General features: G+C 42.4%; 3 protein-coding genes across 3 annotated transcripts; 1 reads left to right on the top strand and 2 right to left on the bottom strand.

Annotated features, from left to right (window-relative positions):
* Nucleotides 1-32,241: 32,241 nt before the first annotated feature.
* LOC127312229 (aquaporin NIP1-4) lies at nucleotides 32,242-33,569 on the bottom strand. Its single transcript, XM_051342732.2, has 5 exons — nucleotides 33,405-33,569; nucleotides 33,056-33,280; nucleotides 32,763-32,960; nucleotides 32,610-32,671; nucleotides 32,242-32,529 (listed from the first exon to the last, which is right to left on the bottom strand). Exons 1-5 carry the CDS (start codon nucleotides 33,567-33,569, stop codon nucleotides 32,331-32,333), a joined length of 849 nt encoding a protein of 282 aa, XP_051198692.1. The 3' UTR covers nucleotides 32,242-32,330.
* Nucleotides 33,570-52,001: 18,432 nt separating this feature from the next.
* LOC127314137 (uncharacterized) lies at nucleotides 52,002-57,575 on the top strand. Its single transcript, XM_051344597.2, has 5 exons — nucleotides 52,002-52,350; nucleotides 52,866-53,723; nucleotides 54,733-54,933; nucleotides 55,038-55,233; nucleotides 57,025-57,575. Exons 1-5 carry the CDS (start codon nucleotides 52,210-52,212, stop codon nucleotides 57,204-57,206), a joined length of 1,578 nt encoding a protein of 525 aa, XP_051200557.1. The 5' UTR covers nucleotides 52,002-52,209; the 3' UTR covers nucleotides 57,207-57,575.
* Nucleotides 57,576-59,213: 1,638 nt separating this feature from the next.
* LOC127314136 (protein BZR1 homolog 3) lies at nucleotides 59,214-62,901 on the bottom strand. The gene is made up of 2 exons (XM_051344596.2): nucleotides 62,422-62,901; nucleotides 59,214-60,435 (listed from the first exon to the last, which is right to left on the bottom strand). The coding sequence occupies exons 1-2, from the start codon at nucleotides 62,671-62,673 to the stop codon at nucleotides 59,623-59,625; spliced, it is 1,065 nt and encodes a 354-aa protein (XP_051200556.1). The 5' UTR covers nucleotides 62,674-62,901; the 3' UTR covers nucleotides 59,214-59,622.
* Nucleotides 62,902-72,089: the final 9,188 nt, after the last annotated feature.

Here is a 72,089-nt window from a genome sequence, read left to right as displayed (position 1 = left end):
GATTCCTTACTCATTGCAAGTTGAATTATATAAGAAGAAGTTGCTATCTATAATGACTTGTGTATTGGTAAGTATGATGCTTCTTGTCCGGATTTTGTTTATCAACATTTCACTCCATAAACCCGTGGTCTGGTTTACCAAGGTCAGTTTCGCTTGGGGACAAGCGAGATCTAAGCTTGAGGGAGTTGATACGTCCAATTTGCATCACTATTTTATATCATAAATTACTGTTATTCATTGATATATTTCATATTTAGAGGTGATACTTATGTTATTCCATCTATTTTTTCATGTTTGATGATTATTGGAGAATTAACCACCGGAGCCAAGAATCTGCTGGAAAAAGCACCGTCAAGGCACCATATTTCTGAAGACCAACAATTTCCAACAAAGATACAGAAAATCATATTTTTCCAGATGACGGAGAAAGCCAGGAGGGGAGGTGATACGTCTCCGACGTATCGATAATTTCTTATGTTCCATGCCACATTATTGATGATATCTACATGTTTTATGCACACTTTATGTCATATTCGTGCATTTTCTGGAACTAACCTATTAACAAGATGCCGAAGTGCCAGTTGCTGTTTTCTGCTGTTTTTGGTTTCAGAAATCCTAGTAAAGAAATATTCTCGGAATTGGACGAAATCAACGCCCAGGTTCCTATTTTGCCCGGAAGCATCCAGAACACACGAGAAGGACCAGAGGGGGGGCACTGGGCCCCCAGACCATAGGCCGGCGCGGCCCAGGCCCTGGCCGCGCCGCCCTATAGTGTCGTCGCCCTATTGACCTTCCGACGCCGCCTCTTCGCCTATATAAAGCCCCTGGACCTAAAACCTCGAGACGGAAAAGCCACGGTATGAGAAACCTTCCAGAGCCGCCGCCATCGCGAAGCCAAGATCTGGGGGATAGGAGTCTCTGTTTCGGCACGCCGCCGGGACGGGGAAGTGCCCCCGGAAGGCTCCTCCATCGACACCACCGCCATCTTCATCACCGCTGCTGTCTCCCATGAGGAGGGAGTAGTTCTCCATCGAGGCTCGGGGCTGTACCGGTAGCTATGTGGTTCATCTCTCTCCTATGTACTTCAATACAATAATCTCATGAGCTGCCTTACATGATTGAGATTCATATGATGATGCTTGTAATCTAGATGTCGTTATGCTAGTCAAGTGAATTTTACTTATGTGATCTCCGGAGACTCCTTGTCCCACGTGTGTAAAGGTGACAGTGTGTGCACCGTGTGGGTCTCTTAGGCTATATTTCACAGAATACTTATTCACTGTTATGAATGGCATAGTGAAGTGCTTATTTATAACTCTTTATGATTGCAATGTATTTTGTATCACAATTTATCTATGTGCTACTCTAGTGATGTTATTAAAGTAGTTTTATTCCTCCTGCACGGTGTAATGGTGACAGTGTGTGCATCCGTGTTAGTACTTGGTTTATGCTATGATTATGATCTCTTGTAGATTATGAAGTTAACTATTGCTATGATAGTATTGATATGATCTATGCCTCCTTTCTTAGCATGAAGGTGACAGTGTGCATGCTACGTTAGTACTTGGTTTAGTCTTATTGATCTATCTTACACTCTAAGGTTATTTAAATATGAACATTGAATTGTGGAGCTTGTTAACTCCGGCATTGAGGGTTCGTGTAATCCTACGCAATGTGTTCATCATCCAACAAGAGTGTAGAGTATGCATTTATCTATTCTGTTATGTGATCGATGTTGAGAGTGTCCACTAGTGAAAGTCTAATCCCTAGGCCTTGTTCCTAAATACTGCTATTGCTGCTTGTTTACTGTTTTACTGCGTTACTACTGCTGCGTTACTACGCTTGTTTATCTGTCCCGGGCAAAGCACTTTTCTCGGTGCCGTTGCCACTTTGCTCATATATATTCATACCACCTGTATTTCACTATCTCTTCGCCGAACTAGTGCACCTATTAGGTGTGTTGGGGACACAAGAGACTTCTTGCTTTGTGGTTGCAGGGTTGCATGAGAGGGATATCTTTGACCTCTTCCTCCCTGAGTTCGATAAACCTTGAGTGGTCCACTTAAGGGAAAACTTGCTGCTGTTCTACAAACCTCTGCTCTTGGAGGCCCAACACTGTCTACAGGAAAAGGAGGGGGGCGTAGACATCAAGCTATTTTCTGGCGCCGTTGCCGGGGACGAAAGGTAAAAGGTACTCACACTCCGGATCTCGGCTACTAAGCTATTTTCGCCATTGTAAGTACTCGAAGCTATTTCCTTTAGATCCTGCAATTGCATCTTTTTGTTTCTTGTTTACACTAGTTTGTCATAATGGACAAAAATGAGCTTCTTATTCTATTTCCTGATTTAAAACATGGATTGTTTGATGCGAAAATTAAAAAACCTATGGAATCTTATTTGCATGCTGGTAGTAATATTAGTATGAACGCTTTGAACACCATTGTTGATAATGATATAGAAAGTTCTAAGCTTGGGGAAGCTGGTTTTCATGATCTTTTTAGTCCCCCAAGCATTGAGGAGAAAATTTTCTTTGATGATACTTTACCTCCTATTTATGATGATTATAATGATAGTGGTCTTTTGGTGCCACCTACTATGGAGAGTGAATGTTATTGTGATTATACTATGCCTCCTATATTTGATGATGAGAATAACAATGATAGCTACTTTGTTGAATTTGCTCCCACTACAACTAATAAAATTGATTATGCTTATGTTGGGAGTAGTAATAATTTTATGCATGAGACTCATGATAAGAATGCTTTATGTGATAGTTATATTGTTGAGTTTGCTTATGATGCTACTGAAAGTTATTATGAGAGAGGAAAATATGGTTGTAGAAATTTTCATGTTACTAAAACACCTCTCTATGTGCTGAAATTTTTGAAGCTACACCTGTTTTATCTTCCTATGCTTGTTACTTTGCTCTTCATGAACTTGTTTATTTACAAGATTCCAATGCATAGGAAGCATGTTAGACTTAAATGTGTTTTGAATTTGCTTCTTGATGCTCTCTTTTGCTTCACATTTATTTCTTGCGAGTGCATCATTTAAACTGCTGAGCCCATCTTAATGGCTATAAAGAAAGCACTTCTTGGGAGATAACCCATGTGTTATTTTGCTACAGTACTTTGTTTTATATTTGTGTCTTGGAAGTTGTTTACTACTGTAGCAACCTCTCCTTATCTTAGTTTTGTGTTTTGTTGTGCCAAGTAAAGTCGTTGATAGTAAAGTTCATACTAGATTTGGATTACTGCGCAGAAACAGATTTCTTTGCTGTCACGAATCTGGGCAAAATTCTCTGTAGGTAACTCAGAAAATTATGCCAATTTACGTGAGTGATCCTCAGATATGTACGCAACTTTAATTCAATTTGAGCATTTTCATTTGAGCAAGTCTGGTGCCTCGATAAAATTCGTCAATACGAACTGTTCTGTTTTGACAGATTCTGCCTTTTATTTCGCATTGCCAGTTTTGTTATGTTCGATGGATATTTCGATTCCATTGACTTCCAGTAGCTTTGAGCAATGTCCAGAAGTGTTAAGAATGATTGTATCACCTCTGAACATGTGAGTTTTTGATTATGTACTAACCCCTCTAATGAAGTTTATGAGAAGTTTGGTGTGAAGGAAGTTTTCAAGGGTCAAGAGAGGAGGATGATATACTATGATCAAGAAGAGTGAAAGCTCTAAGCTTGGGGATGCCCCGGTGGTTCACCCCTGCATATATCAAGAAGACTCAAGCGTCTAAGCTTGGGGATGCCCAAGGCATCCCCTTCTTCATCGACAACATTATCAGGTTCCTTCTCTTGAAACTATATTTTTATTCAGTCACATCTTATGTGCTTTACTTGGAGCGTCTATTTGTTTGTTTCTATTTTTGTTTTTGTTTGAATAAATGCTTGTGTGGGAGAGAGACACGCTCCGCTGGTTCGTATGAACACATGTGTTCTTAGCTTTTAATATTCATGGCGAAGTTTCTTCTTCGTTAAATTGTTATATGGTTGGAATTGGAAAATGATACATGTAGTAATTGCTATAAATGTCTTGGGTAATGTGATACTTGGCAATTGTTGTGCTCATGTTTAAGCTCTTGCTTCATATGCTTTGCACCCATTAATGAAGAAATACATAGAGCATGCTAAAATTTGGTTTGCATATTTGGTCTCTCTAGAGTCTAGATAATTTCTAGTATTGAGTTTGAACAACAAGGAAGACGGTGTAGAGTCTTATAATGTTTACAATATGTCTTTTATGTGAGTTTTGCTGCACCGTTTCATCCTTGTGTTTGTTTCAAATAGCCTTGATAGCCTAAACCTTGTATCGAGAGGGATTACTTCTCATGCATCCAAAATCCTTGAGCCAACCACTATGCCATTTGTGTTCACCATACCTACCTACTACATGGTATTTCTCCGCCATTCCAAAGTAAATTGCTTGAGTGCTACCTTTAAAATTCCATCATTCACCTTTACAATATATAGCTCATGGGACAAATAGCTTAAAAACTATTGTGGTATTGAATATGTACTTATGCACTTTATCTCTTATTAAGTTGCTTGTTGTGCGATAACCATGTTCACTGGGGACGCCATCAACTATTCTTTGTTGAATTTCATGTGAGTTGCTATGCATGTTCGTCTTGTCTGAAGTAAGAGCGATCTACCACCTTATGGTTAAGCATGCATATTGTTAGAGAAGAACATTGGGCCGCTAACTAAAGCCATGATCCATGGTGGAAGTTTCAGTTTTGGACATATATCCTCAATCTCATATGAGAAAATTATTAATTGTTGTCACATGCTTATGCATAAAAGAGGAGTCCATTATCTGTTGTCTATGTTGTCCCGGTATGGATGTCTAAGTTGAGAATAATCAATAGCGAGAAATCCAATGCGAGCTTTCTCCTTAGACCTTTGTACAGGCGGCATAGAGGTACCCCTTTGTGACACTTGGTTAAAACATGTGCATTGCGATGATCCGGTAGTCCAAGCTAATTAGGACAAGGTGCGGGCACTATTAGTATACTATGCATGAGGCTTGCAACTTGTAAGATATAATTTACATGATACATATGCTTTATTACTACCGTTGACAAAATTGTTTCATGTTTTCAAAATCAAAGATCTAGCACAAATATAGCAATCGATGCTTTTCCTCTATGGAGGACAATTCTTTTACTTTCAATGTTGAGTCAGTTCACCTATTTCTCTCCACCTCAAGAAGCAAACACTTGTGTGAACTGTGCATTGATTCCTACATACTTGCATATTGCACTTATTATATTACTCTATGTTGACAATATCCATGAGATATACATGTTACAAGTTGAAAGCAACCGCTGAAACTTAATCTTCCTTTGTGTTGCTTCAATACCTTTACTATGAATTATTGCTTTATGAGTTAACTCTTATGCAAGACTTATTGATGCTTGTCTTGAAGTACTATTCATGAAAAGTCTTTGCTTTATGATTCACTTGTTTACTCATGTCATATACATTGTTTTGATCGCTGCATTCACTACATATGCTTTACAAATAGTATGATCAAGGTTATGATGGCATGTCACTCCAGAAATTATCTTTGTTATCGTTTTACCTGCTCGGGACGAGCAGAACTAAGCTTGGGGATGCTGATACGTCTCCGACGTATCGATAATTTCTTATGTTCCATGCCACATTATTGATGATATCTACATGTTTTATGCACACTTTATGTCATATTCGTGCATTTTCTGGAACTAACCTATTAACAAGATGCCGAAGTGCGATTCTGTTTTCTACTGTTTTTGGTTTCAGAAATCCTAGTAAAGAAATATTCTCGGAATTGGACGAAATCAACGCCCAGGTTCCTATTTTGCCCGGAAGCATCCAGAACACACGAGAAGGACCAGAGGGGGGGCACTGGGCCCCCAGACCATAGGCCGGCGCGGCCCAGGCCCTGGCCGCGCCGCCCTATAGTGTCGTCGCCCTGTTGACCTTCCGACGCCGCCTCTTCGCCTATATAAAGCCCCTGGACCTAAAACCTCGAGACGGAAAAGCCACGGTACGAGAAACCTTCCAGAGCCGCCGCCATCGTGAAGCCAAGATCTGGGGGACAGGAGTCTCTGTTCTGGCACGCCGCCGGGACGGGGAAGTGCCCCCGGAAGGCTTCTCCATCGACACCACCGCCATCTTCATCACCGCTGCTGTCTCCCATGAGGAGGGAGTAGTTCTCCATCGAGGCTCGGGGCTGTACCGGTAGCTATGTGGTTCATCTCTCTCCTATGTACTTCAATACAATAATCTCATGAGCTGCCTTACATGATTGAGATTCATATGATGATGCTTGTAATCTAGATGTCGTTATGCTAGTCAAGTGAATTTTACTTATGTGATCTCCGGAGACTCCTTGTCCCACGTGTGTAAAGGTGACAGTGTGTGCACCGTGTGGGTCTCTTAGGCTATATTTCACAGAATACTTATTCACTGTTATGAATGGCATAGTGAAGTGCTTATTTATATCTCTTTATGATTGCAATGTATTTTGTATCACAATTTATCTATGTGCTACTCTAGTGATGTTATTAAAGTAGTTTTATTCCTCCTGCACGGTGTAATGGTGACAGTGTGTGCATCCGTGTTAGTACTTGGTTTATGCTATGATTATGATCTCTTGTAGATTATGAAGTTAACTATTGCTATGATAGTATTGATATGATCTATGCCTCCTTTCTTAGCATGAAGGTGACAGTGTGCATGCTACGTTAGTACTTGGTTTAGTCTTATTGATCTATCTTACACTCTAAGGTTATTTAAATATGAACATTGAATTGTGGAGCTTGTTAACTCCGGCATTGAGGGTTCGTGTAATCCTACGCAATGTGTTCATCATCCAACAAGAGTGTAGAGTATGCATTTATCTATTCTGTTATGTGATCGATGTTGAGAGTGTCCACTAGTGAAAGTCTAATCCCTAGGCCTTGTTCCTAAATACTGCTATTGCTGCTTGTTTACTGTTTTACTGCGTTACTACTGCTGCGTTACTACTGCTTGTTTACTGTCCTGGGCAAAGCACTTTTCTGGTGCCGTTGCCACTGCTCATATATATTCATACCACCTGTATTTCACTATCTCTTCGCCGAACTAGTGCACCTATTAGGTGTGTTGGGGACACAAGAGACTTCTTGCTTTGTGGTTGCAGGGTTGCATGAGAGGGATATCTTTGACCTCTTCCTCCCTGAGTTCGATAAACCTTGGGTGATCCACTTAAGGGAAAACATGCTGCTGTTCTACAAACCTCTGCTCTTGGAGGCCCAACACTGTCTACAGGAAAAGGAGGGGGGCGTAGACATCAAGCTATTTTCTGGCGCCGTTGCCGGGGACGAAAGGTAAAAGGTACTCACACTCCGGATCTCGGCTACTAAGCTATTTTCGCCGTTGTAAGTACTCGAAGCTATTTCCTTTAGATCCTGCAATTGCATCTTTTGTTTCTTGTTTACACTAGTTTGGCATAATGGACAAAAATGAGCTTCTTATTCTATTTCCTGATTTAAAACATGGATTGTTTGATGCGAAAATTAAAAAACCTATGGAATCTTATTTGCATGCTGGTAGTAATATTAGTATGAACGCTTTGAACACCATTGTTGATAATGATATAGAAAGTTCTAAGCTTGGGGAAGCTGGTTTTCATGATCTTTTTAGTCCCCCAAGCATTGAGGAGAAAATTTTCTTTGATGATACTTTACCTCCTATTTATGATGATTATAATGATAGTGGTCTTTTGGTGCCACCTACTATGGAGAGTGAATGTTATTGTGATTATACTATGCCTCCTATATTTGATGATGAGAATAACAATGATAGCTACTTTGTTGAATTTGCTCCCACTACAACTAATAAAATTGATTATGCTTATGTTGGGAGTAGTAATAATTTTATGCATGAGACTCATGATAAGAATGCTTTATGTGATAGTTATATTGTTGAGTTTGCTCATGATGCTGCTGAAAGTTATTATGAGAGAGGAAAATATGGTTGTAGAAATTTTCATGTTACTAAAACACCTCTCTATGTGCTGAAATTTTTGAAGCTACACCTGTTTTATCTTCCTATGCTTGTTACTTTGCTCTTCATGAACTTGTTTATTTACAAGATTCCAATGCATAGGAAGCATGTTAGACTTAAATGTGTTTTGAATTTGCTTCTTGATGCTCTCTTTTGCTTCACATTTATTTCTTGCGAGTGCATCATTTAAACTGCTGAGCCCATCTTAATGGCTATAAAGAAAGCACTTCTTGGGAGATAACCCATGTGTTATTTTGCTACAGTACTTTGTTTTATATTTGTGTCTTGGAAGTTGTTTACTACTGTAGCAACCTCTCCTTATCTTAGTTTTGTGTTTTGTTGTGCCAAGTAAAGTCGTTGATAGTAAAGTTCATACTAGATTTGGATTACTGCGCAGAAACAGATTTCTTTGCTGTCACGAATCTGGGCAAAATTCTCTGTAGGTAACTCAGAAAATTATGCCAATTTACGTGAGTGATCCTCAGATATGTACGCAACTTTAATTCAATTTGAGCATTTTCATTTGAGCAAGTCTGGTGCCTCGATAAAATTCGTCAATACGAACTGTTCTGTTTTGACAGATTCTGCCTTTTATTTCGCATTGCCAGTTTTGTTATGTTCGATGGATATTTCGATTCCATTGACTTCCAGTAGCTTTGAGCAATGTCCAGAAGTGTTAAGAATGATTGTGTCACCTCTGAACATGTGAGTTTTTGATTATGTACTAACCCCTCTAATGAAGTTTATGAGAAGTTTGGTGTGAAGGAAGTTTTCAAGGGTCAAGAGAGGAGGATGATATACTATGATCAAGAAGAGTGAAAGCTCTAAGCTTGGGGATGCCCCGGTGGTTCACCCCTGCATATATCAAGAAGACTCAAGCGTCTAAGCTTGGGGATGCCCAAGGCATCCCCTTCTTCATCGACAACATTATCAGGTTCCTTCTCTTGAAACTATATTTTTATTCAGTCACATCTTATGTGCTTTACTTGGAGCGTCTGTTTGTTTGTTTCTATTTTTGTTTTTGTTTGAATAAATGCTTGTGTGGGAGAGAGACACGCTCCGCTGGTTCGTATGAACACATGTGTTCTTAGCTTTTAATATTCATGGCGAAGTTTCTTCTTCGTTAAATTGTTATATGGTTGGAATTGGAAAATGATACATGTAGTAATTGCTATAAATGTCTTGGGTAATGTGATATTTGGCAATTGTTGTACTCATGTTTAAGCTCTTGCTTCATATGCTTTGCACCCATTAATGAAGAAATACATAGAGCATGCTAAAATTTGGTTTGCATATTTGGTCTCTCTAGAGTCTAGATAATTTCTAGTATTGAGTTTGAACAACAAGAAAGACGGTGTAGAGTCTTATAATGTTTACAATATGTCTTTTTTGTGAGTTTTGCTGCACCGTTTCATCCTTGTGTTTGTTTCAAATAGCCTTGATAGCCTAAACCTTGTATCGAGAGGGATTACTTCTCATGCATCCAAAATCCTTGAGCCAACCACTATGCCATTTGTGTTCACCATACCTACCTACTACATGGTATTTCTCCGCCATTCCAAAGTAAATTGCTTGAGTGCTACCTTTAAAATTCCATCATTCACCTTTACAATATATAGCTCATGGGACAAATAGCTTAAAAACTATTGTGGTATTGAATATGTACTTATGCACTTTATCTCTTATTAAGTTGCTTGTTGTGCGATAACCATGTTCACTGGGGACGCCATCAACTATTCTTTGTTGAATTTCATGTGAGTTGCTATGCATGTTCGTCTTGTCTGAAGTAAGAGCGATCTACCACCTTATGGTTAAGCATGCATATTGTTAGAGAAGAACATTGGGCCGCTAACTAAAGCCATGATCCATGGTGGAAGTTTCAGTTTTGGACATATATCCTCAATCTCATATGAGAAAATTATTAATTGTTGTCACATGCTTATGCATAAAAGAGGAGTCCATTATCTGTTGTCTATATTGTCCCGGTATGGATGTCTAAGTTGAGAATAATCAATAGCGAGAAATCCAATGCGAGCTTTCTCCTTAGACCTTTGTACAGGCGGCATAGAGGTACCCCTTTGTGACACTTGGTTAAAACATGTGCATTGCGATGATCCGGTAGTCCAAGCTAATTAGGACAAGGTGCGGGCACTATTAGTATACTATGCATGAGGCTTGCAACTTGTAAGATATAATTTACATGATACATATGCTTTATTACTACCGTTGACAAAATTGTTTCATGTTTTCAAAATCAAAGCTCTAGCACAAATATAGCAATCGATGCTTTTCCTCTATGGAGGACAATTCTTTTACTTTCAATGTTGAGTCAGTTCACCTATTTCTCTCCACCTCAAGAAGCAAACACTTGTGTGAACTGTGCATTGATTCCTACATACTTGCATATTGCACTTATTATATTACTCTATGTTGACAATATCCATGAGATATACATGTTACAAGTTGAAAGCAACCGCTGAAACTTAATCTTCCTTTGTGTTGCTTCAATACCTTTACTATGAATTATTGCTTTATGAGTTAACTCTTATGCAAGACTTATTGATGCTTGTCTTGAAGTACTATTCATGAAAAGTCTTTGCTTTATGATTCACTTGTTTACTCATGTCATATACATTGTTTTGATCGCTGCATTCACTACATATGCTTTACAAATAGTATGATCAAGGTTATGATGGCATGTCACTCCAGAAATTATCTTTGTTATCGTTTTACCTGCTCGGGACGAGCAGAACTAAGCTTGGGGATGCTGATACGTCTCCGACGTATCGATAATTTCTTATGTTCCATGCCACATTATTGATGATATCTACATGTTTTATGCACACTTTATGTCATATTCGTGCATTTTCTGGAACTAACCTATTAACAAGATGCCGAAGTGCCGATTCTTTGTTTTCTGCTGTTTTTGGTTTCAGAAATCCTAGTAAAGAAATATTCTCGGAATTGGACGAAATCAACGCCCAGGTTCCTATTTTGCCCGGAAGCATCCAGAACACACGAGAAGGACCAGAGGGGGGGCACTGGGCCCCCAGACCATAGGCCGGCGCGGCCCAGGCCCTGGCCACGCCGCCCTATAGTGTCGTCGCCCTGTTGACCTTCCGACGCCGCCTCTTCGCCTATATAAAGCCCCTGGACCTAAAACCTCGAGACGGAAAAGCCACGGTACGAGAAACCTTCCAGAGCCGCCGCCATCGTGAAGCCAAGATCTGGGGGACAGGAGTCTCTGTTCCGGCACGCCGCCGGGACGGGGAAGTGCCCCCGGAAGGCTCCTCCATCGACACCACCGCCATCTTCATCACCGCTGCTGTCTCCCATGAGGAGGGAGTAGTTCTCCATCGAGGCTCGGGGCTGTACCGGTAGCTATGTGGTTCATCTCTCTCCTATGTACTTCAATACAATAATCTCATGAGCTGCCTTACATGATTGAGATTCATATGATGATGCTTGTAATCTAGATGTCGTTATGCTAGTCAAGTGAATTTTACTTATGTGATCTCCGGAGACTCCTTGTCCCACGTGTGTAAAGGTGACAGTGTGTGCACCGTGTGGGTCTCTTAGGCTATATTTCACAGAATACTTATTCACTGTTATGAATGGCATAGTGAAGTTCTTATTTATATCTCTTTATGATTGCAATGTATTTTGTATCACAATTTATCTATGTGCTACTCTAGTGATGTTATTAAAGTAGTTTTATTCCTCCTGCACGGTGTAATGGTGACAGTGTGTGCATCCGTGTTAGTACTTGGTTTATGCTATGATTATGATCTCTTGTAGATTATGAAGTTAACTATTGCTATGATAGTATTGATATGATCTATGCCTCCTTTCTTAGCATGAAGGTGACAGTGTGCATGCTACGTTAGTACTTGGTTTAGTCTTATTGATCTATCTTACACTCTAAGGTTATTTAAATATGAACATTGAATTGTGGAGCTTGTTAACTCCGGCATTGAGGGTTCGTGTAATCCTACGCAATGTGTTCATCATCCAACAAGAGTGTAGAGTATGCATTTATCTATTCTGTTATGTGATCGATGTTGAGAGTGTCCACTAGTGAAAGTCTAATCCCTAGGCCTTGTTCCTAAATACTGCTATTGCTGCTTGTTTACTGTTTTACTGCGTTACTACTGCTGCGTTACTACTGCTTGTTTACTGTCCTGGGCAAAGCACTTTTCTGGTGCCGTTGCCACTGCTCATATATATTCATACCACCTGTATTTCACTATCTATTCGCCGAACTAGTGCACCTATTAGTTGTGTTGGGGACACAAGAGACTTCTTGCTTTGTGGTTGCAGGGTTGCATGAGAGGGATATCTTTGACCTCTTCCTCCCTGAGTTCGATAAACCTTGGGTGATCCACTTAAGGGAAAACTTGCTGCTGTTCTACAAACCTCTGCTCTTGGAGGCCCAACACTGTCTACAGGAAAAGGAGGGGGGCGTAGACATCAGGAGGCCGAGATGGACCAGGGGTTCCAAACCACCCCTAGGCGCGGGCCCACCCCATGCCGTGGCTATGCATGGTATGGCTGCCCTAGCCCACTTCTGACGACGCCCCCTCGGGAAACCTAAGATCGGGGGTACGACCAGAGAAATATTCCACCGCAGCTACGGGGCGGAGAACTACAGAGAGAGAAAAGCTCTCCGGCAGGTGATACGTCTCCAACGTATCGATAATTTCTTTTGTTCCATGCTTGTTTTATGACAATACCTGCATGTTTTGTTCACACTTTATGATGATTTTATGCGTTTTCCAGAACTAACCTATTGACGAGATGCCGAAGTGCCAGTTCCTGTTTTCTGTTGTTTTTGGTTTCAGAAATCCTACAAAGGAAATATTCTCGGAATCGGACGAAATCAACGCCCAACATCTTAGAATTCCACGAAGCTTCCAGAACACCCGAGAGGGACCAGAGGAGGGCCACAGGGGGCCCACACGTGTGGGCGGCGCGACCAAGGAGCCAGGCGCGCCGCCCTACTGTGTGGTGGCCCCGTCAGCCTTCCGACTCTGCCTCTTCGCCTATAAGAAGCCCCCTGACCTAAATCTTCGAGATGAATAAGCCACGGTACGAGAAACCTTCCAGAGCCGCCGCCATCGCGAAGCCAAGATCTGGGGGACAGGAGTCTCTATTCCGGCACGCCGCCGGGACGGGGAAGTGCCCCCGGAAGGCATCTCCATCGACACCACCGCCATCTTCATCACCGCTGCTGTCTCCCATGAGGAGGGAGTAGTTCTCCATCGAGGCTAAGGGATGTACCGGTAGCTATGTGGTTAATCTCTCTCCCATGTACTTCAATACAATGATCTCATGAGCTGCCTTACATGATTGAGATTCATATGAGCTTTGTATCACTATTAGGGGTGGGAATTGGCAGTGGATAGTCCATATTATCCGACAACCGTATTCGAGAAATTGAAAATGGAAATGGTAACATCCGAATCCGGATGCTCGTAGAAATGGATATGGTAAATATCCGAATCCGTTTTACAAAAACAAATACAAATATGGTATTGAATTTTGAATCAAATGTGGATATGGAAACAGATACATCCGTATCCGAATATGATTATGTTAGCCAAATTTCGAAATTCAACCCCAATATGGCAATTACCTAACCTAGAGAAACTAACAAATCGACAAAATGTTCTTTTATGTGATTGAAACTAAAACTACTATGCATTATATCAGTATATTTATCACTATAATATTATTTAATTGGCTCATTATATGACACGAGTCAATTATTTCCTTATATTCGTATCCGCTCCGAATTGAGAAAACATCCGATCCGTATTCGTATTCGAGTAACATCCGCTCCGAATTCGTATTCGTCAACATCCGTATTCGCATCCGTATTCGTTTTAAAAATATGGAAACGGATATGGGAAGGGCACTATCCGATCCGCATCCGATCCGTTTCCATCCCTAATCACTATTAATCTGTGTGCTACTCTAGTGATGTTATTAAAGTACTCTATTCCTCCTCCATGATGTAATGGTGACAGTGTGTGCATCATGTAGTACTTGGCGTAGTTTATGATTGTGATCTCTTGTAGATTATGAAGTTAACTATTACTATGATGGTATTGATGTGATCTATTCCTCCTTTCATAGTCTGTTGGTGACAGTGTGCATGCTATGTTAGTACTTGGTATAATTGCGTTGGTCTATCATGCACTCTAAGGTTATTTAAATATGAACATTGAATATTGTGGAGCTTGTTAACTCCGGCATTGAGGTGCTCTTGTAGCCCTACACAATTAGTGGTGTTCATCATCCAACAAGAGAGTGTAGAGTGGTTTTATTATGTGATCAATGTTGAGAGTATCCACTAGTGAAAGTATGACCCTAGGCCTTGTTTCCAAATACTGCAATCACCGCTGGTTTACTGTTTTACTGCATCTCTACTTCCTGCAATATCTCCCACGTCAACTGCACGACAGCAAGTATTTTATGGCGCCATTACTACTGCTCATATATATTCATACCACTTGCATTTTACTATCTCTTCGCCGAACTAGTGCACCTTTATATCTGACAAGTGTATTGGGTGTGTTGGGGACACAAGAGACTTCTTGTATTGTGATTACAGGGTTGCTTGAGAGGGATATCTTTGACCTCTTCCTCCCTGAGTTCGATAAACCTTGGGTGATCCACTTAAGGGAAAACTTGCTGTTGTTCTACAAACCTCTGCTCTTGGAGGCCCAACACTGTCTACAGGAAAAAAAGCGTGAGTAGACATCAAGCTATTTTCTGGCGCCGTTGCCGAGGAACTGAAGGAACAAGACTCTACCTCCCTCGTCAACCACACGCCAGTTATAGACAGTCAAGTTATTTTTTGGCGCCGTTGCCGGGGAGGAAAGGTAAAAATCACTCACACGCTGGTCCCAGGTAACTAAGTTATTTTCTGGTGTCGTTGTAAGTGCTCGAAGCTATTTCCTTTAGATCCTGCAATTGCATCTTTTTGTTTCTTGTTTTTATTTCACTAGTTAGGCATAATGGAAAGCAACATGGAGCTTTTTAATCTATTTCCTGAGTTAAGACATGGATGGTTTGATGCGAAAATTAAAAAACCTATGGAACATATTAGTATGAACACTTTGAACACCATTGTTGCTAATGATATGGAAAATTCTAAGCTTGGGGAAGCTGGTTTTGATGAGCATGATATTTTTAGTCCCCCAAGCATTGAGGAGAAAATTTTCTTTGATGATACTTTGCCTCCTATTTATGATGATTATAATGATAGTAGTCTTTTGGTGCCACCTACTATGGAGAGTAAATTTTATTATGATTACAATATGCCTCCTATATTTGATGATAGCTACTTTGTTGAATTTGCTCCCACTACAACTAATAAAATTGATTATGCTTATGTGGAGAGTAATAATTTTATGCATGAGACTCATGATAAGAATGCTTTATGTAATAGTTATATTGTTGAGTTTGCTCATGATGCTACGGGATATTATTATGAGAGAGGAAAATATGGTTGTAGAAATTTTCCTGTTACTAAAACACCTCTCTTTTTGCTGAAAATCTTGAAGCTGCACTTGTTTTATCTTTCTATGCTTGTTGCATTATGCTTCATGAATTTTTTTTATTTACAAGATTCCTTTTCATAGGAAGTGGGTTAGACTTAAATTTGTTTTGAATTTGCTTTTTGATGCTCTCTTTTGCTTCAACGCTTATCTCTTGTGAGTGCATCATTAAAATTACTGAGCCCATCTTAATGGCTATAAAGAAAGCACTTCTTGGGAGATAACCCATGTTTTTATTTTGCTACTGTTTTGTTGTGTCTTGGAAGTTGTTACTACTGTAGCAAGCTCTCCTTATCTTTATTTTATTGCATTGTTGTGCCAAGTAAAGTCTTTGATAGCAAGGTTGATACTAGATTTGGATTACTGCGTAGAAACAGATTTTTGTCTGTCACGAATTTGGGCAGTGTTCTCTGTAGGTAACTCAGAAAAATCGGCCAATTTACGTGCGTGATCCTCAGATATGTACGTAACTTTCATTCAATTTGAGCATTTTAATCTGAGCAAGTCCAGTGCCTCTAAAAAATTTGTCTTTACAGACTGTTCTGTTTTGACAGATTCTACCTTTTATTTCGCATTGCCTGTTTTGCTATGTTTGATGGATTTCTTTATTACATTAACTTTTAGTAGCTTTGTGCAATGTCCAGAAGTGTTAAGAATGATTATGTCACCTCTGAACATATGAATTTTGATTATGCACTAACCCTCTAATGAGTTGTTTTGAGTTTGGTGTGGAGGAAGTTTTCAAGGGTCAAGAGAGGAGGATGATATATGATTAAGAAGAGTGAAAAGTCTAAGCTTGGGGATGCCCCCGTGGTTCATCACTGCATATTTCAAGAAGACTCAAGCATCTAAGCTTGGGGATGCCCAAGGCATCCCCTTCTTCATCAACAATTTATCAGGTTTCTTCTATTGAAACTATATTTTTATTCCATCACATCTTATGTACTTTACTTGGAGCGTCTGTGTGTTTTATTTTAGTTTTGTTATTTTCATTCTCTGAATAAATGCTTGTGTGGGAGAGAGACACGCTCCGCTGGTTCATATGAACACATGTGTTCTTAGCTTTTAATGTTCATGGCGAAGGTTAAACTGCTTCGTTAATTGTTATATGGTTGGAAACAGAAAATGCTACATGTAGTAATTGGTATAATGTCTTGAATAATTTGATACTTGGCAATTGTTGTGCTCATAAGGATCATGTTTAAGCTCTTGTATCATATACTTTGCACCTATTAGTGAAGAAATACATAGAGCTTGCTAAAATTTGGTTTGCATGATTGGTCTCTCTAAAGTCTAGATATTTTCTAGTAAGGGTTTGAACAACAAGGAAGACAGTGTAGAGTCTTATAATGCTTGCAATATGTTTTTATGTGAGTTTTGCTATACCGGTTCATACTTGTGGTTGCTTCAAATAGCCTTGCTAGCCTAAGCCTTGTATTGAGAGGGATTACTTCTCGTGCATCCAAATCCTTGAGCCAATAACTATGCCATTTGTGTCCATCATACCTACCTACTACATGGTATTTCTCTGCCATTCCAAAGTAAATTGCTTGAGTGCTACCTTTAAAATTCTATTCCTTTGTCTTTGCAATATATAGCTCATGGGAAAATAGCTTAAAAACTATTGTGGTATTGAATATGTACTTATGTATCTTATTTCTTATTAAGTTGCTTGTTGAGCGATAACCATGTTCCTGGGGACGCCATCAACACTTTGTTGAATATCATGTGAGTTGCTATGCATGTTCGTCTTGTCTGAAGTAAGGGTGATTTATCATGTGTTGAATGGTTTGAGCATGCATATTGTTAGAGAAGAATATTGGGCCGCTAACTAAAGCCATGATCCATGGTGGAAGTTTCAGTTTTGGACAACAATCCTCAAATCTCTTATGAGAATATTATTTGTTGTTGAATGCTTATTGATGGCGTGTAACTCACACGTTCGTTGGGAACCCCAAGAGGAAGGTATGATGCGCACAGCAGCAAGTTTTCCCTCTGAAAGAAACCAAGGTTTATCGAACCAGGAGGAGCCAAGAAGCACGTTGAAGGTTGATGGCGGCGGGATGTAGTGCGGCGCAACACCAGGGATTCCGGCGCCAACGTGGAACCTGCACAACACAACCAAAGTACTTTGCCCCAACGAAACAGTGAGGTTGTCAATCTCACCGGCTTGCTGTAACAAAGGATTAACTGTATTGTGTGGAAGATGATTGTTTGCAGAAAACAGTAGAACAAGTATTGCAGTAGATTGTATTTCAGTAAAGAGAATTGGACCGGGGTCCACAGTTCACTAGAGGTGTCTCTCCCATAAGACAAACAGCATGTTGGGTGAACAAATTACTGTTGGGCAATTGACAAATAAAGAGAGCATGACCATGCACATACATATCATGATGAGTATAGTGAGATTTAATTGGGCATTACGACAAAGTACATAGACCGCCATCCAACTGCATCTATGCCTAAAAAGTCCACCTTCAGGTTATCATCCGAACCCCCTCCAGTATTAAGTTGCAAAGCAACAGACAATTGCATTAAGTATGGTGCGTAATGTAATCAACAACTACATCCTTAGACATAGCATCAATGTTTTATCCCTAGTGGCAACAGCACAACACAACCTTAGAACTTTCTGTCACTGTCCCAGGTGTCAATGCAGGCATGAACCCACTATCGAGCATAAGTACTCCCTCTTGGAGTTACAAGCATCTACTTGGCCAGAGCATCTACTAGTAACGGAAAGCATGCAAGATCATAAACAACACGTAGATATAACTTTGATAATCAACATAACAAGTATTCTCTATTCATCGGATCCCAACAAACGCAACATATAGAATTACAGATAGATGATCTTGATCATGTTAGGCAGCTCACAAGATCCGACAATGATAGCACAATGGGGAGAAGACAACCATCTAGCTACTGCTATGGACCCATAGTCCAGGGGTAGACTACTCACACATCACACCGAAGGCGACCATGGCGGCGTAGAGTCCTCCGGGGGATGATTCCCCTCTCCGGCAGGGTGCCGGAGGCGATCTCCTGGATCCCCCGAGATGGGATCGGCGTTGGCGGCGTCTCTGGAAGGTTTTCCGTATCGTGGCTCTCGGTACTGGGGGTTTCGTCACGGAGGCTTTAAGTAGGCGGAAGGGTAGGTCAAGAGGCGGCACAGGGGCCCCAGACCACAGGCCGGCGCGGCCAGGGGGTGGGCCGCGCCGCCCTAGGGTTTGGGCACCCTGTGGCCCCACTTCGTTTCGTCTTCGGACTTCTGGAAGCTTCGTGGAAAAATAGGCCCCTGGGCGTTGATTTCGTCCAATTCCGAGAATATTTCCTTACTAGGATTTCTGAAACCAAAAACAGCAGAAAACAGCAACTGGCACTTCGGCATCTTGTTAATAGGTTAGTTCCAGAAAATGCACGAATATGACATAAAGTGTGCATACAACATGTAGATAACATCAATAATGTGGCATGGAACATAAGAAATTATCGATACGTCGGAGACGTATCAGCATCCCCAAGCTTAGTTCTGCTCGTCCCGAGCAGGTAAAACGATAACACAGATAATTTCTGGAGTGACATGCCATCATAATCTTGATCATACTATTTGTAAAGCATATGTAGTGAATGCAGCGATCAAAACAATGTATATGACATGAGTAAACAAGTGAATCATAAAGCAAAGACTTTTCATGAATAGCACTTCAAGACAAGCATCAATAAGTCTTGCATAAGAGTTAACTCATAAAGCAATAATTCAAAGTAAAAGCATTGAAGCAACACAAAAGAAGATTAAGTTTCAGCGGTTGCTTTCAACTTGTAACATGTATATCTCATGGATATTGTCAACATAGAGTAATATAATAAGTGCAATAAGCAAGTATGTAGGAATCAATGCATAGTTCACACAAGTGTTTGCTTCTTGAGATGGAGAGAAATAGGTGAACTGACTCAACATTGAAAGTAAAAGAATTGTCCTCCATAGAGGAAAAGCATCGATTGCTATATTTGTGCTAGAGCTTTGATTTTGAAAACATGAAACAATTTTGTCAACGGTAGTAATAAAGCATATGCATCATGTAAATTATATCTTATAAGTTGCAAGCCTCATGCATAGTGTACTAATAGTGCCCGCACCTTGTCCTAATTAGCTTGGACTACCGGATCATCACAATGCACTGTTTTAACCAAGTGTCACAAAGGGGTACCTCTATGCCGCCTGTACAAAGGTCTAAGGAGAAAGCTCGCATTGGATTTCTCGCTATTGATTATTCTTCAACTTAGACATCCATACCGGGACAACATAGACAACAGATAATGGACTCCTCTTTTATGCATAAGCATGTAACAACAATTAATAATTTTCTCATTTGAGATTTGAGGATATATGTCCAAAACTGAAACTTCCACCATGGATCATGGCTTTAGTTAGCGGCCCAATGTTCTTCTCTAACAATATGCATGCTTAACCATAAGGTGGTAGATCTCTCTTACTTCAGACAAGACGGACATGCATAGCAACTCACATGAAATTCAACAATGAATAGTTGATGGCGTCCCCAGTGAACATGGTTATCGCACAACAAGCAACTTAATAAGAGATAAAGTGCATAATTACATATTCAATACCACAATAGTTTTTAAGCTATTTGTCCCATGAGCTATATATTGCAAAGGTGAATGATGGAATTTTAAAGGTAGCACTCAAGCAATTTACTTTGGAATGGCGGAAAATACCATGTAGTAGGTAGGTATGGTGGACACAAATGGCATAGTGGTTGGCTCAAGTATTTTGGATGCATGAGAAGTATTCCCTCTCGATACAAGGTTTAGGCTAGCAAGGCTTATTTGAAACAAACACAAGGATGAACCGGTGCAGCAAAACTCACATAAAAGACATATTGAAAACATTATAAGACTCTACACCGTCTTCCTTGTTGTTCAAACTCAATACTAGAAATTATCTAGACCTTAGAGAAACCAAATATGCAAACCAAATTTTAGCATGCTCTATGTATTTCTTCATTAATGGGTGCAAAGCATATGATGCAAGAGCTTAAACATGAGCACAACAATTGCCAAGTATCACATTACCCAAGACATTTATAGCAATTACTACATGTATCATTTTCCAATTCCAACCATATAACAATTTAACGAAGAAGAAACTTCGCCATGAATACTATGAGTAGAAACCAAGGACATACTTGTCCATATGCTACAGCGGAGCGTGTCTCTCTCCCATAAAGTGAATGCTAGGATCCATTTTATTCAAACAAAACAAAAAACAAAAACAAACCGACGCTCCAAGCAAAGCACATAAGATGTGATGGAATAAAAATATAGTTTCAGGGGAGGAACCTGATAATGTTGTCGATGAAGAAGGGGATGCCTTGGGCATCCCCAAGCTTAGACGCTTGAGTCTTCTTAATATATGCAGGGGTGAACCACCGGGGCATCCCCAAGCTTAGAGCTTTCACTCTCCTTGATCATGTTGCATCATACTCCTCTCTTGATCCTTGAAAACTTCCTCCACACCAAACTCGAAACAACTTATTAGAGGGTTAGTGCACAATAAAAATTAACATATTCAGAGGTGACACAATCATTCTTAACACTTCTGGACATTGCATAATGCTACTGGACATTAGTGGATCAAAGAAATTCATCCAACATAGCAAAAGAGGCAATGCGAAATAAAAGGCAGAATCTGTCAAAACAGAACAGTTCGTATTGACGAATTTTAAAATGGCACCAGACTTGCTCAAATGAAAATGCTCAAATTGAATGAAAGTTGCGTACATATCTGAGGATCATGCACGTAAATTGGCTTAATTTTCTGAGCTACCTACAGGGAGGTGGACCCAGATTCGTGACAGCAAAGAAATCTGGAACTGCACAGTAATCCAAATCTAGTACTTACTTTTCTATCAACGGCTTAACTTGGCACAAAAAAACACTAAACTAAGATAAGGAGAGGTTGCTACAGTAGTAAACAACTTCCAAGACACAAAAATAAAAACAAAGTACTGTAGGTAAAAACATGGGTTGTCTCCCATAAGCGCTTTTCTTTAACGCCTTTCAGCTAGGCGCAGAAAGTGTGCATCAAGTATTATCAAGAGACGAAGTGTCAACATCATAATTTGTTCTCATAATAGAATCAAAAGGTAACTTCATTCTCTTTCTAGGAAAGTGTTCCATACCTTTCTTGAGAGGAAATTGATATTTTATATTACCTTCCTTCATATCAATAATAGCACCAACAGTTCGAAGAAAAGGTCTTCCCAATATAATGGGACAAGATGCATTGCATTCAATATCCAAGACAACAAAATCAACGGGGACAAGGTTATTGTTAATGGTAATACGAACATTATCAACTTTACCCAAAGGTTTCTTTGTAGAATGATCAGCAAGATTAACATCCAAATAACAATTTTTCAGCGGTGGCAAGTCAAGCATATTATAAATTTTCTTAGGCATAACAGAAATACTTGCACCAAGATCACATAAAGCATTACAATCAAAATCTTTAACCTTCATCTTAATGATGGGCTCCCAACCATCCTCTAGCTTTTTAGGAATAGAGGCTTCGCGCTCTAGTTTCTCTTCTCTAGCTTTTATGAGAGCATTTGTAATATGATGCGTGAAAGCCAAATTTATAGCACTAGCATTAGGACTTTTAGCAAGTTTTTGCAAGAACTTTATAACTTCAGAGATGTGGCAATCATCAAAATTCAAACCATTATAATCTAAAGCAATGGGATCATCATCCCCAATGTTGGAAAAAATTTCAGCAGCTTTATCACGCAGTTTCAGCTTTTAGCGATTTGAGCAGTTTCTCGCTTTGCATTAGAAGTGGAAACATTGCTAACACCAATTCTTTTATTAGTATTAGTAGGAGGTGCAGCAACATGTGTAGCATTAGCATTACTAGTGGTGGTAATAGTCCAAACTTTAGCTACATTCTTCTCTTTAGCTAGTTTTTCATTTTCCTCTCTATCCCACCTAGCACGCAGTTCAGCCATTAATCTTATATTCTCATTAATTCTAACTTGGATGGCATTTGCTGTAGTAGTAATTTTATCATCTAAATCCTCAGGTTTAGCAGCCATTTTATTAATTAAAGAAGATTGTGATGCAGACATGTATGAGATTCGGGTTTCAGCATTAGCAAGTTTAGTTTGCAACCCCGAGATCTCCCTATTCAGATTTTCAAGTTGATTCCCTATATTCTTCAACAAGGTAGATTGCTCATTCATAGTTTTAGTAAACAATTTATTTTGCTCATATTGTGATTGCATAAAGCTCTTGGTGGATCTTTCAATTTCTAGCATCTTTTCTTCATTAGGTGAAGCATATCTACCATAAGAATTACCATTAAGTGGTATGGCCTAGAATCATTGTGATTGTTATTTTTAATGAAATTCACATCAACATATTCTTTTTGAGCAACTAATGACGCTAACGGAACATTATTAGAATTAATATTAGGCCTACCATTCACAAGCATAGACATAATAGCATCAATCTTATCACTCAAGGAAGAGGTTTCTTCATTTAATTTACCTTCTTACCTTGTGGAGCTCTTTCCGTGTGCCATTCAGAGTAGTTGATCATCATATTATCAAGAAGCTTTGTTGCTTCACCAAGAGTGATGGACATAAAGGTACCTCCAGCAGCTGAATCCAATAAATTCCGTGAAGAAAAATTTAGTCCTGCATAGAAGGTTTAGATGATCATCCAAGTAGTCAGTCCATGGGTTGGGCAATTTTTAACCAAAGATTTCATTCTTTCCCAAGCTTGAGCAACATGTTCAGTATCTAATTGTTTAAAATTCATTATGCTACTCCTCAAAGATATAATTTTAGCAGGGGGATAATATCTACCAATAAAAGCATCCTTGCATTTAGTCCATGAATCAATACTATTCTTAGGCAGAGATAGCAACAAATCTTTAGCTCTTCCTCTTAATGAGAAAGGGAACAATTTTAGTTTAATAATATCACCATCTACATCTTTATATTTTTGCATTTCACATAGTTCAACAAAATTATTAAGATGGGCAGCAGCATCATCAGAACTAACACCAGAAAATTGCTCTCGCATAACAAGATTCAGTAAAGCAGGTTTAATTTCAAAGAATTCTGCTGTAGTAGCAGGTGGAGCAATAGGTGTGCATAAGAAATCATTATTATTTGTGGTTGTGAAGTCACACAACTTAGTATTTTCAGGGTTGGCCATTTTAGCAACAGTAAATAAAGCAAACTAGAATAAGTAAATGCAAGTAACTAATTTTTTTGTGTTTTCGATATAGCAAACAAGATAGCAAGTAAAGTAAAACTAGCAACTAATTTTTTTGTATTTTGATTTAGTGCAGCAAATAAAGTAGTAAATAAAACTAAGCAAGACAAAAAAAAAGTAAAGAGATTGAGAAGTGGAGACTCCCCTTGCAGCGTGTCTTGATCTCCCCGGCAACGGCGCCAGAAAATATGCTTGATGGTGTGTAACTCACACGTTCGTTGGGAACCCCAAGAGGAAGGTATGATGCGCACAGCAGCAAGTTTTCCCTCAGAAAGAAACCAAGGTTTATCGAACCAGGAGGAGCCAAGAAGCACGTTGAAGGTTGATGGCGGCGGGATGTAGTGCGGCGCAACACCAGGGATTCCGGCGCCAACGTGGAACCTGCACAACACAACCAAAGTACTTTGCCCCAACGAAACAGTGAGGTTGTCAATCTCACCGGCTTGCTGTAACAAAGGATTAACCGTATTGTGTGGAAGATGATTGTTTGCAGAAAACAGTAGAACAAGTATTGCAGTAGATTGTATTTCAGTAAAGAGAATTGGACCGGGGTCCACAGTTCACTAGAGGTGTCTCTCCCATAAGACAAACAGCATGTTGGGTGAACAAATTACTGTTGGGCAATTGACAAATAAAGAGAGCATGACCATGCACATACATATCATGATGAGTATAGTGAGATTTAATTGGGCATTACGACAAAGTACATAGACCGCCATCCAACTGCATCTATGCCTAAAAAGTCCACCTTCAGGTTATCATCCGAACCCCCTCCAGTATTAAGTTGCAAAGCAACAGACAATTGCATTAAGTATGGTGCGTAATGTAATCAACAACTACATCCTTAGACATAGCATCAATGTTTTATCCCTAGTGGCAACAGCACAACACAACCTTAGAACTTTCTCACATCGTCCTGTGTCAATGCGAGGCATGAACCCACTATCGAGCATAAGTACTCCCTCTTGGAGTTACAAGCATCTACTTGGCCAGAGCATCTACTAGTAACGGAAAGCATGCAAGATCATAAACAACACGTAGATATAACTTTGATAATCAACATAACAAGTATTCTCTATTCATCGGATCCCAACAAACGCAACATATAGAATTACAGATAGATGATCTTGATCATGTTAGGCAGCTCACAAGATCCGACAATGATAGCACAATGGGGAGAAGACAACCATCTAGCTACTGCTATGGACCCATAGTCCAGGGGTAGACTACTCACACATCACACCGAAGGCGACCATGGCGGCGTAGAGTCCTCCGGGGGATGATTCCCCTCTCCGGCAGGGTGCCGGAGGCGATCTCCTGGATCCCCCGAGATGGGATCGGCGTTGGCGGCGTCTCTGGAAGGTTTTCCGTATCGTGGCTCTCGGTACTGGGGGTTTCGTCACGGAGGCTTTAAGTAGGCGGAAGGGTAGGTCAAGAGGCGGCACAGGGGCCCCAGACCACAGGCCGGCGCGGCCAGGGGGTGGGCCGCGTCGCCCTAGGGTTTGGGCACCCTGTGGCCCCACTTCGTTTTGTCTTCGGACTTCTGGAAGCTTCGTGGAAAAATAGGCCCCTGGGCGTTGATTTCGTCCAATTCCGAGAATATTTCCTTACTAGGATTTCTGAAACCAAAAACAGCAGAAACAAAGAATCGGCACTTCGGCATCTTGTTAATAGGTTAGTTCCAGAAAATGCACGAATATGACATAAAGTGTGCATAAAACATGTAGATAACATCAATAATGTGGCATGGAACATAAGAAATTATCGATACGTCGGAGACGAATCACTTATGCATTAAAGAGGAGTCCATTATCTGTTGTCTATGTTGTCCCGATATGGATGTCTAAGTTGAGAATAATCAAAAGCGAGAAATCCAGTGCGAGCTTTCTCCTTAGACCTTTGTACAGGCGGCATAGAGGTACCCCTTTGTGATACTTGGTTAAAACATATGTATTGCGATGATAATCCATGTAAATCCAAGCTAATTAGGACAAGGTGCGGGCACTATTGGTAATCTATGCATGAGGCTTGCAACTTGTAGGATATCTTATACATAATACATATGCTTTATTACTACCGTTGACAAAATTGTTTCTTGTTTTCAAAATAAAAGCTCTAGCACAAATATAGCAATCCATGCTTCCCTCTTCGAAGGGCCATTCTTTTACTTTTATGTTGAGTCAGTTCACCTACTTCTTTCTGTCTTAAGAAGCAAACACTTGTGTTAACTGTGCATTGATTCCTACATACTTGCTTATTGCACTTATTATATTACTTTATGTTGACAATATCCATGAGATATACATGTTACAAGTTGAAAGCAACCGCTGAAACATAATCTTCCTTTGTGTTGCTTCAATGCCTTTATTTAGAATCTATTGCTTTATGAGTTAACTCTTATGCAAGACTTATTGATGCTTTTCTTGAAAGTACTATTCTTGAAAATTCTTTGCTATATGATTCAGTTGTTTAATCATTGTCTTCACCATTGCTTTGAATCGCTGCATTCATCTCATATGCTTTACAATAGTATGATTAAGATCATGTTGGTAGCATGTCACTTCAGAAATTATCTTTGTTATCGTTTACCTACTCGAGGATGAGTAGGAACTAAGCTTGGGGATGCTGATACGTCTCCAATGTATCGATAATTTCTTATGTTCCATGCTTGTTTTCTGACAATACCTACATGTTTTGTTCACACTTTATGATGATTTTATGCGTTTTCCGGAACTAACCTATTGACGAGATGCCGAAGTGCCAGTTCCTATTTTCTGCTGTTGTTGGTTTCAGAAATCCTACAAAGGAAACATTCTCGGAATCGGACGAAATCAACGCCCAACATCTTAGAATTCCACGAAGCTTCCAGAACACCCGAGAGGGACCAGAGGAGGGCCATAGGGGGCCCACACGTGTGGGCGGCGCGGCCAAGGAGCCAGGCGCGCCGCCCTACTGTGTGGTGGCCCCGTCAGCCTTCCGACTCCGCCTATTCGCCTATAAGAAGCCCCCTGACCTAAATCTTCGAGACGAATAAGCCACGGTACGAGAAACCTTCCAGAGCCGCCGCCATCGCGAAGCCAAGATCTGGGGGACAGGAGTCTCTGTTCCGGCACGCCGCCGGGACGGGGAAGTGCCCCCGGAAGGCATCTCCATCGACACCACCGCCATCTTCATCACCGCTGCTGTCTCCCATGAGGAGGGAGTAGTTCTCCATCGAGGCTAAGGGCTGTACCGGTAGCTATGTGGTTAATCTCTCTCCCATGTACTTCAATACAATGATCTCATGAGCTGCCTTACATGATTGAGATTCATATGAGCTTTGTATCACTATTAATCTATGTGCTACTCTAGTGATGTTATTAAAGTACTCTATTCCTCCTCCATGATGTAATGGTGACAGTGTGTGCATCATGTAGTACTTGGAGTAGTTTATGATTGTGCTCTCTTGTAGATTATGAAGTTAACTATTACTATGATGGTATTGATGTGATCTATTCCTCCTTTCATAGTCTGTTGGTGACAGTGTGCATGCTATGTTAGTACTTGGTATAATTGCGTTGGTCTATCATGCACTCTAAGGTTATTTAAATATGAACATTGAATATGGTGGAGCTTGTTAACTCCGGCATTGAGGTGCTCTTGTAGCCCTACACAATTAGTGGTGTTCATCATCCAACAAGAGAGTGTAGAGTGGTTTTATTATGTGATCAATGTTGAGAGTGTCCACTAGTGAAAGTATGATCCCTAGGCCTTGTTTCCAAATACTGCAATCACCGCAGGTTTACTGTTTTACTGCATCTCTACTTCCTGCAATATCTCCCACGTCAACTGCACGCCAGCAAGTATTTTCTGGCGCCGTTACTACCGCTCATATACATTCATACCACTTGCATTTTACTATCTCTTCGCCGAACTAGTGCACCTATACATCTGACAAGTGTATTGGGTGTGTTGGGGACACAAGAGACTTCTTGTATTGTGATCGCAGGGTTGCTTGAGAGGGATATCTTTGACCTCTTCCTCCCTGAGTTCGATAAACCTTGGGTGATCCACTTAAGGGAAAACTTGCTGCTGTTCTACAAACCTCTGCTCTTGGAGGCCCAACACTGTCTATAGGAAAAGAAGCGTGAGTAGACATCAGCAGGCAGAGTTCTGCCGGGGAAATTCCTTCCCGGAGAGGGGAGATCATCGCCATCGTCACCGCCATCGAGTTGGACTTCATCGGGATCATCATCACCATCATATCCACCACCAGCACCATCATCAATGCCATCTCCATGACGTCCCGCTGTAACATCTTGGGTTTGATACTTGTCTAGTTCATAGGGGAAACTTTCCCGGTGTTGATTACGCCTTGTAGTTGATGCTATTGAGTGAAACCATTGAATTAAGGTTTATGTCCAGATTGTTATTTATAATTATATCACCTCTGATTATGATCCATATGATGTCCCGTGAGTAGTTCGTTTAGTTCTTGAGGACATGGGAGAAGTCATGCTATGTTGAGTAATATGCCATGATTTTATACTTAAGTTGTGGTGCTATTCTTCTAGTGGTGACATATGAACGTCGACTACATGATACTTCACCTTTATGGGCCTAGGAGAATGCATCGTGTATTTGGCTACTAATTGTGGGGCTGGGGCAGTGATAGAAACCCGAACCCCCGTTAGGAAACCGGTGCACGAGGGAGTGTAGGATCTCAAAGTTTAAGGCTGTGATTAGATTTATCTTAACTACTTTCTTGTAGTTGCGGATGCTTGCAAGAGGTATAATCACAAGTATGTATTAGTCCAAGTATGGGGTAGTACATTAGCATAGGTTCACCCACACAACACTTACCAAACCATTGAAGATTATTCAGCTATGTGAAGCGAAAGCACTTGACGTAATTCCCGTGTGTCCTCAGGAACGTTTGGTCATCATAAGTAAAACACCCGGATTGTCCTTTGCTATAGAAAGGAATGGGCCACTCACTGCAATTATTATTATTGCATTTTATTTACTCGTACTTTATTTATCTGTAATACCAAATACCCCTGCAAACATGTTTGCTAGTGTTTACAGTGAATCCTCGATCAAAACTGCTCGTGAACACCTTCTGCTCCTCGTTGGGTACGACACTCTTATTTATCGAAAGTACTACGATACACCCCCTATACTTGTGGGTCATCATACATTAAACACCTCTTTACCTATACTGAATTTGTTGAGTATGCTTGTATTCACCCTTCTTTGAACCCCCTACTTACACATGGAGGCATTGAAGGAGGATCTACAATGAAACTCGAAGACATAGGAGTCAACTACTTTAAGAGATGGGACCCTGCCAGCGGAGTCAACGGAGTCAACCACTACATGAGGGAAACGTAGACTAGGAGTAGAAGGGAATCAATTCCCTAATCCTAGAACCTAAGTAGCGAGAGTTGATCTATAGTTATGTAGTAAGCCAAGTATCTCTATAGGTAGAGCTAGGATAAGTCCAGTCTAAGAGTTATTCTTCCGGAGTTTATTTGTCATTTACCTCATTGTAATAAGAAGGTTGTGGTGATCTTTTGTAAAGAGTCTCTGTGTAATTCTATAGACATACCTTGCACCCGCATATGTTTCTGTTGTACCACTCTGAGGGATGTAATGCTAGTGGAACAGTGTTTCATTGGTGTTATATCAACGATTTGCATACTACACCATGCATTGGTATGTTGGGTCACCACAACGCGACGTCCCTTGATTCGTCATCGAAGTCTGTGCTGCAAGTTGTCACACTTCGGTATATCCTGATACCTGATAGGCACTTCCCTATGAAGAAGAAGAAGATATGGCATGCCGCTCCGTCCACCTTCATGTTGAACTGGGTGTGCAAGTTGGTTAAGGAAGAGATGACCGGAGTACAGTTCTTCAGGAACCGTGAGCTGAATGAGATTGTACAGGCTATTCTGAAGTTCACTGGTCGTGAGGTTTGTGTCGATCGGGTCTACAATCATCTGAGACACTGGAGAGCAAGGTGGGTTCAGGTATGCAGGCTAAAAAGGCCGGAGGGGGTGCGTTGGGTGGAGAGCACATCAGCTATCATGATGGAAGATGATGCATACTACGCCAACACCAAGATTTGCGCATTGCACCTACTCTTGCACTTCATTGACTAAGTAACTTACGATGAATGTTGTTATCTTGAACATGAGGAAGGACTAATTAAATTCATCATCTCAGACTCACCATAGGGACGCTGATCTCACCAACAAGCCCATAGAGAACTATGCTCAGAGCATCTCTAGTAGTGCCCGTAAACACGCGAACCGAAAACCCCGAGTTCAGTCTCCCGAATTATTCGGTTTCGATAATTTTAGTCACAGCGCATAATAGAAACTGAAAACACGAACTGGAAAATAGAAATCAAACATCGAGGGGATTTTTTCTTCGATCAACATGCGAAATGAAACGAGTTTTTTGCTCCGATCGAGCTACATTCAAAAATAATTTACATATAGAAATCAAAATACATACTAATCCTACACATGCACGCTAATTTGACCCAAAATTGGCCCTGGGATAGTCATTGGGGCTCTACGCGCGGCGGAGGAAGAGGGTTTTCGCGTCGGACGACGCCTAGGCGATGACGACTGCGGCGACCTCGAACAGCGCCGCCTCCGTGGAGCTTCCGCGGGTGAGGGGAAGAGCCGGCACGTCTTTGTTGTTGTCGTCGTTGTTGTTGCCGCGCGGCGGAAGCGTTGGCAGCGGCAGGCTGCATGAGCCGCCGGACGGGGCCTCGTCTTCCCCATCGCGCGCCTCGGAGCTCGTCGGCCGGCACGTGAACCTCCGCGGCCACCTGCGGGCTGCGGGCCGCCCTCTTGCGCGCTTCCTCAGAAAGCGCCCACCTCGCACGGTCTGCCTCCGACCGCACAGCTGGCGGACGCGACGGCGAGCCTCCGCCGCCGATTCGGCCCCCTCCCTACCGCCTCGTCGTGCGTGCGCCATTGTGAACGGAGGGGAGGTCGCAGCGGAGCGGCTAAGGTGAAGACGCGGAAGGAATTGCTCGCAGGAGGAAGAGGCCTTTCGCGGCGGAGCGATGGTAGCGGCGGCGGGGAGTAGGGTTCAAACCCTACTCCCCACTGTGTCCTGTATTAATAAGGGCGAGCCTCACCTTTCTCGGGTCCCCGAGAAACTTTTACGGGTCGGGCCACCGATTCAGGCTCTGATCGGCGACGCTTTTGGCCCGAACCCATAAATCTGCCGGAAAAATTCAGTTCCGATGGCATTTACGAGTTCTGTTAGAGTTGCTCTCAGATGAAGAAAATCTACGCCAGATGTGTTCCAGCTGCTCCGCTCAATTCCGTCGTGGTCCACCGTGCTCTGAGCCACCTCATGGATCACAAGGAACATGCCAAAAGGTATGGCGATGACCCATGTTAACATGATTGCCTGGTTGACCAACTTCCTGACCAAGTATTACCTCTGAGAAACCCGAGGATTGGATGCTTGTTATTGTGCTTGTTCTGCTGACAATGATAAACACCGCATTCATGATGTATATTTTGGGAGTATTTACGGTTGATCTGCATTGATGGCACGTATGTATATTTTGTGAGGTAGTATTTACGTAATCCCTCGGTTTATGAACTTATGTTGCATCACGAGCTGCTACTTGTGACCTCGTGGTGCAACTCCACTGCTAGAACAATTATACGTATGCTAGCCCTACTGATTATGTGATCTATGGTTGTCTTCCTGTTATTTTCTATTTCGTTGAACACCTTTTGGGCATATACGGTGAAGTGGGTAAGCTCACCAAGAAGGTAGGAGGTGATCATATTCGGTACGCAGGGCTGTAACCAAACAGTTGTTGCATTTGTTGAAACGCGATTTGTGGGCAACCAAACGCCAGAGACTTTGCTTCACAACTGATACGGAATAGAAATTGTTTGCAACCAAACAACTTGCACAACATGATTAGAGATTGCATTTCCTCAGAAAGCATCCACGAAGCCATGTTCCACAGATGCGACCAAACCCTACCAGCAACCAATCAGACCCAGAGTTTTAAAACTATATATACTCATGATTGGATCTAATCTTCTAATATTTTCTTTAACAGATGTTAATAGTTCTATGATCAAAGATGACACATACACAAGGCAATAACTAGAAACACTAAAAGACTCGGTACATCTCGATTATCGCCTCACTGATCACTACAATACACCAGCCAGTCAAGAAACACATGCATATTCTTTCGTATATATTGTCCCTCTGTAAGTACAACGATAATAGCTATGCTATTACACTAGCTAGGAATGCATCGTTCAGATATAGTACACGTATAGTCCAATTATTGATCGGTCCTCCCTTGGCAGGGTCGATTGATCCGAAGAACAGACGACCACGTACAGGGTTTTAGTAGCATAGCTAGAAGCTTAGTGGCCTGATCGGTCCGTGGTCTTGGTGATCTCGCGCTGTGGCTTGCCGATGTGCCGGATGAGGCCGTAAGCCCACGCTCCGGCTGCCCCGCCGGCGAACGGCCCGAGGATGTACACCCAGAGCGACTTGAACTTGCCCGCCACCAGCGCCGGCCCGATGCTCCTCACCGGGTTCATTGATGCTCCGGTCACCGGCCTGTCGATAAAACGTCAATGATTCAATGGAGGTGAAGATCGATGACCATTCCTTGAAATTCAGAAGCAACAACAACGTACCCAGAAAATAGCGCGTTAAGCATGATGGTTGCGCCCACAGCCAGCCCAGCCATCTGACCCACCTGCTCAAAAACGAGAAACGGTAAGTACGTACGTGTATTGCTAAATGTCTCTCGTCAGTAGTGTATGCACGGCCATGGCTGACTAGCTTACGGCTCGGTCGTCTGTAGCCACGGCCATGACGACGAAGACGAGGTAGAAGGTGGTGATGAACTCCACCACGAGCGACTGGATGTTGGAGCCCGTGGGCTGCGTGACCGGGGCGAACTCGTGTTTGCCGCCGAACATCAGCCGCAGCATCACGCTCGCGATTAACGCGGCCACCATCTGCACCACCATGTACGCCGGCACCTGCTTGGACATTTACATCATATATATGTATGTTCCTGCAGGTTGTTCAGTTATCGCGTGGTGATTCAATTTGGCCATGACGCGCGCGCACTTACACGCTTCCAGGGGAACCGGCGGGCGATGGCGAAGCCGACGGTGACGGCGGGGTTCATGTGCGCTCCGGAGATGTGGCCAACGGTGTAGATCATGACCATGACGGCCATTCCCCACACCACGGTGATCCCGGGGAACGTCACCGCTCCCCCCTTCTCACTGTTCACTACGATGGCGGCCATGCCGGCGAACAACAGGAAGAATGTGGAGAATAACTCGGCGAGGAGCTACGTACGTACACAAACCAGCATCACCAAAGCAAGCGTTGGATAAAACTAGAAAACTGATGAACACAGGCATTTACATGGAGGGAATTAGGAATCAATCGAGATACATATAGTCTTAACTTACCATCTGAAGGAAAGTAACAGAGACAGGCACGCCACAGACGACGTCCTCGTCTGCAGGCTGCTTATCAGCATACACCTCCTTTTCCTTCCTCCCATCCTCCACGGAAAAATCATTCATCGACACCGATCCATTCGTGTACGCCGAGTCGTCTTCCCTCCGTGCCATATCTCACTCTTCTGATGCACTTCAAGACCAGGTGACGAAACCCGGCTGAGCCGAATGTGGAAACAAAGAGAAATGACAGAAGTAATTAAGCACTGAGCAGGTCGAAGCTATATATATAACACCAGCAAGGCCCTCAGGTTGCATATTATAACCATCGACTTGTTCGGCTAGCTCCACCATGCTATGTCTCTTCCATTCATTCCTCGGATTTGCCGAGACTGGTCTAGAATAGTTTTGTTGGTAATTGAGGTATTGGGTTCAGAGCAACAAGGTAAACTACTACAGAAGATTCACCCCGGACATCGAAGGCAGAAGGTGATACTACATAATCATGTGCATCATTGCCACATTAGAAAAATCATATCCAATCGAGAACTCCAAGAACCTACCAGAGAAGACAAAGATCAGAGGAATCGCCAAGTTGGGTAAATGCAAAAACATGCAGTTCTTAGGACAACTGATGTAGACGCGCGTAGTGTCTCAGCATTACCACGAGTGACAAACATTTCAGGGTATGTTCTATGGTCCATAAACTTCATTTCTTTTTTGTTTTGGTGAATACAAGGATATTTGACGCTCAGGGAGAAGACATTAAAGGACCAAAAGATGTCAACTAGAAGGAGGACTAATATAGGTTTTTCTTTGAAATGGGGGCATCAACCTCTGCATCGAAATGAAGCATATGACTTTTTTTTTTATTGCAGCATTCAAAATATCACAGTTACAACTTAAGCATCACATAATGTGGCGGTATAAATAAGCCATCTAATTAGAAAACACAATGCATCTTGTATGTGTCTAGAAGGGCTGACAACCATCCTGGCTGAGGATAACATACTGCCATCAGACGATTGCATCTAGTATCAATATGCTGCCTACAGGAAGAAGGTAAGACCACATGTAGATCGAAGAAGCCGCTCTTTGAATAACCTACAAAAAATGGTGTTGCCACTCTTTAAAAGACAACATCATTCCGACAATTTTAAATTGCCCAAACTAAAGCGCAAACTCCCACTCGAATCTGTCCTTTAATTTTCTTATCAATTCCATTTAGGCAATTACCAAACATATTTGTTACGTTAGCACGGGGAGGGATGTTGTATGTGAAGTGGGCGACTTTGCAAACTAGGCGAGCAAAAGGGCAAGATACACATAAGTGGTTGAGAATCACAGAACACACATACATCTATTTTATGTTCTTTCTGCAAGGTTATCCTTAGTTAACAAAGACTTTATACGAAGGAACCACACAAAGATCTTTATCTTCTGCTGTACTTTTAGCTTCCACATGTATCTTTTTAGGAAAATCATATGCACATTTGTAAAATCAGCATACATAGATTTGACATGAAACGCCATTGTTAGTAAGGTTCCATTTAAAACTATTTGGTTGATGTGTAAGTTGAAATCCCACTAGTTTCCATACTAGCCTAATCCAAGTTTCCCATTTATCATTGGACAAGGAACGTGTGAAACCTATATTCAACGGTCTATGTTGTAAGACATCGACAACCATAATTTTTTTTGTACCTAATGATGTTATATAGAGACGGTATTGAGATTCTAATGGAGAATCACCTAGCCACGAGTCCTCCAAAACGTGTGGATGTACCACCGTCCATAGCTAATGCGCCATGTTTGAAGAGGTCCTCTTTAATAACCATAATCCCTTTCGAAAAGGAGAGTCAGTGGGTTTAACTTGCACTTGAGAGAGGGTTTTGCCGCAAAGGTTCTTATTTCATAGTAACTCTTGCCACACTCCTTCCCCGGAAAGAATTTTCAAAATCCATTTAAAAAATAAAGACTTACTTTTTAACTCAAGTGCCTCAACTCCTAGGAACCCGTGGTCCTTTGGACGGCATATAATGTTCCACTTTGTTAGCGTATACTTCTTTTTTAAGCTCATCACTTTGCTAGAAAAAAAGAGTGACCTATATAAGTCAAGTCTTTTGTGTACCCCTATACGTACCTAAAAGAAATAAAGTAGGAACATTGGTTGGCTGGTTAAGACGGAATTTATTAGTACAAGATGGTCTCTGTATGGGATCATTTTTCCTAACCAAGATGCAAGTATGCGCTCAAAGCAATCTTCCACTGGTTTCCGTTCCTTATTTAAGAAATTTCCTATAATGAATGGGAGTGACTAGATATTTGAAAGTTAAATCGCCTACTTCACATCCAAATATTGTCGGGGTATCGTGTCTCGAAAGGGACACGGGTACCTTGGCAGCACCCTTAAGGTTATCGAACACAGGGGGCCACGTCAACGCTAGAAGATCGGCCAGTGCAACAGAGAGGGACACAGATTTACCCAGATTCAGGTCCTCGTGTGGAGGTAACACCCCTACGTCATGCCTTCTCTTGTATTGCAATGCGATAGCTCGCCAAGCACCAAGTGGGTTTTACAAGGTTGCAGCTTGAAGAAACTGTGGCTATATCTGGAAAGCTCTAGCTAGGAGGGAAAAGCGGATCTGTTACTCTGCACTATTTTTATTTTGTGATGGACTCTAAAGAAAATCTTTGCAACATCTTAAAGGATAGACTCTCTTTATTAAAATTTAGAATTTCAAAAGTATTTGGTGTAAGAGTTGTTGCATTGAATCTGTTCTCAACCAATCGGTTGGAGACTAAAATTAATTAGATATTTTACTTAAAAAGATTGTAATGCCCCATCTTAATTTATCCTATAACTCGAGAAAAAAAGGATCTTTGTGAAGAATAACTACTTTAATGTTGGAAACTGGACTAACTATCACAATTAGAGTTTGAGATCATGAAAGTACAAAATATCAAAAGTTGAACTGCAAAATATTATGTTTAAAGTTGATAGATAGCATATGTAGGCTTCCAATATATGAGAGTCTAAAATACATCTTTCCTTTTCGAAGAGAATATTGTAGTTATGTGCCCATTTGTTATAGTTTATGATCTATGATGAGTTGTTAGGGCACTCATGGAGCTTGTGCTATTTTTAAACATAAGGCCCTAGCTCATCTTTAAATTAATAAAGCCACCAACAACCCGTATAGACAAGCTTACAGACAACTCAAAGGAAAAGGCTACACAAAAAAACTATAAATCGATAAAGAGCACCGCTTGAGACACCTAAACCACAGCTAGGCGTCAATAACAACTCCAGGCAGTCAGCGCGATTGGGGAGACCACCGGAGCGTGGTGTCATATGCTCCCACCGGACAGGACAAGATCCAAAAACGTCGCCGTCTCCACATCCGGAAAGGGACCCCTTGTCCCTCACCCTAGATCGAAGGGCATCGTACCATCGGGAGGCGAAGGAGTTTCCCCAAGAACACAGCGGAACAGCGGGAGCTGGACTGCCAAGGGAGAATCCACCGAAGACGCCATGGAGCTTCACTGAGATCACCAACAACACAGGAACAACCACCACGCCAGACCGAAGCTGCAGGAAGAAGACGCACCGAAGAGGAAACGGAGGAAGAGGGCAAGGCCTACCCTCGCGGATGAACAGAACCAATATGGCATGGACACTCGCTCGCCAGGCCATGGTCATTGCCTCCATAAAGGGGAACCCTTTCTCCTTTCGTCCAAGCTCGAGGACGTCGACCCACTAGCAAGCAGGGGCAATGGGGCGACTGAGTATCGTGTCAGGCACCTACCAGTCGACACGAGGCGAAGACTTCGCCGAACGGGGCAAGTCCCCACACATCGTAGTTTAAACCCCACCTCTGCAGTCCCCATGGCGGCGCCTCCAAGAAGGGAAACGATATCGCAACGCCGTCGCCGTCCGCAAGGAGAACCTAAGGCCTTTGCCCACGCAGATGAGTAGTAGTGTGGATGATACCTCGATGAGGCCTTCAAGAAGGAGCATGGCACCAGCAACGGCGTCCTCGTCGTGGTTTCCCAAAGGTTTCCCCCGGTACCATCGCCAGCACCACCCACATGCCCATCACCTAGCTCCGGCGGGGTACGAACAAGACTAGAAAGGGAACAACTTCGTCTTCAACTATGGCAGCGAGGCAGGCAGAGACTTATGCCGCGACCCACAACCTCCGCCGCCTTGCCGCCCGCACGGCCAAGAACGATGGTCAGCTCGAAACCACGGTCGACGCCCACTGATGTCTACGCACGCTTCTATTCCTGTAGACAGTGTTGGGCCTCCAAGAGCAGAGGTTTTTAGAACAGCAGCAAGTTTCCCTTAAGTGAATCACCCAAGGTTTATCGAACTCAGGGAGGTAGAGGTCAAAGATATCCCTCTCAAGCAACCCTGCAATTACGATACAAGAAGTCTCTTGTGTCCCCAACACACCTAATACACTTGTCAGATGTATAGGTGCACTAGTTCGGCGAAGAGATAGTAAAATGCAAGTGATATGGATGATTGTAAGTAGTAATTGCAATCTGAAATAAAGATGGCAGCAAGCAAACATGTAATAGAACTTGTTGGAAACGGTGTTTCAATGCTTAGAAATAAGGCCTAGGGATCATACTTTCACTAGTGGACACTCTCAACATTGATCACATAACTGAATAAATAAATGCTACTTTCTACACTCTCTTGTTGGATAACAAACACCATTCATTGTGTAGGGCTACAAAAGCACACCTCAAGCCGGAGTAAACAAGCTCCACAACATCCGGAGTTCATATTTAAATAACCTCTAGAGTGAATAATAGACCGTTGCAATTTAGACCGAGTACTAACATAGCATACACACTGTCAACAATAGCTATGAAAGGGGGAATAGATCGCATCAATACTATCATAGTAATAGTTAACTTCATAATCTACAAGAGATTACAATCATAACCTACGCCAAGTACTACATGATGCACACACTGTCAACATTACATCATGGAGGAGGAATAGACTACTTTAATAACATCACTAGAGTAGCACATAGATTAATAGTGATACAAAGCTCATGATCACATAAAGATCACATGGGAGAGAGAGAGATTAACCACATAGTTACCGGTAGAGCCCTCAGCCTCGGGGGAGAACTACTCCCTCCTCATCATGGGAGACAGCAACGGTGATGAAGATGGCGGTGGTGTCGATGGAGATGACTCTGCGGGCAATTCCCCGTCCCGGCGACGTGCCGGAACAGAGACTTCTGTCCCCCGAATTGGAGTTTCACGATGGCGGCGGCGCCCCTGGAGTCTTTCTGGAGTTTCGTCAATTCGTGGCTTATGTTTTTAGGCTTTTCGCGATGGAGGCTTTAAGTAGGCGGAAGGGCAGCCTCGGAGGGGTCCTGGGGGACCCACACACTAGGGGGGTGCCCCCCCCCTTGGCCGCGCCGCCATGTGGGGTGGGGCCCCCTTGGCTCCCCTCTGGACCCTCTTCGATGCTCTGGAACCTTCCGTGGAAAATAGGACCCTGAGCGTTGATTTCGTCCAATTCCGAGAATATTTCCTTTGTAGGATTTCTGAAACCAAAAACAGCAGAAAACAGCAACTGGCTCTTCGGCATCTTGTTAATAGGTTAGTTCCGGAAAATGCATATAAATGATGTAAAGTGTGTATAAAACATGTGAGTATCATCATAAAAGTAGCATGGAACATAAGAAATTATAGATACGTTTGAGACGTATCAAGCATCCCCAAGCTTAGTTCCTACTCGCCCTCGAGTAGGTAAACGATAACAAGGATAATTTCTGAAGTGACATGCTATCATAATACTATTGTAAAGCATATGAGATGAATGCAGTGATTCGAAGCAATGGTAAAGACAATGATTAAAACAACTGAATCATATAACAAAGACTTTTCATAAATAGTACTTTCAAGACAAGCATCAATAAGTCTTGCATAAGAGTTAACTCATAAAGCAATAAATTCAAAGTAGAGGCATTGAAGCAACACAAAGGAAGATTTAAGTTTCAGCAGTTGCTTTCAACTTTCAACATGTATATCTCATGGATAATTGTCAACACAAAGTAATATGATGAATGCAAATAAGCAAATATGTAGGAATCAATGCACACAGTTGACACAAGCGTTTGCTTCTAAGATAGAAAGAAGTAGGTAAACTGACTCAACATAAAGTAAAAGAATGGCCCTTCGCAGAGGGAAGCATGGATTACTATTTTTGTGCTAGAGCTTTTCATTTTGAAAACATAGAAACAATTTTGTCAATGATAGTAATAAAGCATATGTGTTATGCATAAGACATCCTATAAGTTGCAAGCCTCATGCATAGATTACCAATAGTGCCCGCACCTTGTCCTAATTAGCTTGGATTTACATGGATTATCATTGCATAACATATGTTTTAACCAAGTGTCACAAAGGGGTACCTCTATGCCGCCTGTACAAAGGTCTAAGGAGAAAGTTCGCATTGGATTTCTCGCTTTTGATTATTCTCAACTTAGACATCCATACCGGGACAACATAGACAACAGATAATGGACTCCTCTTTAATGCATACGCATTTAACAACAGATAATATTCTCATAAGAGATTGAGGATTGATGTCCAAACTGAAACTTCCACCATGATTCATGGCTTTAGTTAGCGGCCCAATGTTCTTCTCTAACAATATGCATACTCAAACCATTGGATCATGATAAATCACCCTTACTTCAGACAAGACGAACATGAATAACAACTCACATGATATTCAACAAAGTTTAATAGTTGATAGCGTCCCCAGAAACATGGTTACCGCTCAACAAGCAACTTATAAGAAATAAGATACATAAGTACATATTCAATACCACAATAGTTTTTAAGCTATTTTCCCATGAGTTATATATTGCAAAGACAAAGAATGAAATTTTAAAGGTAGCACTCAAGTAATTTACTTTGGAATGGCAGAGAAATACCATGTAGTAGGTAGGTATGGTGGACACATATGGCATAGTTTTTGGCTCAAGGATTTTGGATGCACGAGAAGTATTCCCTCTCAATACAAGGCTTAGGCTAGCAAGGTTGTTTGAAGCAAACACAACTATGAACCAGTACAGCAGAACTTACATAAGAACATATTGCAAGCATTATAAGACTCTACACTGTCTTCCTTGTTGTTCAAACACCTCACCAGAAAATATCTAGACTCTAGAGAGACCAATCATGCAAACCAAATTTTAACAAGCTCTATGTAGTTCTTCATTAATAGGTGCAAAGTACATGATGCAAGAGCTTAAACATGATCTATTTGAGTCACAACAATTGCCAAGTATCAAATTATTCAAGACATTATACCAATTACCACATGTAGCATTTTCTGTTTCCAACTATAATAATGAACGAAGCAGTTTCATCCTTCGACATGAACACTAAAAGTAAAGCTAAGAACACATGTGTTCATATGCAACAGCGGAGCGTGTCTCTCTCCCACACAAGCATGAATTTATTCAGAGAATGAAACTAACAAAACGAAAATAAAAGCATACAGATGCTCCAAGTAAAGCACATAAGATGTGACGGAATAAAAATATAGTTTCACTAGAGGTGACCTGATAAGTTGTCGATGAAGAAGGGGATGCCTTGGGCATCCCCAAGCTTAGATGCTTGAGTCTTCTTGAAATATGCAGGGATGAACCACGGGGGCATCCCCAAGCTTAGACTTTTCACTCTTCTTGATCATATTGTATCATCCTCCTCTCTTGATCCTTGAAAACTTCCTCCACACCAAACTCAAAACAAACTCATTAGAGGGTTAGTGCATAATCAAAACTTCACATATTCAGAGGTGACACAATCATTCTTAACATTTCTGGATATTGCTCAAAGCTACTGAAAGTTAATGGAACAAAGAAATCCATCAATCATAGCAAAGGAGGCAATGCGAAATAAAAGGTAGAATCTGTCAAAACAGAACAGTCCGTAAAGACGAATTTTTCTGGGGCACTTAACTTGCTCAGATGAAAAAGCTCAAATTGAATGAAAGTTGCGTACATATCTGAGGATCACGCACGTAAATTGGCAGATTTTTCTGAGTTACTGATACGCGTACAGCACGCGTCCGTTAGGAACCCCAAGAGGAAGGTGTGATGCGTACAGCGGCAAGTTTTCCCTCAGTATGAAACCAAGGTTTATCGAACCAGTAGGAGCCAAGAAGCACGTTGAAGGTTGATGGCGGCGAGATGTAGTGCGGCGCAACACCAGGGATTCCAGCGCCAACGTGGAACCTGCACAACACAAACCAAGTAATTTGCCCCAACGAAACAGTGAGGTTGTCAATCTCACCGGCTTGCTGTAACAAAGGATTAGATGTATAGTGTGGATGATGATTGTTTGCGTAAAAACAAGAGAACAAGATTGCGAAGAGATTGTATTTCAGTATAGAGAATTGGACCGGGGTCCACAGTTCACTAGAGGTGTCTCTCCCATAAGATAAACAACATGTTGGGTGAACAAATTACAGTTGGGCAATTAACAAATAGAGAGGGCATGACCATGCACATACATATTATGATGAGTATAGTGAGATTTAATTGGGCATTACGACAAAGTACATAGACCGCTATCCAGCATGCATCTATGCCTAAAAAGTCCACCTTCAGGTTATCATCCGAACCCCTTCCAGTATTAAGTTGCTAACAACAGACAATTGCATTAAGTATTGCGCGTAATGTAATCAATAACTACATCCTCGGACATAGCATCAATGTTTTATCCATAGAGGCAACAAAGACATCCATAACCTTAGAGGTTCTTGTCACTCCTCCAGATTCACGGAGACATGAACCCACTATCGAGCATAAATACTCCCTCTTGGAGTTACAAGCATCAACTTGGCCAGAGCATCTACTAGTAACGGAGAGCATGCAAGATCATAAACAACACATAGATATAAATTGATAATCAACATAACATGGTATTCTCTATTCATCGGATCCCAACAAACACAACATATAGAATTACAGATAGACGATCTTGATCATGTTCGGCAGCTCACAAGACCCGACAATGAAGCACAATGAGGAGAAGACAACCATCTAGCTACTGCTATGGACCCATAGTCCAGAGGTAGACTACTCACACATCACTCCGGAGGCGACCATGGCGGCGTAGAGTCCTCCGGGAGATGAATCCCCTCTCCGGCAGGGTGCCGGAGGCAATCTCCTGAATCCCCCGAGATGGGATTGGCGGCGGCGGCGTCTCTGGAAGGTTTTCCGTATCGTGGCTCTCGATCGGGGGTTTCGCGACGAAGGCTATTTGTAGGCGGAAGGGTAGGTCAGGGGGCGTCGCGAGGGGCCCAGGAGACAGGTCGGCGCGGCCAAGGGTGGGGCCGCGCCGCCCTACCTCCTGGCCACCTCGTGGCCCCACTTCGTTGACTCTTCGGTCTTCTGGAAGTTTCGTGGCAAAATAGGCCCCTGGGCGTTGATTTCATCCAATTCCGAGAATATTTCGTTACTAGGATTTCTGAAACCAAAAACAGCAGAAAACAACAACTGGCTCTTCGGCATCTTGTTAATAGGTTAGTGCCGGAAAATGCATAAATATGATATAAAGTATGCATAAAACATGTAGATATCATCAATAATGTGGCATGGAACATAAGAAATTATCGATACGTCGGAGACGTATCAGCATCCCCAAGCTTAGTTCCTGCTCGTCCCGAGCAGGTAAACGATAAACAAAGATAATTTCTGGAGTGACATGCCATCATAACCTTGATCATACTATTGTAAGCATATGTAATGAATGCAGCGATCAAAACAATGTAAATGACATGAGTAAACAAATGAATCATAAAGCAAAGACTTTTCATGAATAGTACTTCAAGACAAACATCAATAAGTCTTGCATAAGAGTTAACTCATAAAGCAATAATTCATAGTAGAGGCATTGAAGCAACACAAAGGAAGATGAAGTTTCAGCGGTTGCTTTCAACTTATAACATGTATATCTCATGGATATTGTCAATGTAAATTAATATAATAAGTGCAATATGCAAGTATGTAGGAATCAATGCACAGTTCACACAAGTGTTTGCTTCTTGAGGTGGAGAGAGATAGGTGAACTGACTCAACAATAAAAGTAGAAGAAAGGTCCTTCAAAGAGGAAAGCATCGATTGCTATATTTGTGCTAGAGCTTTGATTTTGAAAACAAGAAACAATTTTGTCAACGGTAGTAATAAAGCATATGTGTTATGTAAATTATATCTTACAAGTTGCAAGCCTCATGCATAGTATACTAATAGTGCCCGCACCTTGTCCTAATTAGCTCGGATTACCTGGATTATCATCGCAATGCACATGTTTTAACCAAGTGTCACAAAGGGGTACCTCTATGCCGCCTGTACAAAGGTCTAAGGAGAAAGCTCGCATCGGATTTCTCGCTATTGATTATTCTCAACTTAGACATCCATACCGGGACAACATAGACAACAGATAATGGACTCCTCTTTAATGCATAAGCATGTAGCAACAATTAATTTTCTCATATGAGATTGAGGATATATGTCCAAAACTGAAACTTCCACCATGATTCATGGCTTTAGTTAGCGGCCCAAATGTTCTTCTCTAACAATATGCAATGCTCTAACCATTTTAGTGGTAAATCTCCCTTACTTCAGACAAGACGAACATGCATAGCAACTCACATGATATTCAACAAAGAGTAGTTGATGGCGTCCCCAGGAACATGGTTATCGCACAACAAGCAACTTAATAAGAGATAAAGTGCATAAGTACATATTCAATACCACAATAGTTTTTTAGGCTATTTGTCCCATGAGCTATATATTGTAAAGGTAGAGGATAGAAATTTTAAAGGTAGCACTCAAGCAATTTACTTTGGAATGGCGGAGAAATACCATGTAGTAGGTAGGTATGGTGGACACAAATGGCATAGTGGTTGGCTCAATTATTTTGGATGCATGAGAAGTATTCCCTCTCGATACAAGGTTTAGGCTAGCAAGGCTATTTGAAACAAACACAAGGATGAAGCGGTGCAGCAAAACTCACATAAAAGACATATTGTAAACATTATAAGACTCTACACCGTCTTCCTTGTTGTTCAAACTCAATACTAGAAATTATCTAGACGTTAGAGAGACCAAATATGCAAACCAAATTTTAGCATGCTCTATGTATTTCTTCATTAATAGGTGCAAAGCATATGATGCAAGAGCTTAAACATGAGCACAACAATTACCAAGTATCACATTATCCAAGACATTTTAGCAATTTACTACATGTAGCATTTTCCAATTCCAACCATATAACAATTTAACGAAGAAGAAACTTCGCCATGAATACTATGAGTAAAGCCTAAGGACATACTTGTCCATATGCAACAGCGGAGCGTGTCTCTCTCCCACACAATGAATGCTAGGATCCATTTTATTCAAACAAAACAAAAACAAAAACAAACCGACGCTCCAAGCAAAGCACATAAGATGTGATGGAATAAAAATATAGTTTCAGGGGAGGAACCTGATAATGTTGTCGATGAAGAAGGGGATGCCTTGGGCATCCCCAAGCTTAGACGCTTGAGTCTTCTTGATATATGCAGGGGTGAACCACCGGGACATCCCCAAGCTTAGAGCTTTCACTCTCCTTGATCATGTTGTATCATCTCCATCTCTTGATCCTTGAAAACTTCCTCCACACCAAACTCAAAACAACTCATTAGAGGGTTAGTGCACAATCAAAATATACATGTTCAGAGGTGACATAATCATTCTTAACACTTCTGGACATTGCACAAAGCTACTGAAAGTCAATGGAATCGAAAAATCCATCGAACATATCAAAACAGGCAATGCGAAATAAAAGGCAGAATCTGTCAAAACAGAACAGTTCGTAAAGACGAATTTTATTGAGGCACCAGACTTGCTCAAATGAAAATGCTCAAATTGAATGAAAGTTGCGTACATATCTGAGGATCACTCACGTAAATTGGCATAATTTTCTGAGTTACCTACAGAGAATTTGGCCCAGATTCGTGACAGCAAAGAAATCTGTTTCTGCGCAGTAATCCAAATCTAGTATGAACCTTACTATCAACGACTTTACTTGGCACAACAATGCACAAAACTAAGATAAGAAGAGGTTGCTACAGTAGTAAACAACTTCCAAGACTCAAATATAAAACAAAGGTACTGTAGTAAAAACATGGGTTGTCTCCCATAAGCGCTTTTCTTTAACGCCTTTCAGCTAGGCGCAGAAAGTGTGTATCAAGTATTATCAAGAGATGATGCGTCTACAGCGGGGTTTGGAGTTTTCTCAACCATGCATAGTATATTGGATACATAAGTTTCAGCGGCTCCCTTTTCATTAATCTTGGGCTTGCTACTTTCATCAAACAAATTTTCAGGAACAAGCCAAGCATAGTTATTTTCTAGTGCTTCATGCATTGCTAGGAGCTTACATGGTATTGGTGCTTTAATCTCCCCACCATTATTAACATTATTAGTATACTTAATTCTATCCATATCCATCTTTTCAAGGATACTAACAAAATTGGTATAAGAACCAAGCATCTTATATTTAATAAAGACCTTTCTAGCCTCTCTTGCTATACCACCAAATTCTCTAAAAAGGGTTTCTAGAACAAAATCTTTCTTTTCCCCTTCTTCCATATCACCGAGTGTAAGAAACATGTGTTGGATTATAGGATTGAGATTAACAAATTTAGTTTCCAACATGCGAACTAAAGAAGCAGCAGCAATTTCATAAGTAGGAGCAAGTTCTACCAAGTGTCTATCCTCAAAATCTTCAACGGTACTAACATGATTGAAAAATTCTTCTATATTATTTCTCCCAATTATAGACCCACGTCCTACCGGTATGTCTTTTACGGTAAAATTAAAAGGAAACATGTTGAAATAAGTAAAGCAAATATAAGTAACTAATTTTTTTTGTGTTTTTGATATAGCAAACAAGATAGCAAATAAAGTAAAGCTAGCAACTATTTTTTTTGTATTTTGATATAATGCAACAAACAAAGTAGTAAATAAAATAAAGCAAGACAAAAAACAAAGTAAAGAGATTGGGATGTGGAGACTCCCCTTGCAGCGTGTCTCGATCTCCCCGGCAACGGCGCCAGAAAAAGAGCTTGATACGCGTACAGCACGCGTCCGTTGGGAACCCCAAGAGGAAGGTGTGATGCGTACAGCGGCAAGTTTTCCTCGCATGAAACCAAGGTTTATCGAACCAGTAGGAGCCAAGAAGCACGTTGAAGGTTGATGGCGGCGAGATGTAGTGCGGCGCAACACCAGTGATTCCGGCGCCAACGTGGAACCTGCACAACACAAACCAAGTAATTTGCCCCAACGAAACAGTGAGGTTGTCAATCTCACCGGCTTGCTGTAACAAAGGATTAGATGTATAGTGTGGATGATGATTGTTTGCAAAAAACAGTAGAACAGTATTGCAGTAGATTGTATTTCAGTATAGAGAATTGGACCGGGGTCCACAGTTCACTAGAGGTGTCTCTCCCATAAGATAAACAGCATGTTGGGTGAACAAATTACAGTTGGGCAATTGACAAATAGAGAGGGCATGACCATGCACATACATATTATGATGAGTATAGTGAGATTTAATTGGGCATTACGACAAAGTACATAGACCGCTATCCAGCATGCATCTATGCCTAAAAAGTACACCTTCAGGTTATCATCCGAACCCCTTCCAGTATTAAGTTGCTAACAACAGACAATTGCATTAAGTATTGCGCGTAATGTAATCAATAACTACATCCTCGGACATAACATCAATGTTTTATCCCTAGTGGCAACAGCACATCCATAACCTTAGAGGTTCTTGTCACTCCTCCAGATTCACGGAGACATGAACCCACTATCGAGCATAAATACTCCCTCTTGGAGTTACAAGCATCAACTTGGCCAGAGCATCTACTAGTAACGGAGAGCATGCAAGATCATAAACAACACATAGATATAAATTGATAATCAACATAACATGGTATTCTCTATTCATCGGATCCCAACAAACACAACATATAGAATTACAGATAGATGATCTTGATCATGTTCGGCAGCTCACAAGACCCGACAATGAAGCACAATGAGGAGAAGACAACCATCTAGCTACTGCTATGGACCCATAGTCCAGGGGTAGACTACTCACACATCACTCCGGAGGCGACCATGGCGGCGTAGAGTCCTCCGGGAGATGAATCCCCTCTCCGGCAGGGTGCCGGAGGCGATCTCCTGAATCCCCCGAGATGGGATTGGCGGCGGCGGCGTCTCTGGAAGGTTTTCCGTATCGTAGCTCTCGGTACTGGGGGGTTTCGCGACAAAGGCTATTTGTAGGCGGAAGGGTAGGTCAGGGGGCGTCGCGAGGGGCCCAGGAGACAGGTCGGCGCGGCCAAGGGTGGGGCCACGCCGCCCTACCTCCTGGCCACCTCGTGGCCCCACTTCGTTGACTCTTCGATCTTCTGGAAGCTTCGTGGCAAAATAGGCCCCTGGGCGTTGATTTCGTCCAATTCCGAGAATATTTCCTTACTAGGATTTCTGAAACCAAAAACAGCAGAAAACAACAACTGGCTCTTCGGCATCTTGTTAATAGGTTAGTGTCGGAAAATGCATAAATATGATATAAAGTATGCATAAAACATGTAGATATCATCAATAATGTGGCATGGAACATAAGAAATTATCGATACGTCGGAGACGTATCAGTTACCTACAGAGGGGGCTGCTCAATTTCGTGACAGTAAGAAATCTGTTTCTGCGCAGTAATCCAAATCTAGTATCAACCTTGCTATCAAAGACTTTACTTGGCACAACAATGCAATAAAATAAAGATAAGGAGAGGTTGCTACAATAGTAACAACTTCAAGACACAACAAAACAGTAGCAAAATAAAAATATGGGTTATCTCCCAAGAAGTGCTTTCTTTATAGCCATTAAGATGGGCTCAGTAATTTTAATGATGCTCACATGGAAGATAGAAAATGAAGCGAAAGGGAGCATCAAGAAGCAACTTCAAAACACATTTAAGTCTAACCCACTTCCTATTCATAGGAATCTTGTACACAAATAAATTCATGAAGAACAAAGTGACAAGCATAGGAAGATAAAACACGAGTAACTTCAAGATTCTCAACATAAAGAGGGGAAACTTAATATTATTAAGATGCATATAATCATGTTTCCCTCTCTCATAATAACTTTCAGTAGCATCATTGATAAAATCTACAATATACCCATCACTTAAAACATTCTTATCATGGTTCTCATGCATAAAATAATTACTACTCCCAACATAAGCATAGTCATTCTTATTAATTGTAGTGGGAGCAAATTCAACAAAGTAGCTATCATTATTATTCTCATCACCATAATCATCAAATATAGGAGGCATAGTATAATCATAATAAACTTTATCCTCCATAGTAGGTGGCACCAAAATACCACTATCATTATAATCATCGTAAATGGGAGGCTAAGTATCATCAAAGTAAATTTTCTCCTCAAAACTTGGGGGACTAAAAATATCATGCTCATCAAAACCAGCTTCCCCAAGCTTAGAATTTTCCATAGCATTAGCAACAATGGTGTTCAAAGCGTTCATACTAATAACATTGCCATTAGCATGCATATAAAGTTCTGTAGGTTTTTTAATTTTCTCTTCAAACACCTCATGTCCTAACTCAATATAAAGTTCATAAAGATCTCTAATTTTTTTGTTGTTTTCCATTAAGCCAAACTAGTGAAAATAAAAACAAGAAACAAAAAGATATAATTGCAGGATCTAAAGGAAATAACTTCGAGCACTCACACACCGGCAACAGTGCTAGGAAATAGCTTAGTAGTCGGAGGATGTGAATACCTTTTACATTACCTCCCCAAGCAATCGCGCTTTAAAATAGCTTGATGTCTACGCACGCTTCTATTCCTGTAGACAGTGTTGGGCCTCCAAGAGCAGAGGTTTGTAGAACAGCAGCAAGTTTCCCTTAAGTGAATCACCCACGGTTTATCGAACTCAGGGAGGTAGAGGTCAAAGATATCCCTCTCAAGCAACCCTGCAATTACGATACAAGAAGTCTCTTGTGTCCCCAACACACCTAATACACTTGTCAGATGTATAGGTGCACTAGTTCGGCGAAGAGATAGTAAAATGCAAGTGATATGGATGATTGTAAGTAGTAATTGCAATCTGAAATAAAGATGGCAGCAAGCAAACATGTAACAGAACTTGTTGGAAACGGTGTTTCAATGCTTAGAAACAAGGCCTAGGGATCATACTTTCACTAGTGGACACTCTCAACATTGATCACATAACTGAATAAATAAATGCTACTTTCTACACTCTCTTGTTGGATAACAAACACCATTCATTGTGTAGGGCTGCAAAAGCACACCTCAAGCCGGAGTAAACAAGCTCCACAACATCCGGAGTTCATATTTAAATAACCTCTAGAGTGCATAATAGACCGTTGCAATTTAGACCGAGTACTAACATAGCATACACACTGTCAACAATAGCTATGAAAGGGGGAATAGATCGCATCAATACTATCATAGTAATAGTTAACTTCATAATCTACAAGAGATTACAATCATAACCTACGCCAAGTACTAGATGATGCACACACTGTCAACATTACATCATGGACGAGGAATAGACTACTTTAATAACATCACTAGAGTAGCACATAGATTAATAGTGATACAAAGCTCATGATCACATAAAGATCACATGGGAGAGAGAGAGATGAACCACATAGCTACCGGTAGAGCCCTCAAATTTCTGGGAGAACTACTCCCTCCTCATCATGGGAGACAGCAACGGCGATGAAGATGGCGGTGGTGTCGATGGAGATGACTCCGCGGGCAATTCCCCGTCCCGGCGGCGTGCCGGAACAGAGACTTCTGTCCCCTGAATTGGAGTTTCGCGATGGCGGCGGCGCCCCTGGAGTCTTTCTGGAGTTTCGTCAATTCGTGGCTTATGTTTTTAGGGTTTTCGTGACGGAGGCTTTAAGTAGGCGGAAGGGCAGCCTCGGAGGGGTCCTGGGGGACCCACACACTAGGGGGTGCCCCCCCCTTGGCCGCGCCGCCATGTGGGGTGGGGCCCCCTTGGCTCCCCTCTGGCCCCTCTTCGGTGCTCTGGAACCTTCCGTGGAAAATAGGACCCTGGGCGTTGATTTCGTCCAATTCCGAGAATATTTCCTTTGTAGGATTTCTGAAACCAAAAACAGCAGAAACAAAGAATCGTTCTCTTCGGCATCTTGTTAATAGGTTAGTTCCGGAAAATGCATATAAATGATGTAAAGTGTGTATAAAACATGTGAGTATCATCATAAAAGTAGCATGGAACATAAGAAATTATAGATACGTTTGAGACGTATCACCCACCATAGGGCCGGCGCCGTCCACACCACCCAGGGCCGCCGCTCTGGCTTCCAGAGCCCCCACCTAAGAGACTGCCGGCGGGGGGGGGGGCACCGAGCAACCGACATGGCCACGGCGAGCCCGTGCCGAGTTCCTTCACCGATTCCCTATGTGAGGAGCTGAAGTTGTAGATCCCCGCCGCCCTCTTCACCTGCGCCGCGGCCTTTGACAAGCAGCGCCTCTGGGGGCGGCGAGGGGACGGGGCCGACGACGGAGGGGATTAGAGCCTGCGCTATTGAAAATTTAAGTTAAAAATTGTGCGATAAATTTGGAACACTAATATTATATGTGTATTTCTCTCTTTTCCCAATCCCAAATGCATGTACCTTCTCTTTCCTCTCTCCCCCATGCATGTGAAAAATACCGATGCATGCAATAATTAAGGAGATTGGGTAATTGATCTTCTTGATTTTAATGTATTTGGGCCTTCGATCTTATAACTTCTAAGTATGCCACAAAGTTTCAACGCCAAACTTATTACTCCCTCCTGCCCATTTTATATTGTGCATAATTTTCCATGCAAGTCGAACTGTGCAAACTTTGATAAAAAATATAGATAATAATACAAAGATCTACCATGTCAAATGCATATAATATAAAGTATATTTCATAACAATTCTGAAAATATTATAATTTTGTTGTATATGTTTATATTTTTATCAATATAGATGATTAAACTTTATGAAGTTTGACTTTGACCAAAATTTATATGCAACATATTTTGGGCAGGAGGGAGTATATGTGTCTTAACTCTTAAGAAAAAGGAAAAAAAATTAAGGGCAGATACTACCGTTGATGGGCCAAATTTATAGCACATTTTGAAGTAATTATTTATCATAGCTATATTTATATATTTTTTTGTTTCCAGAGTTATGTTTGGAACTTTGACTCGAACTTTTGTGACATGATTGATACATGTTATATCTACACGGTCATTTTCTAATATAATTTGTCATTTTCAAATTCCAAAGTACGAGAACATAATATATTCTCCCATCCGCATACCTGGTCCACCAATGATTGGCACCGTGCTGATCTCAAAAAAAGACACCGCGCACGAAAGTAACCAAATACTCCGTCTATCCAAGGGGCTAAACGCAAATCACAAATACTCATGATTGTTTTCGTTATTTGACACGCATACACAATTGTTGTACTGCGTTTACACGCTCCTTCAGAATTTAACTTGTTTCTTTCTTCCGTCTTCCTCTTGAGCTTCCAACTCGTCATCTTCCTCACGACATCCAAAAAGCCCCAAATCGCAAGCCTTCTCCCCCGGAATCCTCCCCAACTCGGGGGGCCGCGCCATTCGATCCAGCGCCGACCCGCCGATCCTCCGCGGCATGGAGAGGGCCGATCACCTGTACCCGCCGATCGAGCCGTACGACCTCGAGCCCCCGCAACTCGGCGACGCCGCTGCCGCTGCCGCCGGCGAGGCTAGTGTTTCCGACCAGCCGGTCAGGTGGGACGACGAGCCCAAGGAGGTAATCGAGCTCCCCCCCCCCCCCCCCCCTTCCTCGAATCATCATGTGTCTAGGTCGCTTTCTCTCTCTAGATTGGAATAGATGAGTTGCGTGATGGATTATATCTGGAGTAGAGTGCAATTGGAGAATTTCGTCTGATTAGCAGTGGCATTAGTTAGAGCATTAAGTCTTGTATGGATTGCCGTATTGGGTGCTTAGAACCAACGAGCAGAAAAAAGGTTTGTCAAATTGTTTGTCTCGTAGCAGTTTTGGACTGTTTTGTATGGATATGCATATTCCACCCTACAAGGAAATATGGGGAGATGAATCTACTACCTTCTATGTTTAGAACCATGAGATGCATATTTATGGAAATAAGTTGACTTAACCATGATCAGTGAGTGGAAGTTCCTCACAATAATAGCACTTAGTTGACTAGGCCTCATTAATTTTTCCAATTTATGCCCAAACATGCATCGCATTATTCTTGACTTCCCCAAATTAATTTTGGTGTGATATCTTCTTCTGTAAATCAGGGAACCCATATATGTCAGCAAGGGACAAAAGACAATCCTGACAGAAACAACACGGATGACAGCCCTGGTGTCGTCGACGTTTACGAGTGCGATGGTGAGATGACCGCCTCGAAGGAATCAGGAGAAAACAGGTACTATGATTGCCCACTTCGTGAGCAAACCGGCATCTGGGTACCTCCTTCTGTCCCACCGATGACAAAACATGATCACGAGGAGTGGAAAAAGGGCTTTGGCTCAAACAGTGGGTACTTCATAGACGAAGAATGGGATATAGATGAGGACATCAGGGAGATGACAATGTGGGACGTGTTCTCTGAGATGGCTGCTGCAGGAAGAGATAAACTATTATCTGTTGCATCGTTTGATTTAGGGAGGCATAGCATGTCTCTAATATCTCATTTTCTTCTTCAAGCGGCTTTGGAGGATAAGACTCAAACGCTTGCAGAGGCCAGTGTTGGTTCGGAACGTGCTCTGCTTGAGACAGGACCGACAAAGTGGCTTCCTGACAGTGCTGCTCCCTCTTGCATGCTTTGTGGAGCACGATTCCATCCAATAATTTGCACACGCCATCACTGTCGTTTTTGTGGTGGGATATTTTGTGGTGGCTGTTCAAAGGGTAGAAGCTTGATGCCTCCGAAATTTGGAACTTCTGATCCTCAAAGGGTCTGTGATGTTTGTGGAGTACGTCTTGAGTGTATTCAGCCTTACTTAATGAACCAGATCAGCCGTGCTTGCCAACTTCCGACTAAAGATTTGACAGACCTTAGCACCTTGAGGTCATGGATAAACATCCCATGGGCACACACGATGGAGTATGAGATTTACAAGGCTGCAAATTCCATTCATGGGTATTGTAAGGTACGCCTTTGCTATAATTTAGTACCTGTTTATGTCTACTAATTTGGCAGCTTACAATTCCACTTTGTCTATATTCTCTTGTATAACATCATTTTCTTAGAAACGATGTGTTATCGTGATTTTGTTTCCTACCCAAAATTTATCTCTGGCCGATCAATTGCTATTGAATTTTAGATTATGCATTATCTAGCATGTTATATTTTACATCCCTACCACCCTGCTAATGGTTGGAACGAGATCCAAAGGCTAATGATAGATACTTCTTACATCTACGGCTATTTAACCCTGCCCAACATAACCTAGGTACATTTGGTTTTAACCCTTCCTAGCCGTAACCGCTACATCATTTCCTGTTCGAAGCCACTTGCCCACTTGAACAATGTTGGATGGACATAATAGTGATCCTTGCTAGGCACTTAATCTATGGGTTGTCCCGTTTTGCAGTTTATGATAGTTTATGGGCCACAGTAATATATAAGGAAGTTCTTACCTACCTTAACTCAACCCACTCATTTTTATTCTGAAGCCTTTTCATTCCCCTTTTCCGTTAAACTGGCAATATTGGTTCATCAACCTACTAGTGCATATATGATTGAGGATTTGGTATCCACGTTGTAATACTTTCTACATTCATACTTCCCAAGAGCTTCTCAGATCATTGTTCCGTTCACATAAGTTACATGGCATGTGCAGCACTTTGTGGAAGGCCCTTCCTGGTCTGAAATAAATCCATTCTTTTCAGCAGCTTATTACTTTTAGCATTAACCATTAAAGTCCACCTTTCCTTACAGTAATATAAGTTACCTTTGCACCATGAATCTTTGAAGAGATCTTTCCGGTGCTCACTATTTTCATAGATTTTACGTTACATTAGCCGATGATATATTAACAGAAGTTAAGGTTGTAGTAAGCTTTAGAACTTGCTATATTAGCCGCTTGTTCAATCAGTCTTATAGGATCAACCAGAATACTGCTCACCAAACTTTCAACACTTAAATGCAATTTGTAGATTGGGAAGCTGAATCCGGAGAAGTCCATCCCTGATTCAATTCTTAGACAAGCAAAAGGGCTTGCTATTATTACTGTAGCGAAGGTTGGAATGATGGTCACATACAAAATTGGTACTGGGCTGGTTATTGCTCGCAGAGCTGATGGTACCTGGTCACCTCCTTCAGCCATATCTACTTGTGGCATTGGATATGGAGCTCAGGTCAGTGACCTTTCAAGATGGTTTGTTTTCATCAACGAAGCTTGGTTGCTACTATAACTAAGACCTAATGGCATATGAAATATTTCGCACATTGTACCTTTCAGGCTGGAGGTGAGTTAGCTGACTTTATCATTGTTCTGAGGAACACTGATGCCATTAAAACATTCAGTGGAAATGCACATCTGTCACTTGGGGCTGGCATTGGTGCTTCTGCTGGTCATCTTGGACGGGTGGCAGAGGCTGATTTTCGTGCCGGTGATGGTGGTTATGCTGCCTGTTACACATACAGCTGTAGCAAAGGTATGGTTAAAATTATTAGGATTTTTTTCAACTTCATCTGTCAAAATTTGTGTACGGAAATATTCTTCTAGTTTTCTTCTTCTGTTCAAAAGTCAGGGTCTTAAAAAGATAGAAACAATTTTTCGTGAGTACCAGCTAATTCTTGCAGTAGATGCCACTATGCAAGGGCCCTTCATTATATGTTCTGAATGGGTCCACTAATCTGGTTGTGTTTCACATTATTGACCACGGTCTCCTTATTTCACATTAAACTGGGAACGGTTGATTCCACGAGTTTGGTTAGTTTCCAAGCAGCTCTAATTCATTACCTGGTTAGTTTTTGCCAAGCAGTGGCAGAGCCACATGAATACTGTTTTTACCGATAAGGCCCTAACTTACATACTCCCTCTGTTCTTATGTACTTCGCGTTTTAGGTTTAGTCAAAGTTAAACTTGGTAAAGTTTGACCAAATATTAGGAAAAGATATCAATGTCCGCAATATAAAGTCTGGTATTAGTAGAATGTTCAAAGCACATTTTCATATTATATGCTTTTGGTATTATGGATGTTGCTATTTGTTTCTATGTTCTTTGACTTCGTAATGTTTGACTTTGACAAAACCCAGAATGCAACTAAATAAAAACGGAGGGAGCAACCCAGGAACTAGTAACCAATCAATATACAGTCAAACCCTCTACTCTGAGTTATAAGATTACAAATGACTGAAGTAGTGTGATGTTTGAGACATATATCCAACATTATTATTTGGGACCTAGATCAAAAATCATATTCCTGAGAAAACAGTTCATAGACTTTTAGCCATGATATAATACACAGTGGCCACATACTTGGTTAAGGATATCTCCTACGGCCTAATGTACACTAGCGTCTTCAGAGTGTACTTCTGAGTTCTGTCTTCTGGACAGTTGAATAAAATAAAATCGTGATGGTTAGGTATTGCGCTAGTTACCATATTCATAGTAGTACATTCAGATAATTTTGTATACTAACATGTGGTGCTGAAGTGTCTGAGCAGTAAATTATTATCTCTAACCAGTAATGGATATATGTATTTTTACCCCATAAAGATGTCCGGCGGTGGCGATGGTCTGTTATCTTCGGGGCATTTTATAATTTGCCACACTTTTCTTCACATCTTTATTATTTAGAGGATCAAAGAAAAGTGTGGCAAATTATAAAATACCCCGTTATTTTCGGGTCACACCACCTGTTGGTCATGGATCTGTCACAAACATTTCGGATTACAGATTTAATTTCACACAAATAGTAGTACAATCTTCTTAAACATGGAGCGAAAATCCATAGTAACACATGAACATTATAAGCCATTTTGGTATAATAACTTGTAAAATGTACTACCTCCATTATGCTATAATAACTTGTAAAATGCACTACCTCCGTTCCATATTATAAGCCATTTTGGCAAACTAATTTAGTTTGCCATAGCTTATAATATGGAACAGAGTGATATCTTTGTAGGTGAGAACTGTAGTGCAGTTTATGTTACTTAGTTTATGTTGCTTAATTTTGAATTGAACTGAAAAATGCAACGGAACGTTAAATCGTTTTATTAGTAGAACCATGGACCATCATTTGATATATGATCCCTGCACCTGTTACAGTTGGACGCATATTGAGTATAGTAATTTTAAATGTTTGCTTGGAATTTAAATTTATATGATTGATAACAATGATGAATTTGCCTGCTAAACGTTATTCGATCAGTCATCTGCAGTTTCTGTTTCACTCACTTCTAATTTCGCTATCTTATATGTTTACTTTTGCTGGCAGGTGCCTTTGTGGGATGTGCACTCAATGGAAGTGTGGTATCAACTCGAAACTCAGAAAATGCCCGATTTTATGGTGGTCCAGTTAAGGCATCAGAAATCCTACTTGGTTCAATGGCCAAGCCACCTGCTGCCGCCACTCTCTATAAAGCCCTATCCATGCTATTTGAGAAGATTGGAAATTAGCCATTGTCTTTATGGTCCTGACACAAATTGTGCACCCAGTTAAGCCATCAGAAATCCTACTTGGTTTACTGGCCAGGCCACCTGCTGCCGCCACTCTCCATAAAGCCATATCCATACCACTAGAGAAAATCGAAAAATAGTCATTGTCTCTATGTTCTGACACATTGTGCCCCCCTGTTCCTTACCTTTCAGGCTTCACTATCTCTAGGTAATTTGTTTCTTTGCTTATTCGTGGATGTTGGTTGAGCAACTGTACAGTTTGCCATTCCTTGGCACATCATTCTATCCAGTGCCACAAACTACTTGTAAATGTTGTACATAACCATTGCGTGAGAAATGAAAGGAAAAAAAAAAAGTCTTCCTCAAGTTTACCTTTGACACTAGCCTGACATTGTATCACTGCCGCTTGTCTATTTCACCTAGACCTTTTATGAATCGTCAGTTCGCAGCAGTTAGCTTTCTTATTCTTGTATATTCTACTGTATAATCAATATGTAGTTATCCTCTATTCGAATCCTTGGTCTGTTTATGTTTCTGTCTGAGAGGGTAGAGGATCATTTGTATAGATCACAGAGAGTATAGCAAAAGGGCCGAAAGGTTCATGAAAAAGTGACATCTTCTGTACCGCAGCACTGGTTCCAGCTTGAAACCTGTGATGATGTAGTTTACTTCGTCTGGGCGGTGCCGTACAAGACCATGCATTGGGGTGCTAATTATTCTCGGACCATATTCCATCATGATGACAATAGATACCATGTGATGAAACGAGTCCTTTATTACAGCTGCGATCAGCTTTATAGAGTTCACTGCCTGCTGAGCCATGACCAGACCTGCCCAAATAGCTGATCCATCAGTGATGACAAGCATGCCTGGACGTGCTTTCTGGTGTGCTAATCAGATTCAGATTTGACGTGCGGAGGCCAAAGCTAGTCATCATACTATCACAAAAGGCTGCTAACACTCAGCGGAAGTTGGACCATTATCGTTACGTTAATTCCCTGGTCTAAAAGAAGATAACTTCTCAGTCAAAAGGTTCATGTGTTAGATTTCAGACCTCCGACTAGCTGTCTGGGAATAATCTTCGACAAATAATGTAGTGGCCTCTTCGCTGGCATGTCTTGTGCACGTTCGTCGCATGGTCACACGCGACCGTGGGCATTATGAAGGAAACCAAACACATAGTCATCACCTAACAGAATACTGTGTTGCGAGAATCTTCAGGTACTGATGTCTGATGCAGGCATGATCAGCTGAGTTATTGGGTTGGTGGTTAAGGTAAGCTTCATGGCACTCCTCACGCTTAGGTACCACAGGATGGGTAAAGATGGTGAGCGGTCCAACACTGGATGAGAAAGTGGCCGTTCAAGTAAATAGGTGGAAGCTGAAGAAATACTTTTGTTCCGTGCACCGGAGGTTCTGTGTATGCTTGCATCGTCGATGTCATTCATGTCACACTGTTTCGCCAAGTTTCGTTGAGCATTGTGTTTCAGTTTAGTACGACATACTGAAACACAAACTATACCTAATGAACCAATGCATGGAATGCTGAGTCCTTGACGGCAAGGGAACAACAACAGTGTTTTTGTTGTTTAACAACTCCAAAAATCTAAGAAAAATATCTGTAAATAACTTAGTAGTAAAATATAGGCAGAACGAAGACAATGCAGGAGTGGCTAGGAGATTAACTTATCACGAGAATAAGATGGAACTTGCATCCCCTGGAATGGAAATACCAGTAATCATTAATAAGCTGGTACACCTATAGTACTCCCTCCGATCCATATTATTTGATGCTAAGATGAATGTAGCTACAACTAAAATGTGTCTAGATACACTTATATAAGCGTCAAGTAATATGAATCTGAGGGTTAACTATGAGTATTGAGTAATGCTGAAAATATTGACCAAAAATCAATATTAGGAACTTGTAGAAGCTGTAATCAACAGACACGCAAAGAATCAATGAATGAACCACAAACAATGTACACCAGTTCTGCAAGAAGTACATGGACAACAAGAGTCATATTAAGGACAACTGAAACTTGTTCGCATGAGCACATGAATGCCACAGGACTTGCAGCTACTTCTTACGGATGACAAATGGTGGCCACACACCACCATTTGCTCAACATGTCTAAGGTACCCTGCAAGCATCCCTATCCCTTGACATTGTTCATTTTTTTTCAATATTTCAAAAAAGAAAAAGAATTGAAAAGAAATAAGTTAAAAGTTGCATAAGCTAGAGTAAGTCCAGATCACTGAAAGAGGATGGATATCATCTGCAGAGGACCATGATCCGATCCCTGAACTCCCTTCTCTCTTTCTACAAACACTGAACTTATCAAACAGAAGAGCACCGCCCAAATAAATTTTGAAGAGCAAACCCAGGCAAAGACGAGGCACTGTAGCAGCATGATCAGGAGGGTTCCCCGCGAGTCTGTGAACTCCCAAGGGTGAGCTCAAGCTCGTCCGAGGCGCATTCCTCATGTATCCGCTCCCCTTCCCATGCCTTCACCAATCCAGGTAACTCATTGTTGCTGTTGCTCCCGAAGGCAAAATCATCAGCGGCGCCGTCGACCATCTGAACATCATGATGAGCGGGCGCACTGCCCATTACCGGAGAACATGTTCCGCTTTGTCCAGGAGTGCACACTCTTGATGAGCTGGCAAGAGCCTCTTTGAAGACCCCGAAGGGATTATGTGAAACTAGGTTATATGTGGGTGATGAGGGTCCAGCAGATGATATTTGGAACCCGGCTAGCCATGCTGGGTCTGGAGCAACATGGTGGCCAGGGCTTGGAGGTGTGGAGTTGGGAAGAGAAGCATAATTTGCATTAGCCCATGGTGGCAGAACACTTTGGTTCTCCCAATCAGTCTTGATACGAGGTGTATGAGTTGGTGAGCTGGATGGAGGTGTCACTGGAGCACTAATGGAACCTCCATTGAAGTAGAGATGGTGAAGCTGTGGTAACTTGGAAGAGGAGGCAAATGAGGGGTTTGAAGAAAGATTCTTCAGCCACGGGATAAGGGAACTTCCCTCCACACCACCAATCAAGTTGTTTCCACCACCAAGAGTGATATGAGAAGAGGATCCAGAGCTCGGAAAGGATGATGATGCAGGGCTTGGGTTGTATGAAGCCTGTGGACTAGGTTGATATGAAGAGCTGGGGCTTTGCGGAGCAGACCTTCCAATTGGATCAAAACGCGCTTGTGGAGGAGGTTTACATCCCTGAAATATGGACAAACAGAACACTTAGCAACCTAATTTATTCCATTCAAATAAAATGTAGGTACAGCTGACAACAACAGTAGGGCTGAAAATGTGTTTTTACCGGATTTTTTTCCAAGCGATCCAACAGGATCGATTTTCATTACCAAGCTGATAACGAAAATACAGCACGCAGGCATACAAATGTTATGCCGCACACGGCAGGAGAGAAAGGGGGAGGGAGCGCCGCAGATGCTAGCGTTTTATAGGAACTTAAAGCTATTACATCAAAAGTAACTAGGAAGTTTAAAGCAGGCACTCGGGCCTGTGGATCAGAACGAACTTTGCACCCAAAAACTATCAGATACCAGAAACTATCCAGCAGATCTTCAGCAACATGCTACACACTAACTTCAAAAAAACTATGCAAGCTATACAGAAGCAATTTCAGAGAAACACTGCAATAGCACTAGATGGTTTGACTGACCTCACGTTTTAACCTTTTTACTAGTGGATCAAACCAATTGTAGAAGTAACAAATCCTCAAAATGTTCAATTACCAGCAATGAGTTGACACCAGACACAAATGCACAGTAAAGTATCAACTTCTAATGCTGAAAGCAATGGTAGCATATGCATAAGGCAGAAATAGCCTAGGAAGAGCGATCGTCAGGGACATTTTTTTTTGAGAATTTTGACAGGGACATTAAGAGTGCCAAATTGAGTATGAATGTGTGATTCATTATTTACTAATGCCAAACTCATTGCTTCCAATGTGAAACTTTATTTTACATCATTTTACCTGGAACTGTGTAGCTTCCAATGTGAATCTTTATTTTAAATCTTTGTAGCTTCCAATGTGAATCTTTATTTTACATCATTTTACCAGGAAATTTGTAGGTTCCAAAGTTAACCTTTCTTTTACATCATTTTACCCGGGTGTAACTGTACGTATATAGCACTCTGCCAAGCTTAACACTTGTTAACCACTAAGTTTTACCTTCACAACTGATACAGCAGCTTTGAAGCATAAATCTACCAAGAGGAATGTGATAATTTAGTAATTTACAGTGCAACACTTAGACAGAACAGAAGTCTAAGTACCTCAGTTTTATCATGCAACAAACTGTAAAGACAGCAACAAATTCTTGAGAAAATATAATCCGCTGGCAAAATTGCCATCCAAAAAGGTTGCCATCGCCATCAACAGAAATGTTTGGGGCAAAAGAGCACAAAAATCTTGGGTCTCCAAAAATAGAACTTCCATTTCGTAAAAAACCAGTTAAAGAACTTTGTTTATTTATTATTTACAGAAAACCTAAATCGGGAGGTTGCTAAAGAGAGTGAAGCCAGGGTCGCACTCGCCACTCCTAAATCTAGCTCCGTTCCCCGTAGCTTGGCAACGGAACTGCCTAAATCGCAACAAAACAAAGCATCTCCCAAGCAGCAACACGGTTCAGAGCATTTCTTTTACTTCTTTTGACGAATCATAACACTAGATAGAGGTAGCTAAAGCTGAGGAAGGCACATTTGGTTCCCCGTTCTTGAATCTAGCTGCTGTTGCCCTGGCATGACAGCAGAGCAGCCTAAATCCCGACAAGACAGAGCAGTAAGCAGAGAGGAACTTGGTCCGGAGCCATCAGGCTTGATGTATGGCACTTGGCGCATCCAAAAACAGACCTCCAAAGGAAAGAAATCACCAAACAATGCATTCACGTTCCTAGACGAGCAGAATCCCCTGGTACTTTCTATGAGAACTGCCCAAATCTCAGCAAAACAAAGAACACAAGCCCGAAGGGAACGGCAGTAGGGAGAGCAAATAAACGAATTCGCTCAAGAGAGGCGCAAATCGAAGTCGAGTCCAAGATTCTGCCACGCGCCGCCGCCACCTGTGCCTCTCGCCGAGGTATCAACCACAGGACCTCGCGGAGATCGGCCGGCGGAACGAGAAGATGGGAAGCCATTGCGGAGAGGAGGTAGCGAGCGAGCGAGCAGAGACGAGCTTACCCTGCGGTAGGTGGTGCCGTCGGGCTCGACGACCCAGCCCGCCTCGTTGCAGAGCGCCTTGAGCACCTCGTTGTTGTCGCAGTGCTTGGGGAGGTCGTAGCCGCCGTAGGCCCTGAGTCCTGTGTAGATCTTGGCGGCGATCGCCCGGCGCCGGCGCTCCCTGCGCCGGTTGTTCTCCCGCTCCCGCCACGTCGGCACCCGCGTGCCCCCGAGGCCGCCGCCGCTCCCCCCTCCGCCGGCCCCGTGCATCATCTGCACGGTCCGCCGGAGACGGTCCGCCGGAGACGCTCCGCCCCGCCGCTGCCTGCTGGATCTGCGCGAGGGCTGAGGATTCGCTGCTTGCTTCGCTGTTTCTTGCGGCCGCCGCTATCTCGATCGGCAGTTTCTTGTTTTGTTTAGTGAGGAGGAAGAAGGGGGGGGTGGAGGGAGGAGGAATCTAGCAGAGTCTGAACGCAGCTGCTGATGCTCTGCTTAAGCGCGAGTGGGAACTGCCACGCTTCGAGACTTTCCTGCCACTTATTACAGCCTCCGGTTTCCCGTTTTGCCCCTCAGCTGTTTATGGTTGGTCGGTAAAAGATTTTGTAGGATCTGTTCGGTCAAAAAAGATTCCGCGTATCTTGTTTTTGGTTTATTTTTTTTTTTCCTTTAGCATACTTGTTATGCGGAGAAAATTGCACAAAGTGCTTGCTAAACTATTCATTTTAGGCACTCTCTTTGGATTATATTCTAAGTTACATCTATGTGAATATTTCCTTCTAGGTTTTGTTGTGTCCTAAAAACCACCTTAGGGGCTAAGGCTCCGTAAAATGGCCCGAAAAAGGGGTCAACCAATCGGTTCACGGAAACATTTACGCCCGTCATTTTAGCCAGCCGTTTTGCCTAGTAAACGCCGAAACAAGGGGGGTCATAGATGCTTTTTACATATACCACCGCATTTTTCATGTAATAGGGCCCAAATCATAAATTGCCTTGATTAATAGAAGATCCGACGATTGGGCCCCAAGAGGAAGTGACAATGTTGAATTGCGTTTGCATGTGTCATCGGGTGGTAGTTTTCTCATAATCTTTGAAAAGTTTGGAAATTTCACAAATGTTTAGCGTAAAATCAAAGAAAAAGTGAAGAAACATTTAAAGGCCTTAAAAGTTGTTTTAAACTTTCACATGTGAGTTACTACCTTTTCACTGTTTCAATTACTAGCATTATTTTCCAAAATTTCTATTTCATCAAAAATATTTACTACTAAATTTCGGCCAAGGCTCATATAAAGTGATGATACTCTCGACCCTTGATCCAAATTATTCAGTTTTGTTCCTCATCTAGTAGTGTACATTGTTACTTCATGAGATGTAGACATGCCATAACACGTCATCGCTGGCCCGAGTCGTCTGGTATATCGTTAATTAGCTCATAACATATATATAGAGCAGGTAGTTTGAGACAACAATATGAGTGGCTTATGCAATTACTTACCCCTCTTATGCGAGTGGTGATTTATAGCATCGCCACCCCCAGCACCCCCCGTGCGCGTAAATCCGTCGGGAAATTTCCCCATATTCTCTATCGGTTCGCTTGAACGCTTGAGATGAGCAAAGGGTTCTATTGTTCGATTTTTTATTTACTAGATTTTCCGAGGCGAATAACCCTCCGATGCATATTACTTGATGCTAATATAGATATGTATAGACACATTTTAGTTGTGGATACATATTCATTTTAGTATTAAGTAATATAGATCGAATGGAGTATTTGCTTTTTTTTCGAAAAGAAAACGGTGGTGGCGGTGAGGTGGAGGGGCAGACACGGCATTCCACTCCACGGGGCTTTCCACCAAGTAGGTCGTCTCGTGGCCGTGGTACAAGTACGTCGTCGTCCCTGACGCGCTGGGACCCGGCGTCATTGCCTTTCTGTGTCTTTTCTACGTATAACGGTGTGATTACGCGGTCAAACGGAGTATCAAAGTGAGCAGGGCCCAAACGGGGTGCCTTTGGTATTTTTTTGTTGCTTTATTTTCCGTCGTCCCGACCTTTGGTGCGCGCGCGGGCGCATGGCGTGCGTGGGTGGGGACCGACACCGACCGCGGCGCGGCGCGGCGGCCGCAACGGGCAGCCTCGGGATTCGCGGCGGCAGGGCAGGCCTACGCCGCTACGGTGCTACGGACTCGTCGTCGTCACCCGCTGACGCCGGCCGGGAAGCGCAGTGCGGTGGCGCACAGTGGCAGAGTCACGCCCACGCCGCTTTGCTTTGCGCTTTACTTGGCGTCCGGTAAGATCAGGAGTGTTTGCGCGCCATTTCTCCTGGCGCCGCCCCCGCTCCATGCCATGCGTGTATTGTACCGGCGAGTGGTGTGGCGTGGCGTGGCGTGTGTGCGTGCTTGGGGTTTCCAGTTTCTGCTGGAACTCGGACCGCAAAGCGGCAAAGGTACGTACTACGTAGTGCCATCCATGGCGCTGGGTGCTCGCTCGCTTGGATGGATGGCTCCTCCTACACATTTCTTTTCGCTTTTCATTGCGTGACGTGACGGAGCAAACGTACATCTTCTAAGCAAAAAACCAAAGTCCACGTGGTACCCCGGTGCAAACGAGGTTCGACCACCCATTTTGGGCTTTTGGTTTGGCAACGTCCTCGCGATTGGTTTGCTGCACGCAAGACACAAACGTGATTTACGCGACGTAATTTTGGTTGGTTGTTTGGTAGGGCATCCAAATAACGATTGTGGTCACCTCTTCGCTCAACCGTGGGGATGTTAGAGCATCTCTAGCAGAGCCTGTAAAAGTACAAACCGAAAAACTCGAGTTCAGTCTTCCGAAAACATGTTTACGGGTCACAAAACGGCTGGCGCAGAACAGATCCTGTAAACTAAAACTGAAAAAGGGAATATTCGAAAAATCGTCATCTTCTTCACAAGAACTGTCCGCGCTGCTGTGTCGATCTCCCCGTGCGGGCCGGTGGCCGCGCCCCTGGCTGCAGCCGCGAGCTTGAGGGTCAGGTGTGGACGTTCGTACACAAGGAATCGAAGAACCGAACGCCAGAGGAGCCGATGGGCCGGCGTGTCCGGCCGCCGGCCATGGCCGTGATTGCTTCTGCGATTGCTGCATCTCTAGATAAGAGATTGATTGGATGCTAGCTAGTGCTGCCGCACATTGCTTACTGTTTGGCCGCACGCACGCAATTGCAAGCTGCTGCTGCTTGACCGCGCCGATGCGCCGCTGCGCGCCTGCCTGCCACCGCCTCACGCCATGACTTGCCATGTCCGCCCGCCGTGTCCCCCGTCTCCAGCTACGAGCTTGGCCGGCGGTACAAAACTTTAGCAAAGTAGTTAGAAATCGGTGGCTGGAGGCGGTTGTACGGACGGCGGCGCTGTAGGAGCGGTGAGAAATCCGTTCAGTTTTGGGCCTGTAAACCGCCCTTCGGTCTGTATTAATAGAGGTCGAGTGTAAAAAAAATTCGGGCCCCTGAAAAAGTTTTTCGGGCTGGACAGCGAGTTCAGTCTCTGTTCTGCGCCACTTTCAACCCGAACCTGTAAATCGGCCGGAAAAATACGGTTCCGGCGTGATATACGGGCTCTGTTAGAGATGCTCTTACCATAGTATCACCACAATCAAGCACATCCAAGCTAGCAGTTTATTCGGTCCCTATCTAAGAGCATCTTCAGTCGCGTCCCCCAAACGTCGGTTGGGGAACGGCGGATAAAAAATGGAGAAAGACGCGTTTAGTCGTGTCCCCCAAAGCTAAATAGCGTCTCATTTTATGTCCGGCGTCCCCGGTAGAGACTCTATGTACAGAGTCTCTACCGGGGACGCCCGATACAAAAATAGCGTCTGGATTCCAGATCCTGCCTTCTTTCTTATCCGACATACCTCATCCCGAACACTGTTGGTTTCCAATCTCTTACCTGGTTCATTCCGGATCCACCCATCTATCTAACCTTTTAGATTCCCCACTTATCCCATCTATATGACCTTTAATGGGAGCGCATGCATGCATCCCCTACTCCCCACATGTTAGTATCTTTTCCCACACTTTCTCTCACCTACTTTACCACATGGGGTGGTCCCCTATATTAAAATGCATGCATCCAGACGTTGTTTGAGGGACGGCGCTGGGAAGGGTCTTTTTTTTGTACAGATTCTTAGTCTTTTTTTGTCCAGCGCGGTCCCAAATGTGCCCCAAATCGTTTGTGCTGGACGTTTTTTGAGGGACGCGACTGGAGATGCTCTAATACGAATGCCGGTGAATAAGTTTATTCGCCTTGCTCTATGCTATGGCCGATCTAAACTTTATCATGCAACACATGTTTTGGGAAGTAGATCTAGTTGTGAAGCTTCACCTAGGCCGGCCTCGTAAGTGTGTAGTCGATTCTGTTGAAAGACATTGGACCTATTCTCCAAAGCAGCACACGCCCTCTCGACGGTGGGGTGTCTCTGAGGCTATATATAGCGTCACAATTCTTTGCCATTTTGTGGTCCATTCATAGAAATAAAATCGTTGAGATGGTATATTGCTTTTCCTAATTAATGGTGATATATAGAATTCTAGGCTGGCATAGATATCCACCATCTCCTAGATAGAACTTGCCATCAAGGATTTTTAGGCCTAGTCAACATGTCAGCAAGGACGCTTGCATCATGAGCAGATCCTTTCCAACCAGTTGGCGGATAGGTGAACTTCGGATTGAAGTCCACAATAGCTAGCATATTCGATATGGCTGGTGTAGTGCTTACTCCCCCTGAATGCTAAAAATTGTTCATTCAACACACTAGTTGTGACACAAGTACCATCGATAACCTCAATACAATCATGTCAAGCAAGGAACGTGTAGTCATGTTTCTGGCCATAGAACTCGTATGATGAAATGAAAGCACATAGTGCTTGTATGATGCAAACGTACATGTGAAATTTGTAAGGATCAAAAATCTCCAAAATTTCTATACGATTCCTTTGAATAAAAAACGCCTAAAACTGCTATCCAAAGGATTTTGCAGGTTTATACGAGATTCAATCATACGAATCAAACAAGTACTGCAAAACAAATTCCTACGGAATTGAATCTCCAAAATTCATATGTATAATATCCTTTGAACCAAAGAGGACCCAAAATTTGAAAAGAACAATGCATGTGCTCTACATTAAAGAAAACAAGGATGCTGCTTGTGCGTTTCAGTAATATATGACTCGGACAGGCTGATGAATTCAAAGATGTCTTCGTCTGTAAGCTAGTCTGGTAAATACTCCATGCAGAATAGACTGGTGTCTCTACGTGTAATGTAGCAGCCGCGTAGCTAGCCCAACGTCCATTTGTCAAGGCTCAGGAGCTGACAAGTAGAACATGACAATTGACAAACACGTAAACACCAGCCAGTATATCTAAGCTAGTGGACACTAAACAAATAATACAGCTGATTTTAGTAGTTCCATGCTACTAGCTAGCTAGTACAGCCTAATCGTATTTGTTTTTTCTTCTTCCTGACTAAAAAATATTAAGGTAGACAAACCACCACACGTCAACGCCAGCGGGCCATCTGGCTAATCAAAGCCAGCTGAATCCTATATCCTTGGTCGACAACTCCACGAAGGAGACACGAGCTATGAATGGCGAAGCAAGCTGCAGATTCATGGAACTTGTTCGTAGCTCTCGATCGGTACCACCGATTGCACATTGAATTGCACAATGAAACATCGTTTTCTTCCTGCGACCACGATGGTCCATGCATTCCCGCACTCTCTGTGCTCCTTCGGATGCTACTAGCTAACCCGTGGAACTGAACATCTCTCAGAAGGCACGCTCATCTTTCATGTGCTCCTTCGGATGCTCTTTTTCTGTTGCCCCTGCATTCAGGTCCATCTGGTAACAGCAAAGTAGCAGATGCATAGATCACGATTCACGAGGGGAAATGGTGCCATGGGCACTGAATGAAAATGTGTGGTCGTAGTCCAAGAAGATATGTGTGGGTGTACTACTGAATCTATGTACTCACGTGTCATGACAGAGAATTGCATCGATCCTCGACCTGTATCATACTCCTTTGTGTGACAGAGTACACGCCTTTGATTTGTGTGTTTATTTTTCTTCAGATGTACCCTGTCATGTCTTGTAGCCAAACGATATTGTAGGTCGGATGATCTGGTGTTTTCTTCAACTGTCAGTATCGTATTCCACTTGTAATAGTATATGCGTCAGCAACTCAGCATCGTCTGGCTTTAAAAAGAAAGTCAAACGGCTGATGAACTTAGCGAATTGCCAAAACTGGGACTCGGCCAAATTTCCACCAAAATATTAGCTCCAAAGCATGGTCAAGCGTTGCATTATAATCAGTGCACTGCATTATATGCATGGCATCAATCGTTCTCATTTGATTTCGCAAAAACCCAATCATAACAGGCCAAGGCTACACAAGGTGATCGAGGCCATCATATCGATCGATGATTTCTCCCCACATGTTAGGCGACCTAGAGCAAGGGCGAGCACATGCACGAGCAGGCATAATGCTTTCCGCACAGCAAGCAGCACAGCAAAGAAATGCGATGAATCCGGTCAAATGCATAGAGCTTTCCGTAGTCATCCACAAAATAGTATTAAACAAGGTTTACCACGGTTTCATGAATGAAACCACAAGTCTTGTACAGGAGCTAAATGTCTATTTGATTCGCAGGATATGAAAATCGTAGGAGCAAGAAAAACGTAGGATTGCAAAGGCATGTCCATAACAATCATAAGATATTTATATGAGCCAAAATTTGTTTGATTTCACCACAGGAAAAGCAAAGGGTTTAAAAAATAAATAAGAGTGGATATTAGATTTTCTATAAAGTCTAGCCCAAAGGATTGTTTAGAAAACATTTCTATGAGAATGTATCTAACAGATAAAACAACCACGGCAGAAAATTTCACAATCCTACAAATTTCTTATACAAATTCTTTAAATAAAACAGGCCATAAAAAACCAATCCCAAAATTTTGGCCGAAGGTGTAAACCGAACAAAGCAAGATTTGGTGCACATGGGCACACTAGTGGAAAACGGGGCTTCAGTCCCGGTCCATTTGGGTCACCAGTCCCGGTTTTCGAACTGGGACCAACCAGGCGGGACTAAAGGGTCCACCCTTTAACCCGTTTCAAATGTACACCGGGACCAAAGGCCCCGCCACGTGGTGCGGACAGGGGGCTCGTGGTGGAGGACCTTTGGTCCCTATTCGAGATACGAACCGGAACTGGAGCGTCTCTGCCACGGCAGAGAAGATGGCCGTTTCTCTGCCGCGGCAGAGGTTTAGGGTGGAGGAGCGTTTCTCTGCCAAACAAATATTATTCATTCAATTATGCAATGCATACATCATTTAAGAAACCACAAACATCGTCATGTATATATAGACGTTGTCATGAAATACCTAGGCCCCCCCACTCAGGTATACCTAGGTCCGCCCCTGGCTCCACACATGATCTGTAGCGAAGAGGCTCTACACGAACCCGTCCACGTTCCATTCTATCACGCCCATGTGGGTGTGGGAAGGAAGGACATGGTGTGGACATTGTTGGTGGTATCTCTGGTCCATCCATCTTCTGTGGAGTTTGGATGGAGCCACCAAGGTATGAGAAGATGGAGCTATAACCAGGGGCGGAGCTTACTGTATGCCAGCCCCCCCCGCGCAAGGATTTGGCACATCTTTGAAGAAATATTTTCTAGGAGATCATAGATTAGAAAATTTTATGTGTTTGCACCCCCCGGAGGACTCCTAAATTGTGTTTCCCTCCTAGCCAGCCTTGGCAATCTCCGCCACGGGCTATAACTAACTACTCCCTCCGGTACTAAAAAAAGTGTCAGATAGCTAGTACAACCATGTTTTACAATTAGACCCTTCGAAAATAAAAAAAAATGCAGTGGATGTTCTTATCGTTGTTGAGCACAAAAGATCTTGTTCTTGCAACCAGTTGCGATGGCGGCCAACGACCTCGGCCAGACCCGGATGGAAGCAGAGGTGGTGGCCCAACGATGTTGCAGTGTGAGCCGCGTCGTCGCTGGAGGCCGGCGACCCTTGCGCCGCTTCACGTCAACGGTGGCCAGGCGCCGCCTCAGCATCCGCTCGAGCGCGTGGTTGCCTGCTACGGTGCTACCCCCTCCCCCGGTGTTGCAGGCTCCGGCGAGCCATCCTCCTCCGCAGGACAGCCGTCGTGTGGTGCTCTCGCAGGACAACGAGCCGGCGGATCAATGGATCAATGAGGAGGCGTCGGGATTGGGGATATGCTTCTCTCTCTTCATTCTCTCTTCTCCAACTAAGCAAAAATATGACGTGACATCTCTAAGGGAAGGCTGACATCACCGCATTGTACGTCAGTACGTGCCCTAAGGATAGAAAAAAAACTTCAATATTATTGGACGCATGCACTGTAAGAGCAACTTAGGTAAATAATTATTATATTCGTCGCTTGCTGCTCTAAGAGTGCATTGCATGTATCATGTTCTGCTCTTGGTTGCAAATAAAAACTAACAAAAGATTGTATTTTTACAAATATCATTGTGCAAGAAAAGACCTAAAAAATACATTCCACTGACCGTATCTTACTCTGAGAGAGGAAATTTAATGTTCAACTTCGGGAAATTTCTCTCTGCATCCATCAGCCAAATCGAATCCTAATATTAGTAACAAACCATCAATTCTGCTCTTGATAACAATTGATTAACTAGTTCGTATCCTGGTTTTATTTCTTAACACTAGTGGAAAACAGGGCTTCCGTGGGAGCCTTTTGTCGCGGGCGCGCCTGCACCCGCGACAAATGGCCTGGCCACGTCGCCCCGAAACCATGTGGAGCGCGCAGAGGCTTTTGTCGCGGCCTTTTGTCGCGGGCCGTATTACGACCCGCGACAAAAGGGGTAGGAGCGATGTGGCCACCCCTTTTGTCGCGGGTCGTAATACGGCCCGCGACAAAATGTCCCCCCTATATATATAGAAGCAGTCAGCCACCCCCCACCTCATTTTTTCCTTGGTGGTGAAGGTGGAGGTGTATGCTAGCTCATTTTTTCTACATGTGCACAAGAGGTGTTTGATGGAATGCTTGTGAGAGGGATGCCACTTGGTTTTATTTGATAAGATTTCTCCTCTTTTTGATCCTAAAAGGTTAGCAACTATTTTCTCGACTATATATATATGCATAGTCCGTACAATACTAATTTTAGCAAGGGTGATTGCATCTGATACATATATAATTGTACTTATGATGCAGATGAGTCATCCATGGATGTACGGTAACCGATGTGCTCCCACTTTCAGAGAGGGCGTGAATTCTTTCCTGCTTGTGGCCGAGGCCAACAAGTCGAAGCAAGGTTTTATGTGCTGTCCATGTCTAAATTGTAAGAACGAGAAGGATTACTCTTGCTCAAGAGATATTAAGAGCCACCTGCTTCGGTTTGGGTTCATGTCCAGCTATAATATTTGGACCAAGCACGGAGAAGAAGGGGTTATGATGGAAGACGGCGATGAGGAAGAAGATAATGATGAGAAGTACCGATCTATGTTCTCTGAATGCTTTGATACCGCAATGGACGACAATAAAGAAGAAGGATGTGAAGAACAGGCATCAGATGATCCTGTTGATGATGATCTTCGTCGGGCCATTTCTGATGCAAGAAGAGACTGTGACACGGATAAGGAGAGGTTGCAGTTCGACAAGATGTTAGA

This window comes from Lolium perenne, chromosome 7 (genome assembly GCF_019359855.2).
Source record: "Lolium perenne isolate Kyuss_39 chromosome 7, Kyuss_2.0, whole genome shotgun sequence".
NCBI lineage: Eukaryota > Viridiplantae > Streptophyta > Magnoliopsida > Poales > Poaceae > Lolium > Lolium perenne.
The sequence above is the reverse complement of the archived record's forward strand: the minus strand, read 5'-3'. Positions and strand labels throughout refer to the sequence as shown.

Bases quoted from the DNA above. Each gene is read 5' to 3' on its own strand.
- LOC127312229 (XM_051342732.2), bottom strand. From the start codon at position 33,569: ATGGCACGGAGGGAAGACGACTCGGCGTACACGAATGGATCGGTGTCG. The intron at 33,281-33,404 runs GTAAGTTAAGAC...GTACGTACGTAG, and splicing joins CTGTTACTTTCCTTCAGATG to CTCCTCGCCGAGTTATTCTC. The intron at 32,961-33,055 runs GTAAGTGCGCGC...ATGTCCAAGCAG, and splicing joins GCCGGTTCCCCTGGAAGCGT to GTGCCGGCGTACATGGTGGT.
- LOC127314137 (XM_051344597.2), top strand. From the start codon at position 52,210: ATGGAGAGGGCCGATCACCTGTACCCGCCGATCGAGCCGTACGACCTC. The intron at 52,351-52,865 runs GTAATCGAGCTC...TCTGTAAATCAG, and splicing joins GGGACGACGAGCCCAAGGAG to GGAACCCATATATGTCAGCA. The intron at 55,234-57,024 runs GTATGGTTAAAA...TTTTGCTGGCAG, and splicing joins CACATACAGCTGTAGCAAAG to GTGCCTTTGTGGGATGTGCA.
- LOC127314136 (XM_051344596.2), bottom strand. From the start codon at position 62,673: ATGATGCACGGGGCCGGCGGAGGGGGGAGCGGCGGCGGCCTCGGGGGC. The intron at 60,436-62,421 runs GTAAGCTCGTCT...TCCATATTTCAG, and splicing joins ACGGCACCACCTACCGCAGG to GGATGTAAACCTCCTCCACA.